This window comes from Manis javanica, chromosome 5 (genome assembly GCF_040802235.1).
Source record: "Manis javanica isolate MJ-LG chromosome 5, MJ_LKY, whole genome shotgun sequence".
Taxonomy (NCBI): Eukaryota; Metazoa; Chordata; class Mammalia; order Pholidota; family Manidae; genus Manis; species Manis javanica.
In genome coordinates this window covers 8,944,337-9,011,547 of record NC_133160.1, presented here as the reverse complement: position 1 = coordinate 9,011,547, position 67,211 = coordinate 8,944,337, and the positions used below count along the sequence as shown (strand labels likewise).

The 67,211-nt window shown below is 44.3% G+C and overlaps 1 protein-coding gene and 1 pseudogene across 1 annotated transcript; both read right to left on the bottom strand.

Moving 5' to 3' along the window:
* Window positions 1-11,101: 11,101 nt before the first annotated feature.
* Window positions 11,102-29,049, bottom strand: SALL4 (spalt like transcription factor 4). The gene is made up of 4 exons (XM_017665094.3): window positions 27,653-29,049; window positions 16,228-18,564; window positions 15,288-15,568; window positions 11,102-13,124 (listed from the first exon to the last, which is right to left on the bottom strand). The coding sequence occupies exons 1-4, from the start codon at window positions 27,780-27,782 to the stop codon at window positions 12,705-12,707; spliced, it is 3,168 nt and encodes a 1,055-aa protein (XP_017520583.2). The 5' UTR covers window positions 27,783-29,049; the 3' UTR covers window positions 11,102-12,704.
* LOC118970368 (U2 spliceosomal RNA) lies at window positions 22,259-22,367 on the bottom strand (annotated as a pseudogene).
* Window positions 29,050-67,211: the final 38,162 nt, after the last annotated feature.

The following is a 67,211-nucleotide window of genomic DNA, read 5'->3' as shown; positions in this document are numbered from 1 at the left end:
TCTTCTTTATCCATTCATCTACAGATGGACATTTAGGTTGCTTCCAATTCTTGGCTATTGTAAATAGTGCTGCGATAAACATAGGAGTGCATCTGTCTTTCTCAAACTTGATTGCTGCGTTCTTAGGGTAAATTCCTAGGAGTGGAATTCCTGGGTCAAATGGTAGGTCTGTTTTGAGCATTTTGATGCACCTCCATACTGCTTTCCACAATGGTTGAACTAATTTACATTCCCACCAGCAGTGTAGGAGGGTTCCCCTTTCTCCACAGCCTCGCCAACATTTGTTGTTGTTTGTCTTTTGGATGGCAGCTATCCTTACTGGTGTGAGGTGATACCTCATTGTGGTTTTAATTTGCATTTCTCTGATAATTAGCGATGTGGAGCATCTTTTCATGTGTCTGTTGGCCATCTGTATTTCTTTTTTAGAGAACTGTCTGTTCAGTTCCTCTGCCCATTTTTTAATTGGGTTATTTGTTTTTTGTTTGTTGAGGCGTGTGAGCTCTTTATATATTCTGGACGTCAAGCCTTTATCGGATCTGTCATTTTCAAATATATTCTCCCATACTGTAGGGTTCCTTTTTGTTCTATTGATGGTGTCTTTCGCTGTACAGAAGCTTTTCAGCTTAATGTAGTCCCACTTGCTCATTTTTGCTGTTGTTTTCCTTGCCCGGGGAGATATGTTCAAGAAGAGATCACTCATGTTTATGTCTAAGAGGTTTTTGCCTATGTTTTTTTCCAAGAGTTTAATGGTTTCGTGACTTACATTCAGGTCTTTGATCCATTTTGAGTTTACCTTTGTATATGGGGTTAGACAATGGTCCAGTTTCATTCTCCTACATGTAGCTGTCCAGTTTTGCCAGCACCATCTGTTGAAGAGACTGTCATTTTGCCATTGTATGTCCATGGCTCCTTTATCAAATATTAATTGACCATATATGTTTGGATTAATTTCTGGAGTCTCTAATCTGTTCCACTGGTCTGTGGCTCTGTTCTTGTGCCAGTACCAAATTGTCTTGATTACTATGGCTTTGTAGTAGAGCTTGAAGTTGGGGAGTGAGATCCCCCCTACTTTATTCTTCTTTTTCAGGATTGCTTTGGCTATTCGGGGTCTTTGGTGTTTCCATATGAATTTTTGAATTATTTGTTCCAATTCATTGAAGAATGTTGCTGGTAATTTGAGAGGGATTGCATCAAATTTGTATATTGCTTTCGGCAGGATGGCCATTTTGACGATATTAATTCTTCCTAGCCATGAGCATGGGATGAGTTTCCATTTATTAGTGTCCCCTTTAATTTCTCTTAAGAGTGACTTGTAGTTTTCAGAGTATAAGTCTTTCACTTCCTTGGTTAGGTTTATTCCTAGGTATTTTATTCTTTTTGATGCAATGGTGAATGGAATTGTTTTCCTGATTTCTCTTTCTATTGATTCGTTGTTAGTGTATAGGAAAGCTACAGATTTCTGTGTGTTGATTTTGTATCCTGCAACTTTGCTGTATTCCGATATCAGTTCTAGTAGTTTTGGAGTGGAGTCTTTAGGGTTTTTTATGTACAGTATCATATCATCTGCAAATAGTGACAGTTTAACTTCTTCTTTACCAATCTGGATTCCTTGTATTTCTTTGTTTTGTCTGATTGCCGTGGCTAGGACCTCCAGTACTATGTTAAATAACAGTGGGGAGAGTGGGCATCCCTGTCTGGTTCCCGATCTCAGTGGAAATGCTTTCAGCTTCTCGCTGTTCAGTATAATGCTGGCTGTGGGTTTATCATATATGGCCTTTATTATGTTGAGGTACTTGCCCTCTATTCCCATTTTGCTGAGAGTTTTTATCATGAATGGATGTTGAATTTTGTCAAATGCTTTTTCAGCATCTATGGAGATGATCATGTGGTTTTTGTCTTTCTTTTTGTTGATGTGGTGGATGATGTTGGTGGATTTTCGAATGTTGTACCATCCTTGCATCCCTGGGATGAACCCCACTTGGTCATGGTGTATGATCCTTTTGATATACTGTTGAATTCTGTTTGCTAATATTTTATTGAGTATTTTTGCATCTACATTCATCAGGGATATTGGTCTGTAATTTTCTTTTTTGGTGGGGTCTTTTCCTGGTTTTGGTATTAGGGTGATGTTGGCTTCATAGAATGAGTTTGGGAGTATTCCCTCTTCTTCTATTTTGTGGAACACTTTAAGGAGAATGGGTATTATGTCTTCTCTGTGTGTCTGATAAAATTCCGAGGTAAATCCGTCCGGCCCCGGGGTTTTGTTCTTGGGTAGTTTTTTGATTACTGTTTCAATTTCTTTGCTTGTAATTGGTTTGTTTAACTTTTGTGTTTCTTCCTTGGTCAGTCTTGGGAGGTTGTATTTTTCTAGGAAGTTGTCCATTTCTTCTAGGTTTTCCAGCTTGTTGGCATATAGGTTTTCATAGTAGTCTTTAATAATTCTTTGTATTTCTGTGGAGTCTGTCGTGATTTTTCCATTCTCATTTCTGATTATGTTGATTTGTGTTGACTCTCTTTTTCTCTTAATAAGTTGGGCTAGAGGCTTATCTATTTTGTTTATTTTCTCAAAGAACCAGCTCTTGGTTTCGTTGATTTTTGCTATTGTTTTATTCTTCTCAATTTTGTTTATTTCTTCTCTGATCTTTATTATGTCCCTCCTTCTGCTGACTTTAGGCCTCATTTGTTCTTCTTTTTCAAGTTTTAATAATTGTGATGTTAGACTATTCATTTGGGATTGTTCTTCCTTCTTCAAGTGTGCCTGGATTGCTATATACTTTCCTCTTAAGACTGCTTTCGCTGCATCCCACAGAAGTTGGGGCTTAGTGTTGTTGTTGTCATTTGTTTCTATATATTCCTTGATCTCTATTTTGATTTGTTCATTGATCCATTGATTATTTAGTAGCATGTTGTTAAGCCTCCATGTGTTTATGAGCCTTTTTGTTTTCTTTGTAGAATTTATTTCTACTTTCATACCTTTGTGGTCTGAAAAATTGGTTGGTAGAATTTCAATATTGTGGAATTTACTGAGGCTCTTTTTGTGAGCTAGTATGTGGTCTATTCTGGAGAATGTTCCATGTGCACTTGAGAAGAATGTATATCCTGTTGCTTTTGGATGTAAAGTTCTATAGATGTCTATTAGGTCCATCTGTTCTAGTGTGTTGTTCAGTGCCTGTGTGTCTTTACTTATTTTCTGCCCGGTGGATCTATCCTTTGGGGTGAGTGGTGTGTTGAAGTCTCCTACAATGAATGCATTGCAGTCTATTTCCCTCTTTAGTTCTGTTAGTATTTGCTTCACATATGCTGGTGCTCCTGTATTGGGTGCATATATATTTAGAATGGTTATATCCTCTTGTTGGACTAAGCCCTTTATCATTATGTAGTGGCCTTCTTTATCTCTTGTTACTTTCTTTGTTTTGAAGTCTATTTTGTCTGATATTAGTACTGCAACCCCTGCTTTCTTCTCACTGTTGTTTGCCTGAAATATGTTTTTCCATCCCTTGACTTTTAGTCTATGCTTATCTTTGGGTTTAAGGTGAGTTTCTTGTAAGCAGCATATAGATGGGTCTTGCTTTTTTATCCATTCTATTACTCTATGTCTTTTGATTGGTGCATTAAGTCCATTTACATTTAGGGTGACTATTGAAAGATATGTACTTATTGCCATTGCAGGCTTTAGATTCGTGGTTACCAAAGGTTCAAGGTTAGCTTCTTTAGTATCTTACTGCCTAACTTAGCTCGCTTATTGAGCTGTTATATACACTGTCTGGAGAGTCTTTTCTTCTCTCCCTTCTTATTCCTCCTCCTCCATTCTTCATATGTTGTGTGTTTTGTTCTGTGCTCTTTTTAGGGGTGCTCCCATCTAGAGCAGTCCCTGTAGGATGCCCTGTAGAGGTGGTTTGTGGGAAGCAAATTCCCTCAGCTTTTGCTTGTCTGGGAATTGTTTGATCCCACCATCATATTTAAATGATAGTCGTGCTGGATACAGTATCCTTGGTTCAAGGCCCTTCTGTTTCATTGCATTAAGTATATCATGCCATTCTCTTCTGGCCTGTAGGGTTTCTGTTGAGAAGTCTGATGTTAGCCTGATTGGTTTTCCTTTATAGGTGACCTTTTTCTCTCTAGCTGCCTTTAAAACTCTTTCCTTGTCCTTGATCTTTGCCATTTTAATTATTATGTGTCTTGGTGTTGTCCTCCTTGGATCCTTTCTGTTTGGGGTTCTGTATAATTCCATGGTCTGTTCGATTATTTCCTCCCCCAGTTTGGGGAAGTTTTCAGCAATTATTTCTTCAAAGACACTTTCTATCCCTTTTCCTCTTTCTTCCTCTTCTGGTATCCCTATAATACGAATGTTTTTCCTTTTGTATTGGTCACATATTTCTCTTAGTGTTGTTTCATTCCTGGAGATCCTTTTGTCTCTCTCTATGTCAGCTTCTATACGTTCCTGTTCTCTGGCTTCTATTCCTTCAATGGCCTCTTGCATCTTATCCATTCTGCTTATAAATCCTTCCAGGGATTGTTTCACTTCTGTGATCTCTTTCCTGACATCTGTGATCTCCTTCCGGACTTCATCCCACTGCTCTTGCATTTTTCTCTGCATCTCATCCCACTGCTCTTGCATTTTTCTCTGCATCTCATCCCATTGCTCTTGCATTTTTCTCTGCATCTCTGTCAGCATGTTCATGATTTTTATTTTGAATTCTTTTTCAGGAAGACTAGTTAGGTCTGTCTCCTTCTCAGGTGTTGTCTCTGTGATCTTTGTCTGCCTGTAGTTTTGCCTTTTCATGGTGATAGAGATAGTTTGCAGAGCTGGTACAAGTGACCGCTGGAAGAGCTTCCCTTCTTGTTGGTTTGTAGCCTTTTCCTGGGAGAATAGCGACCTCTAGTGGCTTGTGCTGGGCAGCTGCGCGCAGACAGGGCTTCTGCTTCCTGCCCAGTTGCTTTGGGGTTTATCTCCACTGTTGCTGTGGGCTTGGCCTGGCTGGGGCTGTTCCTCCAAAATGGTGGAGCCCCGTTGGAGGGGGAGCAGCCAGGAGACTATTTATCTCCGTAAGGGGCCTCTGTGCTCCCTGCTGCCCAGGGGGTTAGAGTGCCCAGAGATCCCCAGATTCCCTGCTTCTGGTCTAAGTGACCTGTCCTGCCCCTTTAAGATTTCCAAAAAGCACTCTCCAAACCAAAACAACAGCAGCAACAATGAGAGAGGGAACAGAAAGAAAGAGAGAAAAAAAAGGAGAAAAACAAGCGATTTTTTTTTTTTTTTTTTTGTCCTCAGGTGCCGGTCCCAGGCACCCGCTCACTGGTCCTGCTGCCCTGTCTCCCTAGCACCAGGGTCCCTGTCCTTTCAAGGCTTCCAAAAAGCACCCACCCACCGGTCCCTCAGGGAAGGAACGCTCAATATTCTTTGTCCTCAGGCACTGGTCCCACGCACCCGCTCACCAGTCCCGCCGCCCTGCCTCCCTAGCACCGGGGTCCCTGTCCCTTCAAGGCTTCCAAAAAGCACTCGGCAAAAAGAGAGAAAAAAAGGGGAAAAACGCGCGATTTCTTCCGTCCTCCGGTGCTGGTCTCAGGCACCCACCCACCGGTCCCACAGGGAAAAATGCGGGATATTCTTTGTCCTCAGGTGCCGGTCCCAGGCACCCGCTCACCAGTCCCGCCGCCCTGCCTCCCTAGCACCGGGGTCCCTGTCCCTTTTAGGCTTCCAAAAAGCACTCACAGAAAAGAGAAAAAAAAAAGGGGAAAAACGCGCGATTTCTTCCGTCCTCCGGTGCTGGTCTCAGGCACCCACCCACCGGTCCCACAGGGAAAAATGCGGGATATTCTTTGTCCTCAGGTGCCGGTCCCAGGCACCCGCTCACCAGTCCCGCCGCCCTGCCTCCCTAGCACCGGGGTCCCTGTCCCTTTTAGGCTTCCAAAAAGCACTCACAGAAAAGAGAAAAAAAAAAGGGGAAAAACGCGCGATTTCCTCTGTTCTCAAGTGCCGGTCTCAGGCACCCGCCCACTGGTCCCGCAGGGAAAAACGGGGGATATTCTTTGTCCTCAGGCGCCGGTCCCAGCCACCCGCTCACCAGTCCTGCCACCGTGCCTCCCTAGCACTGGGGTCCCCGTCCCTTCAAGGCTTCCAAAAAGCGCTCGCCAAAAAGAGAAAAAAAAAAAAAGGGGAAAAACGCGCGACCTCCTCCGTCCTCAGGCACCGGTCTCAGGCACCCGCCCCCAGGTCTCGCAGGGAGAAACGCAGGATATTCTTTGTCCCCCGGCGCCGTTCCCAGGCACCTCCTCACCGGTTCCGCCACCCTGCCTCCCCAGCAACGGGGGCCCGTCCCTCTAAGGCTTCCAAAAAGCGCTCGCCAAAAAAAAAAAAAAAAAAAACCGCTCCGGTTTCTCTCCACCCGCCGGGAGCCGGGGGGAGGGGCGCTCGGGTCCCGCCGGGCTGGGGCTTGTATCTTACCCCCTTCACAAGGCGCTGGGTTCTTGCAGGTGTGGATGTGGTCTGGATGTTGTCCTGTGTCCTGTGGTCTCTATTTTAGGAAGATTTTTCTTTGTTATATTTTCATAGCTCTATGTGTTTTTGGGAGGAGATTTCCACTGCTCTACTCACGCCGCCATCTTGGCTCTGCCCCCTCCCCCACCCATTTTTTAAATAATTTTACTGGCCTGTGGAATCCCAAAGATTAGCATTCTTAAATTGCATTATTTTCTTCTCTCCTCTGTGGTCTTCATAAGAGAAAATGAAGATAGACTGAGTCTCTTGACACAATTAACTCAGAACACGGGGATCAGTGAAAATTTCTCCCACTGGGATAGCCCAAGAACCACCAGAGTGTCATCAAGCCTTAGTAAATAAAAATACAAAACACTGATTTATGTGAGGTAAATAGAACAGGAGCTGCTGCTTTTAACACGATACACCTACGGCATTTACCACCGGCTACGGAAGGTCGTTTGTTTCACTGCTTTTAAGGAGCTACAATTATCCCAGGATGGATAAACCTTCCTATCCTTGGCTTCAGGACTTAGTCTTTAGAATACTAGTATTCAACTTCTGCTTAAAACAGTAGGTTGTTTACAAAGGGTTGGAGGGTGGAAATAATGGGGGAGGGAACCAACAGGAAGAAATGCAAGTTAGTTGGGAAATTCATTCTTCTCCCGGAAAGGTCACTTTCAAATATGCTTTAAAGACAGAGCTTCTTGACTTCTCCCGAACACATTTGAAAGGACTTATCTTAATACCTCAATTGTGAAGTCCACTTTTGAGAAGTAAATTTACTTCCTTATCTTCATGTAGGCCTAGCTTAACTATTCCATTTTTCTTTCGATATACTTTAAAAAGTTGCACTTGGTTACAGCAAACTGATAAGGACCTGGGGTTTTGTTTTGCTTTTGGACAAAAGCCTGAATTTTCATGTGTGCCAAGAGCTTAAATCCCTCAACAGCCATAATTTGACCAAAAGGAATTGCTTTTCTAGGCATATTAGGAGACTAATACATTCAAAGCCAACCCATTTTTTTGGAACAGAAACGGGGATCCCTGCTTATTGCGGTGATCATTTTGCTTAATACAAATATTGGATCACGTTCACATAAAACTATTGTTGTTTGTCAAATATACCAAAATTTAAAATATACAAATTCAATCCAATCATAATTCCTGTTTGGGTTCATGCCACTTTGAGTTTTTTTAATGGCAAAATGTAATTTTATATTCAAATCTTTTCCCAGACAATTCACATTTTAACCTCAGTTACTCAAGATTCACTCACATTTAGATACTTTGGAAAGAAATAACTGACATGTTCTGCCATTCAATAACTTGGGTCTGAATTACATGAACCCACTTACAAGTAGATATTTTTCAATATATTGGAAAAATTTTTTGAGATTTGCAACAATTAATAAAAAATGTTTTCTCTAGTTTAAGAATACAGCATGTAATAACACTGACGACACAAAATACATGTTAGTTGTTTATTGGTAACGCTTCGGTTCAACAGTACGTGATCAGCAAAGTTTTCAGGGAGTCAAGTTATATGTGGGGGTGAGGGGGGTGTCAGTGGCTCCAACCTCCACATTGCTCAAGGTCAACTGTAATGTACTACCTGTAACTTAAATAGGTGGCCACAGAATATGTTATGTATAATTGATAACAGTAAATTTTAAAAAAGAAATGGGCATTTCTTAAGACTTAGTGATTTTATTTGGCAACAAAAGACCTGGGGATATTGTTAGGACCTGGGATTGCCCACAAACTGTATGCTTTCTGCACCAGAAAGCATCCCTTTTTAAGTCAATACATTATTTGTGGAGAATCCATAACGTTGAGTTATGCCAAGGAGAGAAGAAAGCAAAGGTGTGAATTAGCTGTAGTGTTTAGATGTAATTTACAAGGTTAGAAACGGGCTTAATGAAATAAAGCTCTTAAAATGGGGTTCCCCAACACCAAGGAAACCATCTAGGGCCAGTGGGGTTCTGTCATTCGGGAACTTACCACCACATGCATCCCAATATCCTGGGGTGTGCAGATGACAGTGGAGGGGTAATATGTACACGAAGGAATCAAGGAAATGTGATCCCCACTTTAATATTCAGTTGCTTGTGACCTATTTTGAAAACACATGGAAAAACCACTTCAAAAATTACCCCTACTAGCCTTCTCCCCCCACCCAACTTTACTATTTTTAAAGTGATCCATCAGGGAATGATGAAGTATGCTAATGAATGCATGCCCCCTAGTTTATGAGCTGCAAGAATGATCATCAAGATAGTTTTCCACCACCAGATGCCTTCTAACCCATGTGACCTCCTCCCTGTCACAAGTTTGAATCAAGAGGATCCATGTGATCCAGAATTGGGACAAATTCTGCCCAAGGATAATGTGGATTTTCTGAGCCAAACAGGAGAAACAGGGACAACTACCATATTGAATGCTTCCTCTACCCCAGAAAAGGGTTTTCATGTGCTCATCTAAACTCATCATAATCCTATGACTCAGTTATTCCTTTTGCTGATGAGGCCAGCTGAGGTTCCATAAATTGTCTTACCCTACGGCACTGTCAAATGACCTGGTATTTCTTTCCCAAATGAAGAGCCAGTTATCTTATTGTGAGCGCATTCTTTCCCCACATTTGTCACGTACCTGTATCCTCTCACTCCTTACTAATTTTGTTTCTGAACTTCCTATGTACACGGACATGTTGACTTTCCTGTTTGGGCTCAAGCCATCTGCTGAGTCGTAAACACGCCATGTTGCTGTGGGAGTTGCTTTTGAAACTATTCAAGAGCTTCCTGTACACGTGTAGATATTTCAACACCTTCCTTGATGTTGTGGTTTAGCTGAACTGTCACCTGGCTCAACCTGGTGCCATCAGATGTAACTGAATGAACAGCCACCTTCCCCATACCCCAGTCCCATTTCTCAATAGCTCTTAGTCAAGTTCTGCCTTCCAGACAAGGTCCAAACTCCTCTACGCAGACACTCACTTCAAGCTTTCTCCAGGCCCTCTCTGCAGTGTTGGGCCCCATGCGAAGCAACAATTCCTCTTCCTGAATGCTTTGTAAACAGGTTTTGGGGGTGCAAGTGGAAGCAAAGCAAATGGAAGGCAAAGGGTAGGGGGAAATGTGGAAGCTTATCTACCCCTCCCCCATCAAATTAACCAACAAGTACAAAAAACAAAGTTTTGAGTACACAGAACCCACAGATGCAAAAAACAAAAAAGGAAGGCGAGTCTCAGGTTAAAAGAGCTCATTTCTATGGCAGCTACATGGCCTCCCTTCTGTGCTCCATAAACTCAAGAGGACTCAGTGAACTATGGTAATGTACTCTCATCACAACCTACTGGCAACTGGCTTCAAAGATTAGGGCTGAAAAAAACAAGCACACCCCCCACACACACACACAGGTTCACAATATATGCTTAGGAGAACTGCAAACACATAGGAAAACATTGATAATCATTGTCCTAGCAATTCCTTGAGGAATTCACCCTGGAGGTAAATTCAAGGGCTATAAAAACTTGTCCTAATAATGATCAAAACTGGGATAAACTAGAGGAAACATGACTACTGCCCAGCAATAGCTGATTACACATTTTGTAGTTTTGCAGGGTAACAGGATTAGCCAGAAATGCACTTGGAAAGGTGTCTAAAATATATTGAAGGGGAAACATAAATTTTTCACTTAAGTAAAATAATTTTCCTACATTTGAACCTAAAGGACAAACTTAACTGAGCGTTAGAAAAAGTGGAAAAAGGGTGAAAACTACATAGTTGTGACCAGGCATATTAGACATTTCCATTGCACTTTAGATCTAAAGGATTGGGTTCATCTTGCCCTCAGTCGACAGAAATGGCTGCTTTACCCTAAATTTAGATGATTTGAGGCCAAAGGAGAGAGGCAGGGTGGGGTTGGCGGCGCATGGGGTGGGGGTCCACTGCAAAGGAAGTTGACATTCAGAACCCCCATCAGGCAGAGGCTGCAATACACAATACCCAGCGCCCTTTCCTGGACGTTGAAAGAACCCACTCTGTGATGCTGTGGTGTCCACACTCACGGAAGATTCTCCTAGGCCCGATGCTCGTTCTTGCCATTGAGTTTGCGGACAAACACAGCAAAAGGTGGGCAAGAAGGTCCTTTAACAGGACGTTTATACCTGGTCTTGCCCTCCTCTTTCCCCTGTGAGCACTTTTCCACCACCTTCTCTAAGAACCTTCCCTAGGAATCAAATGCCACATCCTATGTGACCCTCAGCCCATTACACTGCCTTCTAAAGAGCTCATCAGGGTGAGATGGTAAAAAAATATTGTACCAGGTTAGGATGGGTTGAGCTACAGGGTCAGAGGGCATGGTAAGCCTCCCATGGTCACAAACACAAGCAAAAAGTTCTCTAAATTGGAGATTACACTGATCAAACTTGTATGCCTTAAAAATGATACCAAGCAGCAAGTAGTTATTTTTGTGTGTGCTTGCTAATAAGTATGGGTGTAATGAAACGTGCACCTTAAATCTTAGGACTTAGAGACTCATGAGGCACCTGGGAAAGATTATCAAGTGAAGACTCTCAGGTTTTGGGCAGAAACTACGAGAAAAATTTACATACACACATAAGGGGGAAAAAAAACATCCAAAATTTATTCTCCAACAAACAGCATCAGCAGGTAAAACTACAGGGATTTCTCCTTAGATCATACATTCACAATACATTATTAGTTTAACAGTGAGGAAAGCCTCTGGTGTGTTCTTTGTAACAATATCCACTTCACAGTGTAAACAGGTACTATTATTGTGTTCACTTACAATTCCAGAAGGCACAACTTGGCAAAAAAAAAAAAAGGAGGGTAGGGGGAATCCTAAAGTCAGGTGCAATAACTGTGAGGCAAACGCTTGGTAACAGTCTTGATCCACTTCTACACATAGAGGGAAAGACTTTACCCCCAAATTAGGGTCTTTCTTTCATTTTCCCTAAACCATTATTAGAGCAACGTGTCATCATTTGCTTACTGTTACATATACAAAAAGGGGATTAAAAATGAAAAAAGAATCACAGAAACATCTTTTATGTCCAGCTGCTCCCACCAATACATCAACTCTTAGGTTTAAGACTAGAGTCTAGGAACACTTCAGCGGTCATAAAATTAGGAAAATACAGACTATGGCTACACAAATAAAAATAAATGAGGTAGATAAATTAAAGCTTTCACACCCAGGACTTGCCTGTTCCAACTTCGTAGCCTTCATGCAATACTCAGAAGAAACAAAAAATCTTCATAAATCCTTGGCCTAAATCGCACCAAGGAAAATTTTTTTTAAACTCAAGAATGTGAACCTATATAAGAAGCACGCCCTTCCATGCATTTCTTCAAGAATGGGAACCCAAGTTCCTCAACAAGAGTAGGCACTGGCGAACCACAAATCAAGTCACCTGAGATTCCCTGCTCAGGTGCCCACCCCTCCTGGTGGTCAGGAAGAAGAAAGCATCTGGAAAGCACAGGGGGTACATTGGCACTCTAGGGGGTCCAACTGAACTGTATTTAAATAAGCAGCAATACATACATTGACTCCCTAAGGACTAAAATCAGTCCATTGGAGAGCATCCTACTTAGGGTTCCAAGGTTGAAGAAATTTTGTAATTCTACAACCTTAGTTTAAAAAAAAAGTACATTCAAAAGAAAAAAAAAAGATGGCTGCAGGGCTGGAGGGGCATACAAAACAGGTCCCTAAATAGAAGACAGACCCTGTCCATTTATATTTACCCGCATACAGTCACCACAGAAGTATACAGTCCCTCTACCCCCACCCCATTCGGCTTAGTAGTTGTCTTTTCCATTGTGGTTAAGTTCAAACTTGAAATAGATGAATCTTTGGAAAGTTATTCTAGGTTATACAAAGGTTTTAAGTGTACAGTTTGTCACAAGTAACAAAGCTACTTTGCAAGACCCGCTTTTTTCCAAAATTAAAAACAAAACAAAACATTAGTCTGTTTTTATGATTTTTTTTGATTTTCCTTTTTTTTTTGTTTCTGTTTTTTTTTTGCAAAGCAGCATAGCCACATTGTGATTTGTAGGACTTGCCTGAGGTCGAGTCGTGGTCATAACTGTAAACATCATTTGCACATGGGTAAGAAAACAAATGGGAGGAGGTGGATTCTTTAAAACACAAACAAGGTACAGTTTTAGAGGTCACTCTGCATTTCTCCGTCAGCAGGGGCTTTCTAGCTTTAGCTGACTGCAATCTTATTTTCTTCCAGGAAGTGGGGGAACTGGTGTTTGGGGACGCTGTCAGCAGCACCTGGCTTTTCCACTTCTGTACTGATGGCAGACTGGGAGACATCGATCTTGGAGATGGCAGCATTATTCACGACGGAACTGGCCCCCAGGGAGACAGGGAGGGTGGGAATGCTGCCGCCCTGAATCACGGAGATCTCGTTGGTTTTTATGGCCAGACCGCCATTGAGCATGGTGGTGTACTGCTTCCACACGCCAGGGTCCACACTCACCGAAGGGGTCAGGATTTCCTTGGGAAACATCTCGGGGACCCTCTTTCCGTCTGTTCCTAACAGAGCCATGGTGTTCTCGATGGCCAGCTTCCTCCCACGGCGTGCCGAGCTATTGTTGGCCCCGTGTGTCATATAGTGGACCTACGGGAACAGGGACAGAAAGGTTTCCACCAAGACAGACATTTGGTTCCATGTTGGCGAGCCACAGTCAGTCTGCATATGGGTCTGGTTCTACCCAAACAGTGATGTCATTTATATTTTAAAAAATTAGATTCCATAAAATAAAAAATCCAGGTATCTTGGTCTCTTGGGAGAAAAAAAATCAAATGACGTGGTGCCACTGGGCCTGCATTCCTGCCTAGAGTCAAGTAAGGGTAATTGACATGGGGTATATATGCTCCAATCTGTCCCCATCCCACTGCTCCCATGTGCACTTATGTGGACAGCTTCTATGTACCAGGCAGTCTTTCAAGTGATAGGATTAAAACTTGCGATCACAACAAACCTGCACAGGTAAGAAAACTATACTGGACTTAACATGCACACACATTTAGAGTAAGTGAAATGGGAAAATCTGTAAGATGAGCAGGTTGCACCAATACCAATTTCCTGACTGTGTTATTATTTATACTACAGTTTTGCAAATTTCTACCATTGGGGGTAAGTACGCAATACATTAAGGATCTCTATGACAGGGTGTGTTAATCTATGATCATATGAAAAAAAACTGCTGCATTTAAAATAATTTTTGAGAGTAACAGACCCTGTCGCGATAGAGCTGACATCCTAACTACACAGTATGCCAACCATAGTAATCATTGCTATAGAGAAAAATAAGACTTGCTAGGAAGGTTCTAGAAGGCCATCGTGGGGAAAACAAATGCTGTTTAATCTAGTGGGGCACACAAGGCCAGGCCTCTTCTGATGAGGAAAGAGATCCTATCTACTACCTATTGCTTCTTCAACCTGGCCTTCTTTCTGCAACTCTTTATTTTCTCAGTTTGGCTTCTGAGTTTTCAAACCCCTTTCAACTTCTTGGAAAAGAGCTGAAGAATGTGGTAGGTTTCTCAAGCATTCTTGTTTCACCTTCACTGACATCCTCAGAAATTGGTTATCATCCCACTGGGCACAGAGGGACCTGGTCTTAGTCACCGTTAAGAAAGTGGTAAGATGTTCCAGGTATAGCTTACACTTATAATAACTCATTTAAACTCCAGGATGACCCTGAAGTTGTCATTACACTTCTACTCATGCCTGGGACACTGAGGCACACGGAGCCATGTGCCTGAAGCCACTCACGCAGCCAAAGAGCAGCTCTCCGCCTTCTAGGGGCTGATCCCAGGGCCTGTGAACTGATTTAAGCTTTTATTTCTGAAGGTCAGTATTCGACATTAAGTTACTTCATGTTACTCCCTGACATTTCTGTCAACTAGACTAAATGATTAAAAGCACACAGGTTGTTCTTGTAACAGGGATTTTTAGTTTTTAGAATCGCAGCCTTCTAGGTCAACTTCAAGATAAAAGTTTCACCCTCTATTCTAACTGATCCCTTATTCTAAAGAATTCAACTAAGTGTACTCATTGGAGACTTGGAGAAAAGAGTTCCAGAGAAGCATGCACAAACTGGGGGCAGGGCCAAGAGGAAACTGGGTCCTCAAAACTCCTATCCTGTGTTCTTACACAGGCCACATCCTCCCACGGGAGAGTCTTAGAGTTTGAAGGCACAGCTGCTAACCTGCAAGCTTTTGTTCTTTTCAATTCCAGGGGGTACCGTATTATACATATGCACGTTGAACTGATGGCAATTTATTTCAACCTAGCAGTCTAGGAAAACCCCCAACAAGCCATCAAGTCTGGAAGCACAGGCAAATCCATAAATAATTTTTTAATACTACATGGACAAATATCATCTCTCTCTGTTTCCAGACTTGACTCTGTACATCTAATGTACGATTGCTGAAAGACAGCATGGCCTGCCCCAACACCGAGGGGAAACTCCCCACACTCGACACCAAGAGACAGGAACATAAACAGCAGGGCCTTTTCCTAGACAGTATCACTTGCATAATTCCATGTACACTAGGCTTAGAAAACAATACCAATTATAGATGCTGATAAGCAACACTGCTTCAGAGACATTATGAGAAAACAGACTTCTTTGTAACGAAAAGTTCAAGAGCCAGCTGTGAGATACGACTTACACCCACACTTGGGTCTTAATGGAAGAATTCACCACAGCTAGAGAAGAGGGGTACTGCTCAATGCCTAGCCCCCATCCCTGCTCAGAGCCTAAGTGACACTCACCTTCAAATTGCCTTTGGTGGTGAAAGCTCGCCCGCAAATATTACACACGAAAGGCTTCTCCCCGGTGTGAGTCCGCTCATGAATCTGAAGGGCGCTCGCTGAGGAGAAGTTCTTCCCACACCGTGTGCAGCCATGTTGCTTGGCCTGTCGACGTGGCTGGGCCGCTAACAAAGGTGTCAGGCCGGGGGACATGGCCGAGGATCCAACATATGTATTAGGAGCTTCAACCTTGATATAGGTTGGCTGGGTTCGGATAAATGTGGATGGGAGACTGCTCCGACCTGGTATGCAGAGGGAAAGAAATCCCAAACCTTTACTCATTCATTCTCAAATGAAAGAGCTTTGATAACCGCCCACTGCATGAGCGCCAGGATATGGCTCTCGGGACATTTACGCCTCGGGAACAGCTCTCGTTTACCATATTCACCCATACACTGAAAAGGACAACTCAAACATCTAGGGAAATTTAACATTTTGGTGTAAAAGTATGGGCAACATATAGACACATTTTTAAATGGGTTAGATTCTTTCTCCCCCCTCAAGTTACTCATCTGTGAATCTAACGTCAGGCAGGAGAGCCTCAGAATCAAGACGATGGCTTATCTCAGTGGCTAAAAAGCAGTGCCCACTTTCTCCAACGTTCTTCTACTGGAATGTTTACAAAGTTCCCATGTGTCCCCCCATGGGGCTCAAAGAGAAAAAGAAAAAAAAGTACACTGTCCACCATACCCAATTCGCATTAACCGCCATAAACAAAAGCATGTCAGCACTAGATAGAGGTAGTTGTTATTGCCCTCTACCCAGAACACAGGAAAGCGATTGCCCTACAGAGCAGCTGCTTCACAAGCATCATACTCTCCATTTGTCAAGTTCAACCCATGTTGCTTTTGGGGTGACCTCGTGCCCAAAATGGACCTAAGTTAAATCCAAAGTCTATCACCTTCCACGTCAGTGCGGCTGTTCTCGGAGCTGTCTGCTCTGCTGCCAGCATCAGGAGACTTGGACTTGATACTTTCTGCTTGGCTATTGGCTGGGGACAGTGCCTGGAAGGACGCGGTCTCCAGGATATCTGGACTTCGGCTCTGATACTCCTGGTCTCCCATCACTGAGGATGAGGAGTCATTTGTCAAGCCATCACTCTCGACGGAACCGTTTTCCCTGCTGCTCTGCCGCTGCAGGACTAGAGGTGCGGGACCCGCTTTCCCCGCAGCCTCCAGGGACGTCATCATGGCAAACCCGAGAGTAGGCGATGGCGAGTGGATGCTGCCAAGAGACACGGGGGCCTTCACAGAGCCACTGGGGGCATCCTGGGGGCCGACCTCATCTACATCGATGCTTTTGACATCCTCGTGACAGACGGCGCTCGTGCTGACGTTTTCACCGACCATCACTGGCTCGGGACTCGCAAAGTCACAGGGATTCTCAGGCAGAGGTGTGTTGGGAATCTGACCACCCATGTGCATCCGAATATGCTGCTGCAACATGACAGCATTGGTGAACTTCTTCTGGCAGATGGGGCATGAGTGCTGCGTCTTTACGGACGTGTTGGTTCGGTGAACCCCAAGGTGTGTCTTCAGGTTGCCCTTGGTGGAGAAGGCCCGCCCACAGAGCTTGCAGGGGAAGGGCCTCTCCCCAGTGTGGGTGCGGTAATGCATCTTGAGGGAGCTTTGGCAGCTCAGGACACGGTGGCAGATGAGGCACTCGTTGGGGTCGGAGGTGGCCTTGTCAATGTTCTCCACCAGCTGCTGCAATTTCAGGGTCTCTGACCCGGGCTCGGGCGTCCCACTCCCTTGAAAGCCACCAACCCTTGGGGAATTAGGGTTCGGCCCCACCCCAGATAGTACGGACCCATCCTCACTTTCTGGAGAAGGCCCGGGCTGCAGGTCGCTGGGCAATGGGCCACCCAGGAGGTCTTTGGGGTTAGTCCCTGAAGAGAGATTCTGAGGTAGCCCTACAGTGGAGGTCCCTGATACAAGGACAGGTTTGCTGTCTAAAGAGAGGCTCGTTTCATCTACGGGGACAGGAACAGAGAGTGCATAGGGAACACCATTGCCGGCCGCCATTTTGTCGTGGAACTCGGCAAAGAGCTGGGGGTTCGCCTTCACCTGGGGGTGCCGGTGGAAGTGCACCTTGAGGTTGCCCTTGGTGGTGAACCGGTGGCCACAGACAGAGCACACGAAGGGTCTCTCTCCAGTATGGGAGCGCAGGTGGATCTGCAAGGAGCTATCAGTCCCAAAAACCTTGCTACAGTACTTACACTTGTGCTTGTAGAGGGCGGCCTCGTCTTTGGATTTGACATCCACCGGGCAGACGTTTGGGGGCTTCCCTTTCCCTTTCTTGGATGGGTCTAATGCCACCGTGGAGAAAGGGCTCTGGAAGAGCACAGAGCCAGGGGCCTGCGGTAGCAGAGCCCCGGGGAGGCGCGACATGACGCCGGGCAGCACCCTCGTACCGTCGGGCTTCAGGGTGAAGGGCGTCAGCCCCTGGGACACGGGGCTGGGGGCGGGCGGCGCGTTGGCATGAGGTAGCCGGGCTTGTTTCAAGGCATCCAGAGACAGACCCTGGCTTCCAGCTTTCTGGCTGAGCAAAGCCACGGCTGCAGACACCTGCTGGGACATGTGGCCGCCCAGTGTCTTGAGGGCATCGGCTCCCGCCAGGCCGGGGTGGAGGGCGTGGGAGGCCCACGTGTTCACCTGCACGCGGATCTGCTCGGTGAGCTGGATCTGCTGTAACTGCTGCTGCTGCAGACACAGGATCTGCTCGAGGACCCACGGGATGCCGTGCGCGCCGGGCAAGGGGGCCGGCGGCGCGTCTGCGCTGCGCTGGTTCACCGCCACCTTGGTGCCCCGTAGTGCCTGAAGGGTGACGTTCGTGTTTGCCACTTTGCCTTTGGGTAAATAGCTTATGTCCTGGAGCGCGGGGGGCAGGGCGGTCTCTGTCTTCAAGTACACAACAGACTCGGTGCCCAGCTTCTCTTTCATGTCCCCTGAGCTGCCTCCTTCCTCCCGGGGACCCTCCTTACTGCTGGGACTGCGTGGCTGGTGGCTCAGCACGGCCCCGGAGAAGTCTTCTGAAGGCACTGGCCCCTCACTGTCGCTCATGATGAGGACAGGTGGATTTTTAGTGCAATTTTTCCTATGTTCTAGGAACTCAGAGAAGCTGAAGAACTCCGCGCAGCATTTCTCGCAGATGTGAGTCTCCTCCCGACGAGGCCTCTTTACTGTCGCCCCGTCTCCACTGGCTTCGCGGCCATTCCCTGGGTGATTCACTGGCGCACCTGTGACAAGAGAGAAAAAGCTAAGAACTCTGACTAGGAATGGAAGTGGGGCGATTCCTTGGAAAGAATCACAGCAACTCACAACAGAGGTCTTCACGACCTGGGTCCCAACAGGCAGAGGATTACGTAAGGGTCCTGGGCAATGGAGTCTGAATGAACTAATCGTTTACATGGTGGAGTGAATTGTGTCCCCCCAAATATGTCCAAGTCCTGACATGTAGCACCTGTGAACATGACCTTATCTGGGATAGGCTCTTTGCACATGTAATTAGGGTAGATCACTAACCCAACACCTGGTGTCCTTAAAAGACAGAATAAGGCTTTGCGAACAAGATGTGCAGCTGTAAGCAAGCAGAAGGTAGGAAGAAGGCATGGAACAGATCCTACTGACCAAGAAGGCACCTCCATTTAGATGCCTGTCCTCTAGAAACGTGAGAATAAATCGCTGTTGTGCTAAGACACCCACTTTGTGGCAGTTTGTTATGACAGCCCTGAGAAACTCATACAACCTTTTATAAAAATAATCCCTTCAGAGCTTCGCACTCATCAGAGCTAGCTTGCAAAAGCAAATAGAATTCATGTAGTCAATAAAAATAATTTTCAGAAGCTGCTCAATCCATGGCTACTGATCTCCATCCTGGTCCCATCCGAAGAAAAACTAGTACATCAGTCAAACAATGTAGTGAGTGCACCTTGTCACCAGGGATGATCAAAGTTTAAAGGTACGAACAATGATGGTGTAGCACTAAATTCACTATGGAGAGCAGTACATTTAGGGAATTTAGACAGAAGGCCAAGCAAATATTTCAAGAATATTTTTATACATGAGAAAACATTGGGAAAAAAAAGATTGCATGTCTAAGAAACACATGACATAAAAACACACCAATGACCTTCCAGATGATGAAAAACCTACAGAAAATTCTCAACAGTTAGGACATTATTCACAACCCCCAAGGAGTCCTTTAAGTCATGCCAGCAACTCTAGGTATTACACAGCTAAACCACACAGACATTTGTACAAGTATACAAAGACCCATATGGGAAGTAGTTTTGTTTTTTTTTACAGAAATGTTCCTATCAGCAAAAAAGTGAATTCTAGTCCACCCCTAGTGCAAAGAATTCCAGTATACCCTGACATGGAGACGGAAATTAAGGTTAAAAAAATAGGCTGCAGAACAGTATGTAAGATGTAACCATTAAAAAGGAAAAAAAAAAGCTGTTTGAAACATACAAATACATGGGGAAAAGGGGCCAGGAAGGACCCACATTAATTTCAAATAAATGATTACTTTGTAAAGCAAACACATTTTGTCTCTCAACTTCTTCTGTAATCATTATACTTCTTAAAGCCATGGGTTTTGACTGAGGAGTAGCCAACAGTTTGCTGGACAGGCTGAACTTGAAATAAAAGTGTATTCCTCTTGAGAAGATCCACAGGTTTCATCAGATTTCCAAAGAGTGGTTCCTTTAGATTTATGCAGCATGGCCTTCATAAATTGACTTAATCTTTACTGACTTCAGACTGGGAAGTATGAAGTTTTTACAAAGTGTCTGTGTGGGCTGGGGGTGAGCCAGGGAGAGAGAGACCTAAGTAGGCCTGGCATGACAGTGTAAAGGAAACAGGTTAGATGGAGGGGGCCCGCCCCTTGTAATTTCTATTAAATTTACAGTATCGTGACAACCTCCTCCAGCACATGCCTGGGTTAAGTGAAGTGATTCATTTAACAGATGTTTGTTGAGCACCTACATTATGCCTGGCACATCCTAAGATCTAAGAAAGTACAGATACTGTAGATGTTCAGTGAACATTAGTTTCTCCACCTCTTCTGTTTCTGATGCCTTACATGGTTGGCTGGGCAAGTAGGACTACTGAGAACACTGAGACAACAGTCTTTCACCAATTCTCACCTCCTAGGGATGAGATGGTGAAAAGAGGAGCCTCATAAGCCTGCTCTAGTTTTGACTAGGCCCTTCTAGGTGCCCCACCCTGTATGCAGCCTATCTCCTGTTAAGTATCAGCCCCGCTCGCAGATGAGAAAACAAGACTCACAAGTAATGTGATTTGCAATTAAAAATTAGCCATAGATAACTTTTGAGGACTAATTACAGGCCAGGTACAATTCTAAACAATTTGTTATTAACAACTCTGTGAGTAGGGACTACTATACTTAACTGGGAAACTGAGGTACAGAAGACATTAACCTGCCCAAGGTAATTCATCTGGTAAACCACAGCTCCAATATGGAAACCCAGGCACCCACCTGATGACCCTTCCATTTGAACTCTTTGTTCTGATACTTAACCTAATGTTTCTTGGGTTGACATTACAACTATCTTTCCTCTCACAGAAACCTCAGGGGGGACAGGAAAGCCTGAGGGGGATCAGAACAGGTAGGACGTGGGGGGACTAGAACACATTGCTATCTTTCTGGGACCCCCAGAAGTCACTTTCAAAGATAGTATGCAACACCCCCCTGGCTACTTCCAGGTAGAGTTCAGCAAGTAGGTTTCTCCTCTCCCCTTAGGGCCCCAGAGCTGCTCCTGAACTGTCGTACTTGACTTAAAAATATTTATCAATTCCCAGAATCTTGAAGGTAGTATCCTTACACTTACCCAAGACTTGAAATGGGGTGCTTGTGGGGGTGTTGAGTGGCACCATTTTTCTGGAATAGCAATTCTGGCAAAATTATGTATCAAAGAGCATTTAAAAAGTGGAACTTTTAAAAAAGTTTCTCTTGGAAGGGAAATACACACTGTTGGTAGGTGCACATAAATAGATCGGGCTTCTTCAGAATACCATCCATCCAGCAACGTCACTAATTTTGGTGCAAATTCTCCTTGGACCCACCCAATTCCCTTGTTAGGAATTAGCTTTCTGTGACACAAGGATACATTTCTTATTTATCAACCAACAGCAAAAACACACACAGATGCACCCTGGTCCATCAGTAAGGTTCTGATTAAATAAATTCAGATACAGAAAAAAGATGACTACTTTGTAGCCTACATAAATAAAGCAGATCTACATTACATATGCTGCTCTGGAAGACAACTGCCCAAGGTTTATTTCAAGAGGAGTAAAAAAAGGGTAGAGAACAGGATGTATATACAATGTGTTCCCATGTGTGTCTGTAGATGAATACATAAATACGAACATGGAAGACTTCTCTAGAAGCTGAGGCTGGTCTTCAGCTCTCGGAGCGTGGGCCAGGAGACGGGGATAGAAGAGAAACCTTAAGCTGTGTACGTTTTTGAACTATTGTTTCTTTTTAATTAGCACATTTACACGCTTTGTATCAACCATTCTAAGTTCTGGAAAGGCCCAATAAAGCACAGGCAAAAATGCCCATTCCAATTTGTAATCCACCACCATCCTACAACAAAACACACACTTCAGACTCTCACACCTTTAACTCACTTATCTGCGTAGCCACATGAACAAGCGTCATCACTCCCCATCCGCAGATGTGTAAAATGAAGCTCAGAAATAAATAGCTCAGTGACGTAACTACTAACCAGAAAACAGAGGAGCAGGAATTACCGTCTTAAGTACTATTGAAGGAGGGCACTAAAATTAGTGGCTTAAATTATAACAGTTCCTTCTAGAACAGGGTTTCTCAAACTTTTTTTTCATTTTGTCCCTCTATGGACATTTTTTAAAGCTTTTTTTCCTACTCACTCCCTCCCCACAATGAAATTTAAATGACACAAATATATTGTACACGTTTATACATCATGATCCTTTAAACTGATAAGAACAGATACTACACTTGATCTTAGCCAAAAGGCCCAGAAGCGAGATCATCATGATCCTTTAAAAGGCCACACAAACCACTGTAATATCAATGGCTTTGTCCCCCCATCAAAAAACAATTTTCACCTCCTTTGGGGTACTTCCCCCATGGAAAACTCGGCTTCTAGAGAAGGCATTCTTAAACAGGTCCATGAAATTAGACAGGAAAAAAAGACGTTTAGCTTCACTCACCTGAACTAAAATTTAGTATTTCAATTACGAATGTAGGGAATGTACCAGAGAGTGGCATTCAAGGACTCTGTGACTGTCATCAACAGAAAGATATTTTGGCATGATGCTCATGCTGTTTCATTTACTGGGAATTCTGGTGGTTACCTGATGGGTATTTAATGTGTTCATACAGAAGCCTATGTTACTGTATCACAAATGTTTTCATTTTCGGTAACTATATTGCAGTGCAATTTCCTTGGTATTTCTAGGTATGTTTTAATGCATTTAAATACATTCTGTTGAGAAGGGGTGAACGGTGTGGCACAAAAAAGGTTAAGCTCCCTACACTCTTGAGGATCCAGCAGTTCCCAAGAGTGATTTACAACCTGAATACCAGCTTGCTTTCACTGTATACACAGACTGGCCTCTCCTGTAAGAAGCAAGACGCAACATCCCACTTGAGTCTTAAAACAGCAGCAGCTCTGATTGCTTGTGGAGTAAAAGGTACTTCTACATCCAGACCACCACTGGCAAATTCTGAAACTATTTGCCAGGGAGTGAAGGGGACTCCCGTAGGAACAATTGCTGGGTGCACTTAAGTGAACCCTTCCCAAAAGGGAAAAGCAAACTTCAGAGGGATTACTCAGCAACCAGTTCTTCCATTCTTCTACCCAACCCCCACTCCGAATTTTAGGAATGTTATCTCTCAGCATCTAGTTATCCAATAAGTTGGAAGAATGCAGTAAACCCAGCAGGGGTCTTAGATTCAATCACTGCCAAATGGATAGAAAATGCTCTTACTATTGTATAGGAAGAAAAGCCCATCTACTAGAGACCAATCAAATTCTAGAGACTCAAAAATGCTTCCAAAATAAAACCTATATAATCTTGAGAAAAGCATTATGACTCAAAGCTTATCTCTTTCCCCCATTCATATATTAAAAGAACTACAATGAGTAGAGTAATTATCTCAAGAACAGGGTATCTTCTGCCCTTCCCCCACCCACAGGATAATTGCTTACCAAAAAAACAAAAGGAAATTGAGATAAGAAGTGAACCAGTTACCAGATGAAAGAGTGCCTTTTTACCAGTTTAATTTTACATCTGAATTCGGCAATCTGAGAAACACTTAAGTAGCAAGCCTTCACCTCAACTCTGAGATAGCAAATTAGAGCTACAATTAAGTTTCTACTTACTTAAGAGCTAAAAAAAAAAATTGTTCCCAACAGTCTTGGATCAAAATTCAGTGATTCTGCTGAAAAAAAAAAAGTAAAAGAATCAAAAAAGGCTTTTTAGCTGCTAAAACGTTAGAGCTATGCTATTTACATTCTAGAGATTATGGCGCATTTTCCCTCAACTGGAGCTCATCCTTTTAAGTAATTTTGTAAACTGCACTCAGGCAGGGGCTTTTGTTACCTCCTCCAGAGACCCTAAAACAAAGCCTGACATGGACAAGAAGTGTTATTTGAAAAAAAGTGGATGGTGGTGACTGGCCTTGCAGTTTTGCCTGGTTAGTCTTTAAAAACTGTTCAAGTTGCTGTTTTTTTTTTAAGTAATCAAAAGTACAATAAGGTTAAGGTGATGAAATAGGCAACTCTGAACTCTCCTCCCCATCATTTTCCAGGCCCAGAGCACCAAATGCAAACTGATTTCTATCTTGCTTCCCAGAGACCTCTTCATCTAAGGCTGCAACGGCCCACCTCAAAAACGGAAAGGGAGAAACCAAATTCAACCAGCCACATACTACAGCTCTCTTATGGGAGGAACCAACAGGAAACCCCGTTCCGCAACCAATTCCTCTATCATGGTAAGTGTGGCCCCTTGGAGTTGGAACAGGCTAAAAATCAAATCATGACAAGGCGACCATGGGCGAGCCATTTCAATGGGGAGCTGCCGTTAAAGTAAAAATGAGAATCAAAGATAATGTACGTGGAGGTCCCCAGCCAGGTGTCCAGCACACAGTAGGTGGTAGGTTAAAGTACAGAATTATCTGAATTGGCAGTTCAGTGCCATCTGGACACAGTAAGTAAATAAAAACATTATTTTTGGACAAAATTAATTACTGATCCCATTCTCAGCAGTGAGCCTTCTATAGCTGAAATGATCTGAACAGGACATTTCATCTCCACTGTATAGAGAAAGAACCCAAAAGCTCAGCAAAATCCAACCCAGTCGCAAGGTTACACAGCTGAAAGTCATACAATCAGACTGGACTGCATTTCTCACTCTAAATTTAAAGCCTTATGAGAAAAGCTTTCATTTAAAAAGATGTGCTATCTTCTGCCGATGGTTCAACTACCCACCCCCATGAGGAAGGTAACAGAGGCTTGAATAACCAACCATCATTGATGTGCGCAACTTATTTTTAGCAGAAACAAAAGGGTCTGTCTGTGAGACTATGGACAAGTTGTAGCCCCTTTTTTCAGAAACACAGAAAGTCGGCCTGCAAAATTAACTAAGACTACCATCAACAAGATCTCCCTCTCCCAATTAAAATAGGAGCTTCCAAGTGCTCTGTTCTCAGAATCCTTACATCCAGCGTAGGTCATTTCAGTTTAGAAACTGGGGGTAAGCAGTTATTTGAAATTTGGGAATCTTAATCACTGATGGTTGTAATCCAGTTTAGCACAAAAGGCATTTGAAACTCTTTTGAGAAAATGCTAATTTTCCTGTACACAGCGTTAAGTCCCCTGACCACCTGCCGATTTTTTGATCTGCTAATTGATCACGACTTCATTTTCCTCACTCAAAAGCTGCACTCTTTACAAGTGGGTCTCAAATTGGTTTTGCAAAAATAGTATCAGCCTGATCTTAATTTTCTTACAGTGTATCCATATTTCTATTTGTATCTATAGATACCTATGTGCACAGCATACATACAAGTACTAAAATGCAAAAAGGAGCCATTAAAATGTACTGTTTGGGGAAACTACCTTCTGTCCCAAGGTGGCAACTTGGAGACTCTCCAAACACACTCCAGGATGAGGATTCTTTTCCAAGAACGCCAAAGACTTGGCAAAGAATGCCAGGGATCGCGCAAGCAACTGGCCCAAGTCCCCAGCGGCGGTCATCCTTGCCCAGCCCATCGCTCTCCATCCCCACCCACAAAACCGTCCCACCCATCAGGTGTGAGCCGGTACCTGCGAGAGGACCCGCCTCTCAGCAAAGGGCTCGGCTCCAGGCTGGGCCTCCAGGGGGCGCCCGCGCGCAACTCGGCTGTCCGCTCCAACCCCAAGCGATCAATAGCGAACCCACCTCCTCCTCCTCCCAAATCGTGGAGGGACCGCACAGCCAGGCCGGAGATCCTGGCCCAGCCGGGGTTAAATGACTGCAAAGTCCATTCAGCGTCAGTTTAGGAAGCCCCCCGCCGCAACATACTCCCCCTAAAGATGCCAACCACCACCACCAAAAGCCCCACTCTTACGGGCCCACCCAAAATGAAGGGGAGAAGGAGGGAAGAGGGAAAGGGGAGGTCAAAGCAGAACCAGGGGAGGGGTCAGAGCCTGGAGTTCGCCCCTCCTCTCGGGAGGAAGCGGGCGCGCGTAGGGTTAACCCTTTTGTTCCAGGTGGGCCAGGCGACGAAGCCTCTCCATGCTCTCCCCCCTCCTCCGCCCACCCACCCAAGGCACAAAGAGTCCATCCTCTAGGAACTCGGGTGCGCGCTACCCGGACCATCAAACGCCCATATAACGCTCAACCGCCCCCTCGGTCAAACCGGTATTTGTAATTTGCCCTAGAAAAATGTTATTTGGGAGGAAATGGGGATTTTCACTTATCATAAATTCAGGAAATTTATCACACTGCCTCCCCGACAAGGGGGGAGTCAGCCCAAAAGTCGCGACCGATTTCCAATCGGATTTATGGCTCACGGTATCTGGGGTTGCTGCGCACATCTCTACCGGCGGCTGAGAAATTAGAAGGCAGGCGGCGAGGAGAGGGTAGGCGACCCACAGGCCCAAGAGAAGGTTGATGAAGCCCCCTCCCCCCCAAGCGTACGCTTAAAACTTATCAGGCGACAATTTGGCGGGCCAGGACGGAGGAGATAGTGGGAGATCGACTCGCTCCTAAAGCCTCCCGGGACTAGTAATTAGGAGGAGAAGGGATCCCGGGCGGGCTGGCGTCCCGAACTCCTGCCGACCTCGGACACGCTCTCCGCGGAAGCGCGGGTCGGGTCAGCCCCGGAGTTCGCCCCGGCCCGACCTCTTCCCGTCTAGCCGCCCCCGGGACGCAGTTCTGGAAAGCCGGGCGCCCCAGAAAAGCCGCGCAAAACGCCCGGCCGGTGGCCCCCAGCGGGGCTGCCGCGCGCCTGCGACCCCGGGCCCCGGGGGCCCGCACCCCGCGCGCCCGCCGCGGTTATTTTTAGGAAGTCGGAAATCAAAGATGGCTGGAGGTCAGGCCCCGAAAGGTTAGGGCGAAGATCGGCAGGCGGCGTAGCCCAGGGAGAAGAGGCGAAACCAAAAAGGAAATTTTCAGAACGGGAAATACTGTGCCCTTCTCCCCCCACCTCTTCGAGCCCTCCAATCCCCTCCGCAACGCGGGTGGCCGGCACCCCTGTTCCCGGGAATGGGGAGGTCGCGCCCCCTCCCTCGCTTGGCTCGGAGGGGCACGCGCAACAGCTCGCCCTCCCCCGGGAGATTTTCCAAGAGTGCGCCCCTTCTCCAGTCTCCTAAAAAGCCCTCGAGGGGTGAAGGAAAGTGTGGGGACCCCTGGGGTCTTTCTTTCAAGAGCGGCGCCAGGGAGGGAGGAGGGGGGGCCTAAGTTACAAGTGGGGGGAGGTTACTAGTGAGGGTAGTGGAATCAATTAAGAGAAGGGCAGAGGACAAGAAGGGGACCTTTCAGTAATGAGTAGCAGGAGAAGGTGGGGATCCATTTTACAAGAGGAGAGACCGGGGGTAAAACTTACCTAAGAGAGGGAAGCGAAAAAAGTGCAAAATTAACAAGGGCGGGGGTAGGGGGTGTAGAATGAGGCTGCCTCTCTTTCTCTGTAACTCACTGAGACCCCAGATCTCGGTTCCAGAGTCTGCGCTGGAAGCCGCTAGCTCCCCGAAGCCCGCGCCTTCGAGGTCCCGCGAACGTCCGGGAAACTGCCCGCCCCCGGAGTACGCCCCCAGCCCCACTCACCCGGCTCCCCCGCCGCCGGCGCCGCTGGGGCCGCATCTGCAAACTCCGGGGCCGGCTGCTGCGGCTGCTGCTCGCCCTGGTCCTCCTCCGAGTTGATGTGCTGGGGTTTCGCCTGCTTGCGCCTCGACATTGTGCGAGCATCGGGGCGCCTGGAGAGCCGCGGTAATTTGCCCACTCCGCCACAAATTCCTGGAGTTAGGAAATTTACCCCCCTTCGGCCCGAACGCGCATGTCCCAGTAATTATTATTATCAATAATGCATTGCGATTTATCATGAGCCCTGACAGCTGATTGGCCTGGGTCCAAGACCTCAGAGATCATTTAAATAAGCCCTCATTGATCAGGGAGGGGCGAGGCATTCTGGGCTTTGTAGTCCGGCTGGGCTCTGCAGTCGCCTGTAGCGACAAAGGCGTGTTCATCGGGGGAGCGCAACTAATTAGCATCCGGGCTCACATTGGGTGGATCGTTAACGAAATCGGAGGGGAGCCCATCCTGGTTCTAGATATCTGAGGTCATAGGAGAGAAAAATAAAAATAATGGTGTGCTTATTAAAAACGAAGAGCTTCCGTAAAAGTTTTGTAACGAGCGTATTTGGTAGTGTGCTCCAAAAATTACTTTCGTAGGGGTGATAATCCGCGCAAGCCGGAGAAGAAGGTCTTTTCGGTGAAATAGTTTGGCTCAATTTTTACACCTACCTAAGGAAAAAAAAAACAACAAAAAACTGAGATGTGCCCCTTGTTCCCTTTCATCTTATTTTTTATTTAAATGTTTAGAGTTTCAAGATGCCTGAAGAAAAGTGGGAATGGTGGTTTATTCAACCTTCCCAGTCCACCTTAACATTTAAAGTGGCCTTCGAATTTCAAAAATTTCAGATTACTGCTTCCCCATGATTTATTTCCTTTAAATGCTAAGTAAAAGCCCCCAGGATTCAGTCACAAGGATTGATTTGCTCTTACAATGTGACCTTGATTTTCAGTTCGAGGGCATTCATTTTTTTTCTTTTACTTTAAAATGACTGGATACTAAACATAGAAAAGGCAGATTAAAAGGTAGCATAGTCAGATAATATCAAAACAAGCAATTGCATTTTTCCCCTTCAAGCCATAAATGTTTGATAAACATCATATTTTAATAGAGACAATGCTCTTAACAAGGCCCATGGAATTACAGTGGGTGCAGTAAAAGCAACTGGGTGTTGCTAAACTAGTCATTGGAATTTTTTGCAGTAGAAACTTTATTATGGAAAAGGTTTGAAGTTCAAAGTGTATCACCCCAACACGGGGATACATGGAATTTTCTAAAATTGTACATCTGTATAATGTGATATGTGCATACACTGATACGGTAAATCTCTATGTATTTAATTCCACTAACTGCTTTGTACAATGAAATGTTTAATAAAGGGTTGAATAAATGATGAAATCTTCAGCCTTCTATGTCTTTGGGGTTTCCATGATGCCTCTGAGCATGTGTCTTCTTTTGGCATTTACTTCATTGTAAGGGACTGTGCATCTATAAGCCCTCCACATTTATGCATTGCATTTTCTTGATTAGTCATTCCTCAAGTTCCCAGCTTGAAGAGTTTCTTTAAGCTAATCAGGAATGCAAGCAAAATAGAATGCTGGGCTCATAAATATGTTCACCTGGGTGTTTGGGCATCCCAAGACAGAAAATAAATCAACTTGATCATCTTTTTTGAATGCCATAGCTATCAATAAAAACTTATTGAAGGAAGGAAGGTTAACCTCCAATTTTTGAGTCTCTGTTTGAAAATGTTTAGCATTGTTTTATAAAAGTCCCCTAAAACAAAAAGACAGAATTATAGTCAATGGCCAAAAGTTGTAAGATAAAAAGTTCGTTTAATAATACATGGAAGCCCTATTGAATTCTCATACTGAGTAAAAAAGCCAATTAACACCTGCCTTGCTGACTAATCTATTTATATTCCAAACACCTTTTCTGTGTAAGATACTGTGGCAGGAGATGTAATTTACAAATCTAAATGAATGTACAGTAGGCTTACAGCTCAAGAAATATTAGTGGCTTAAGGAAAACCTCACTTAAGACATATTGTTGACTTTAGTTGGTGATAGTTAAAACACGTTTGTCATCTCTGCTTAGAACAAGGTAGTAAAATTGAATCTCCAAGTGATAATAATATTGTTGAGCCTTTGGTATGTGCCATAGACTCAATAAATGCACACTTTCTCATTTTACCTTCTCAGGGATATTGGTATGGTTTTGCCCATTTTGAAATTGAGGAAGCTGAGACTTCAAGGCATGAGGTGACTTAATTAGGAAGTGGCTGAGCTGGCCATCAGTCCCCTAAGCCTGACTCCAAAATTCTTTCTGTGACATCCCGATGCCTGTCATCCAGCTAGAGCTGCATATGGACAAGAGCTAAACAAGAAAAAATTGTGGTAAAAAAACCACCATATGTTAAATTAAGTCTGTCCTAGAATATCCAGGGTCTGTAGAAATAAACTCTACAGAAAGTCAAGGAGAAGTTTTCTTCAAACGGAAGCTTTCCATGAATATCACATCAAGGAAAGAAAAATACAGTACACGTTTTGAATCTACCTCCAATTTGTGAGCTGCAGCCGGAAGCCAGTAAGACAGAGGGGAAGTAAGACACAAGAGCTAAGTGGATGGTGAATGGGGAAAAGAAAGGTAGAAGGCAAGTCCCTAATCAAAGGTAATTTGTTTTGTCATTTAATATTTCTTAGACAACCAAAAGGCCTGGATGGGCCCAGAGTTAAAAAAAGATCAGAATAAAGGATCATATTAAACTGTTTAATGTCTTTTGTTAGGTGACAGGGTTTCTATAATCTAGTCATTCTTACCATTTGCCCCAGGCAGAAATTGTCTAGAAATTCTCCTCTTATCTCTTTTAGCAAGCAGTCTATGAACACTGAAACTTTATATGTTAATAAGGATATCTGGGATACATAATACTACTTCTTCCTCATTAAAATGCCTTTTTATTCTCACATCGTCAACGGAAAAACAAGCACAGAGCTCCCATCAGACCTTGTGGGTACTAACAAATGCACGGTGAACAAAAGAACTCAATCGCTTTCCAGTTGAAGGGTGTTGGTTGGTCCCCAGGACCTTCAGGCTCTTTCCAGAACACTGTACGTCTGTTCTGTTCTGCAGGGACTGTTCTGATCTTTGCCTCTCTCCACCTGGCCCACATCTGCTAAGCCTACAGTCTCAGTTCGAATTTCCCTCCCTATACCAGCATTTCCCCATCCAAATTCATTCTCATCTATTCGTGCCAATCTTCTAGAAGCCAGTTCTGTCCTTTTATAGCATAGTTCAAAATACATCATCGCAGATTTAATTATATATCCAATTATTGCTTGTTTTTCACTGTAGCTCCACAAGGGCAGACACCTCCACCACTGGGTCCCTAGCACTTGGCCACAGTAGTGGAACCCAGATGTCACAATAAATAATAATGAATGAATCAATGAACCAATGAATCGGTGGTGAATGACTTGGAGACCTGAATATTAAATAAAGTATCGAAAGGCGATTACCAATGGTGGGAATGTAAAACAGTGCAGTTGATATGAAAAACAATACGGCTGTTCCTCAAAAAATTAAACATAGAATTACATATGACCCCCCCCATCTGGGTATATATCCCAAAGAATTGAAAACAAGGGCATGAGATATTTGTACTCCATGTTCATAGCAGCATGGTAATAGTTAAAAGATGGAAGCAACCTGAGTCCATCAACAGATGAATGGATACACAAAATGTGGTATGTGCAAAGAAATATTGTTCACCTTAAAAATGAAAGATCCTAATGCTTGCTACAACATGGAGAATCTTAAGAACATTATGCTAAGGGAAATATGCCAGTCACAAAAGGACAATTAGCATACGATTTCACTTAAATGAGATTCCTGGAGTAGTCAATTCAGAGACAGGAAGTGGAATGGTGGTCGCCAGGGGCCAAGGTAGGAGGACATGGACAGTTGTTTAATGGGTATGGAGTTTCAGTTTTGCAAGATGGAAAGGATTCTGGAGATGGATGGTGGAGATCATTGCACAATGATGTGAATGGACTTAATAACACTGAACTGTACACTTTAAAATGGTTAAATGGTAAAATTGTATGTTATATGCATTTGACCGCAATTGGGGGAAGAAAGCAATTCCAATCGGATGGTTGCACAACTACAACTTTATTAAAAGTCATCATACTGTACACTTACAAAGAGTGAGGTTTATGATACAGAAAGCATAGCTAAGTGAAGTTGTTTTTAAGAAGGCAAATAGATATCTGGTTATCTCTATAATTGGATGGGCCATTGTTCTGTGTGTTTTTTTCTGTGTGGGATTCCCAGCATCTTGAGCTTGAAAAGACTAAAATGGCAAGGCTGGTATTCATAAGTCATGATCTGCCATTGCAAAAGGATTGTCCCTTTGGGTCTCTAATTATTTGTGCCAGGAAATGGCTGAGGGGTCCGACGTGGTAACTACTGCTGCTTTAATTTGGGAAATGTAGGTTTGGATTCGGGAAGTATGAAGAGTGGCTTTTCTCTCAGCATGGATAAACTTCTTGGAGGCTGTGGACTTTCATCGATTTGATATCTGCCCGCCTCAAATGGAAGGCTTTATGTCTGGAAGGAACGCTTCAAATCTAGAGATTTAGAAGTTGAGCTAAAATCGCTTCAGAAATCTTGCTTGTAATTCACTGCGAGTGCTTTATTATGGGGCCAAATGTCCACTTTTCTGAGTGTCCTGGCCCAGAGCCCTTCTGTTGGGATGATTTATGGTTGCAAAGTCTGGCTAATTGCAATAATCGCTACTTGACTGATGACATTCCCCCTCCTTTGTTTTGATGTCTTGATGCTTGTCCCCATTTTAGCAATCCCAAATTGGTATTGAACAATGTCTCGCTCCAATTAGTCTTCCTACTTGCTACTAATATATTGAAACCTACAAATGTGTGCTAAAAAAAAAAAAAAAGTATAAAAATTCCAGTAAGTTCGTTAAAGCAGGAATGAACTTTCTGAAACAAGAATTTCTCCTACAGGTTTTTCAGTAGAAGGCCTAGATGTACCAGGAATGAGAGAGATGATGCAACTGGCTCTTCTGTCCCTCAGCCACTTGACTGGCTCCCGCCAGTCGGTGCATGCAGGTCTGTAGGTTCATCTCAGGCTCTCACATGCAGTAGAGAATGTTGATTCTCGAAGTCCTCAGCAGAGGTTCTCGACAGGGGGGCGATTTTGTTTCCTCACCCATCAGGGGACATTTGACAATGTCTGGAGCTGATTTTTGGTTGTCACAACTCAAGAATGCTACTGGTATCTAGTAAGTAGAGGCCAGCAATCCTGCTAACTTCTTACAATGCCCAGGACACCCCCCCATAACAATTATCTGACCTAAAATGTCAATAGGGTCAGAATTGAGAAGCCAGGTATACAGGCAACATGAGTCAAGGCCATATTAGCATCTACCTAATACTTTTTTTTTAATAGTAAAACGTTTTCTAATAAAATAAGTACTAAATCACAATCAAATCCTCTTATCTTTTCCAGGGAAGCCTTCTTAACTTCCCCCAACTAAATCAAACATTTAGCCTTTTCTGCATTCTGGCCTTTTCTCTCAAAGATTGCTAATTGCAATCTTATATTTGCTCATGGGATGATGTGAGCAATTTCTCTGCTTCCTCTGCAGATTGGAGAAAGATAACATTTTAGTGAGTTTCTTCCAATCTTCCATGAATATCATAACTTTTGCATTAAGTGAGATCAATTTGAAAACACCGTCTGGAGTTCTGTTTATTTCACAAAACAAGTAAGCGTTTTCCACTGCCTTGAAACAAGAACATTGTAAATGTGTTTTATAATGTAATTTTTTCACTTTGTGAATAAAACTTTAATTTGCTTAAACCTTTAAACCCGAAATACATTTGAATTCTTTGCCTTTTTTATGAACAGTAATTCAGTGAACATCCTGTTCATAAAATTCTGTCCAAATTTCAGATTTCTTTCCTCAGGGCCTCATGTCCTGAGTCTTTCTGAAATGAATGTTGGCATTTCCACAAATTCACAACCCTTCAAGAGCTTTTTTCAAATACAATCTTACTCTGTGGGCTCTCATGCCAGACAGGAGGAGCCTCCGTAATGTGGGTGATCAAGCTAAATGGGTAAGCCCATAAACATGCTTATCAGGACGCTTGTATATTTCGTAACTGGACAGGAGAAATGTATAGATTTTCAAAAAGAAGTCGAAGGTTCAATTGATTGGACAATTTTTCTGTTAAAAACGCTTTCCATTTCATTCCCTTTCTAAGTAGTTCTGATTCATTCTTTGCTTAAACATTTCTATATTGGCATCCATAATCTTCCTAAGTTTTCTCTGGCTTTTTTTGTTGTTGTTGTTATCTTCTAGACACAAATCCTGTCTACCCATCCCCAAAAATACCTATTCTGAACTTTGTCTTTAAAAAACATACCACTGGGAAGGCACTGTGTAAATTTGCCACAGGCACTCTTTATTGTAACAAACTTTTAAGGGCTAAAAGCCCAGCTCACAGGACAGTTTACTGTCATAAATATCTATCCGTCTTTGCAATATAAATTATAATTGAAAATAAACTTGTCAGAGAACTCTACCCAACAGACAAAACGTGAGACGGTTAGAGGAAGGCAATTAAGAATGTTAATCAGCGCAGACAGAAACGCAAAGGATGGTCATTGTTAAGATAACTGGTCTATAAACACCTAAATGGATTTTGTGAAGGGGAAGAAAGAATCATCTTTTGACCATGAAAGGGAATATAAAATGTTCTTTTCTTTGTTTTAATGTGTGGAGAGATTTGAACTTCTTTTTTTCAGCTCACACTCCCACGTAAACAGAGGAGTTGGCCCTAGTTTGGTGGGAATGGAGGGAAGGAGGGAAACACCAGGACAGACAAGAGCCAGAGAAAGCAAACACTGAAGAAGAAAAACAATAGGGGATGATTAATGTAGGGGAATAAATAGAGGCACCAAAAGAGAAGGAATAAAACTCCCAGGAAGCAGAACAGAGAATAACAAGGAAGTTCTGATCCATTTTTCACCCTCCAGGTGATCTGGACTTTAATTCCTTAAAGCAGACAATATGGACAGGCACACCAAGGGAGGCCCTGCTGGGCGTCTTTGCCTCTCCGATTTCCAACCAGTTTGTCTCCATCTCTCCATGCCCTGTGTTCCTCCCCAGTACATGGGAAACCACTGGTGGCGTTACTTTGAAAATCAGAAACGATTTTCATAAAGTCTCTAGCCTATACTTGGTGTTCAACAAACATCTATCATTATCATACAAATCTTTTTAGGCTAAAGCAGGAATGTTTCTCTGAGGGTCCTCATAATATTCAGTAGATCCACAACATACGTGATAGTTTGGGGGCCAGAATTATTTTACTGACCAGCTCATTCATCTGTTCATGCACTCATTCAATGAGTAATTATTTTGTCCACTATGTGCCGGGCCTTCAACTAGGTGCTGAGACTTTGAGAGATGAAATAACTCCAGTGGTCACGGCCTAAAATGTGTACAAGCTTAATGTCAACATAATGGGCTCATGTGAAAAGGGCGATTTGTAGTACAGGAACTCTGCTGGGGTGGGATGAAGTCATGAAGCGCACCTGAGGTCATAACCCTTCTGGACTAGACGTGCCCTGATGGGGCTGTGCTCATCATCACAGTCACCACTGGAGGAACCAACACCTTTAATGGACGTCAGCTAAAGCAAGTGCTACCCAGACAGCTAAAGCAAGGTAAAGGACAGGGAACACCAGGGGTTGCTTTTCTTATTTTTTTATTTTTTTATTCTGGTATCATTAATGTACAATTACATGAGCAACATTATGGTTACTAGACTCCCCCCGTGATCAAGTCCCCCCCACATACACCATTGCAGTCACTGTCCATCAGCATAGTGAGATGCTATAGAGTCACTACTTGTCTTCTCTGTGTTGTACTGCCTTCCAGGGGTTTCTTGTAGTGGGATCAGGAAAGGACTCACTGATAAGACGTATGACACACGTTGAGACATGAAGGAGGTGAGGCAGAGACCCACACAGATTACCATGGCAAGAACATTCAAGGTGGAGGCAGCAGACAGCGAAAAGGCCCTGAGGCAGGAACACGTTTGACGTGTTTGAAGACCCTTAGGAAGGCCAGTGGGGCTGGAGTGGAGTGAGTGAGAGGTAATGCGGGTGGGGCATCTGTGACTGTAGGTATTTTTGGTTTTGCTTTTTTCCGATTTAAAAAAATTATGGTAAAATACGTGTAATGGAAAACTTAACATCTTAATCATTTTTAAATGTACATGTCAGTGATATTGAGCACATTTGTGCTGTTGTACAATCATCAACATAACCATCCATCCCCAGTACTCCTTCCAGGTTGCAAAAGTGAGACTCCATTCCCATTAAAGGACACCTCTCCCTTCCCCTTGCCCCAGCCCCTGGCAACCACCTTTCTACTCTCTATCTCTATGGATTTAACTACTCCAGGTACTTGCACATTAGTGGAATGACACCGTATTTGCTTTTTGTAACTGGCTTATTTCCAGTAGCATAATATCTTCAGGTTCACCCATGTTGTAGCATGTGCCACAATTTTTTTCATTTTTAAGACCGAATAACATTCCATTTTATGTCTAATACTACCTTCTGCTCATGCACTCATCCGCCAGTAAGCACTTGTTTTCACCTTTTAGCTACGGTGAGTAATAATACTGCTGTGAACATGGGTGTACAAATATCTCTTCAAGACCTGCTTTCAATTCTGTTGAGAATTTACCCCAAAGTGGAGTTTGCTCAGTCATAGGGTAATTCTATTTTCAATTTTTTAAGGAACTGCGATATTATTTTCCACAGCGGTTGCATTATTTTACATCCCACTAACTAAATGTCACCAATAAATATATGCCCCAAATAAAAGCTGTTGTTACCTCTTTCTTCTCCATTTATTTAAGCCTCATATCACAGAGGCACCTTACCAAATTGGTAGTCAAATAACTACTAGGACATTTCAAAGATGTAAAGAATAACGCAGAAGGGGTGACTAGTGAATACTTAAGAAAGTCTTAAGTATTCACTTAATTGTTCTACACCAAAAACATCTTAAGAGTTGAACTATTCAGATGGGCTTCATTTTAATACGACAGCTAAGGCAACAGCACTGAAACAGTCCCCAAACCCCTTCTGAAAGAACATTGCTTTTTCTTCTAGTGAGAAGAAAAGCTATTGGAGGGTTCTGAGCAGAGGAATGATGCGATCTGCCTCCGGTTTTAGAACTCTGAATGTGGGACCGATGGCGACATGTGGCGCAGGCAGTGAAGACCGTGGAAGCCCAGGAGGGGCAGGGTGAATGGAGGCTTGGACCAGGTGGAAGTGGGAGTAGGGAAAGTGCATGGATTGGGGGATATTGTGAGTAAGGTGGTTAGGACTCACGGACGGACTGGATGTGGGGGTGTGAAAGGGAGGCCCCTAGATTTCGACCTGAACCCCTGGCAGGATGCATGGCAGGGTGCAGAAATAGGGAAGACGGTGTGGGAGATGGTGATTGGAGGTGAGAGAGGAGAGGGATGCTTCAGACCCATTTTGGACTTGGTCTGTTTGAGATTCAGGTTGACATTCAAATGGAAAAGTCAAAACAGGAGATGTATAAACCACTATGGAGTTCAGGGTAAGGCCCAGGAGTGGTGACATCAGCACCAGGTGGCATTTGAAATCTCGGGACTGGTTGGGATCTTCTAGGCAGTGCAGGGAGATAAGGAAGAAACAAGTGCTTAACGATGAGGCCTGAGGAGGCCCAGGGTTTGAAGGAGGGAAGCTGAGGAGCAGCCTACAAAGGTGACTGAGAAGAAGCAGCCAGTGACTCCGAAGGAAAGGACGGAGAGCATGTCCAGGAAGCTGTCCAGGTGGCTGAGAGAGGAAACTGCTGCCCGGGGGTGGCCCACTGTCTGAAGAGGATGCTGTTAAGGCAGATGCACTCTGGGACCTCACCAAGGTAGGCTAGGTGACTGCTTGCTTCTCATTCCCTTGAAGACCACCAGGACTGGGCAACCAGAGACCGCCAGCGATTAAGAGAGGAGACCCCAGTGGAGCCACAGGGACAAAGCAGTTTGGAGGGGGTGGAAAAAGAACGGGAGGAGGTGCAGAGCAGGATCTTTTGATGTTTCAGGGTGAGTCGGGGGGGAGGGAGGCGGAGTGGGGCAGGAAGGAGAGCTTCCTCAGGAATGTGAGTTCAAGGGAGAAATTGCAGCGGGAGTTGCACCAGGATAGGAAGGGTCCAAGGCAAGGGGAGTTGTTGATAATGCGGGAGAGAAAAGGCAGGACTGCAGAGCAATGACCTTGAGAAGGTGGGGAGGGGCAGGGTGCTGCCCGTGATATGGTACAACAGCAGGAAGGGCAACAGCTGGGTGCTGGGCAAGGGGCGTCGGCTGCTTCAGCTGGGAATGTGTGGAGGCCCTCCACCAATGGCATCTGTGAAATCACTGACATTAGAAATAAGCGTAAGTGGAGAGGGTGTTGAAAGCAGAAAGGATGACACAGACTTCAGGAGAGAGAGAACACAGGAAGAGGAAATGCAGGGGCGGCCGCGCGCGCGGGTGGTAGTCGTGCGCTGAAAGAGAGGCCCGCTCCCCTGGCTGTGCGGGCTTTCCCAACCTCCTCCCGCGGCTCCCCTGCAGGTGCAGAATGGGCTCCAAGTTGGATTTAACCCAGAAAAGGCATTGGCCAAGCACGTCAACAGAGACAGACAGGAGCAAGGATGTTCAAAGGGAACCAGAGGGAGGAATGAGGGCTCATGGGGAGAATGAGAAACCAGGAGTCATCCAGGCTGGCGGATGGTGGTGTCAGACAGTAAAAGCGCCACTTGGGAGTGCCGGAGGGGAGGCAGTGCCCCAGGGGAGAACCAAGGGTCAGTTAGAGCAAAAAGACCCAGGACATTCGGAGAAAAGGGTGAGGAGGAGAGGATTTTGCATGAGGGACCAGAGGCACTGGGGCAACACTGGGGGTTGTGGTTGGGGGCGCTGGATATGATTTGATCCGATGAGTAACTGGGTTCATGGAATTGAGTTCTTAGGGCCAGGCATTGCTCTAACCACTTTGCGTTTATTTAATAATTTGCCCAATGGGGGAATTACTCTCATACTCATTTTCCAAGTGAGGAGATTGAGATGCAGAAAGGTAAGGGACAAGCCCAGTGTCCTAGGGTTAGGGCCAGCCCTCAGAGCAGCATCTTCCTCATATCAAGATCAGCAAACCACAGCCCAGAGGCCAAATGCAGCCTGCCATTTGTTTTTATATGACCTGCCAGCTCAGAAAGAATATTTACACATGAACATTCACGACCTATTTGAATGACAAGAAACATTTACTTTGAACTGCAATCAAGCAAAAGGTTATCCTCCCCAAGAAATCCATTTTTCACATTAGTAGACTTGTACTAGATGAAATAGTAATTGATTATCATTATTATATTTTGTACATCCTCAGTTGAAAACTTGTGAAAATTTGTTTCCCCTTTCTGCAGAAGGATCTCAATTTTGCCTCTGGGTCCGAAAAACCTTCAGTATTTCTCTCTGGACCTTTCCTGATAAAGTTTGCTAACCTCTAGACTATATTCAAATATTTCTCGGCAGAGGAAACAATGTCCATTGTTACTGATGTTATTATTATCATTGACACCTGTTTCATAGGGCTTAGAATCTGACTGTGAGTTCAGCCCCATGGTGTCTCCAAAAGATATTTACATAAATGTTAGCTTTGGAATGAATGACTGAACGAATGAGAGGGTGGGGGGTGAAGAAGGGTGGGTGTGGGTGTGGAGGCGGGGTCTGTGAAAGCGACAGCTTCTTTCACTAAGACAAAGAGCCTATCAAGAAGCAGTGAGCAGTGAGTTTAGTTTCAGAAATTTTGTGTGCTTGTTTGGTGGGGTGGAGGGTTTGGTGAGAGGTGATTAGGTCAGCAGAAACCCAGAGATCGCTAACTGAATCTGAGCAAATCCACCATTGTCCTCGGTATCTGACCCCTGACAGAAAATTACATAGCTATGCAGAAAGCCCTGTAGCCCTCTGGGGTATTTTTATAGGGAATATAAAAGAACTGGGTGTGGCTGGGGCTTGGGGGAGAAGATTCTGGGGAGCTGGTCTTCTGAATATTCACTGGGTTCCAACTAAACTGGAGATAATGTGCTGGGGCCCTTATGGAATTGTCCTCACAATTCCAAGAAATAGGTATTATTGTTCCCCTTTTACAGACGCAGACACCAAGGATGGGAAAAGCTATGACCATATCCAAAAGCACACACCTCGGAAGCAGCCACACAGGCTGGTATCCACTTGTCTTCTGCCGCTGGTCACCCACATGCTCCTTAATGCAGCCCACAGGGCAAGCAAGAGGCCAGATCCCACGATTTAGCATGAAGGTGCTGCCTCATGGAGCTCAGAGCTCAGTGTGGGAGACAGACCATCAACAACTAGAGGATACACAAAGGAAGTTCAGATTGTTCTATGAGTCATGAAGGGAATCAACAGGGTAAGATAACTAAGTGACTGGGGTGGAGGCCACCTGAGTTTTGGGCTGTTCATGGGTTACCACTCTGAGCTGAGACCTGTAGAGCTGAGGGAAGAATGTTCTAGAAAACAGCAAGGGTCCTGAGGCAGGAATGAACTTGGAGAGGTTGAGGATCAGAAATGAGGAAGGTCTAGAAGGTCAAACCAGGAAGAGGGTGGCTCCTCCCAACACGCTCTGGGAGACCATGGCCCAGACTCTGAAGGTAGCAGTTTGGGTTCAAAGTTGCACCTCTGACCAGCTGGGCAATGAGGAGCGCCTCTCCAAGTCTCAGTTTCCACTACTGTGAGGTGGTAAGAACAGGGCTCCTGCTTCAGAGGATAGTGTGAGGACTCAGTGAGATGATGCATCATGCCTGGTGGAGAGTGGGCTCATTTGAATGGTGGCTGAAGGAGCAGAAGGGGTACCCGACTCATTGACAGTGCCCCCAGGTGGAATGATCTCCTCTTAAGGTTTGAGAAAGGCTGAAAACTGGCAGGGACTCGTCTGCTCTGAGTCCTGTCTGTCTGTCTTGTTATTTGCAATCCTTTCTGCTGTGAGTTTTCTTTTTCTTCTTTTTTTTGGCCCCAAGGTCTCACTGGCTATAGGGAGATTAACCCATGTTGAAATGAATCGTTCAGTTTGTTAAGATGTTGAACATGTTACCAGTGTAAATGAGGCCCTTCATGAATTCAGGGGCTCAGAATCTTAGCTTTGTGATCCATAAATAGGTTCCTTGGATGACTTCCTTGGAGCCTTCCAACACTGTATGACAAATTTGGTGCATTTTCCTGGGGAGAAGTTTTCATAGTTTTCCTTGGATTCTCAAAGGGGCTTTGTGCTCACCTTCCACCATCTAAATCTAAATCCAAGATCAGGGTTTCTTATCCTTAGCATTACTGACATGTTGGGGATGGATAATGCTTGTTTGGGGGCCATCCTGTGCATAGTGTGTTCAGCAGCACGCCCCGGCCTCTACCCACTAGATGCCAGTAGTTCCCCCCCAAGGTCTGACAACAAAATATGTCTCCAGATATTGCCACATGTCCCCTAGAGAGGGGAAAAATTGTCCCTGGTTGAGAACCTCTGCTCCAGACAGCCCACTGCTTTTGGGGACACTGAGGTGTGAAATACGCCAACAGCTGCCAGCCCTGAGTTCTCACGCATGTGGCTCTGCAGCCCTGCCATGCTGCTCCCTTCCCCAGGTTTCAGCAGGACTCGGAGCCATGGTCCTTTGCCGAAATGCATATACTGTATCAGTATATATACTGGATCTCTCATAATTCTTATAACACAATGTCGAGACTTGTGCAGTAGTAATTTTCTGAATACCTACTCTGTGCCAGGCACGGAGCCCACAGTGCAACCCAGCAGTGAACAGGCCCCCCTGTCACATGCTATCCTCATTTTTCTTGGTCTGTGTTTTTCACAGAAGACGATTTTCATACTGACACTGTAGTATTTACAGTTTTTTATCTTGTCCACTAGAACTGCAGAAGTTGGGGTCTGGGACTGTTTTACTTCTGAATCCCAGTCTTGAGAACAGAGCTTGGCACACAGCAGGGAATACTGTGGGATTTTCTGAGAAGTCTTTGGACCTTAAAGAAGTCTGGGCAGGAGACGGAACTTGGAGAGACACAGTTTATAGGAGGCTTAGGAACTGCAGGAGCAGGTGATCACCTGGCAAGAAGGTATGCAGGAAGAAGTGACAAGGTGCTTGGGTGCCTCCCTGAGAACTGCGGCACTGGATGCGACTGTGGTCACAGAAAGGTGAGCCCAGAGGAGTGAGTGATGTCAAGGGAGGGGCTTTCTCCCGAAGGAAGGCAGGAAGGCAAGACTTGTCCGTGTTCCTCAGTCTCTGGATGCTGCTGAGAGATGGCGATAAAGGTTGGAGAAGCTCGGGGCTTCTAGTTGCAGAGCTGGGGGCTGGGAGGCCAGGGAGAGCTCCTGGAGACCAGAGGAAGGACTCTTTCCGTGGAAAGTGATGGCCCAAGTGAGGGCAGATGATGAAGTGGTGGCAGGAGCCTTTGGATAAGTGAGGCTATCAAGGAGAGGGACGGGATGGGCCATGGCTGGAGGGGAAGAGGGGGCAAGGGGAGTGAGTAGCTTTTAAAACGATGGGAGAGATTTGGAATGCTGGAGGGGAGGATAAACTCAGAAGGGAAACTTGGGTGTTCAAGAGGGAGAAAGACTGAGGAAGGCCTGAGATGGCGGGACGGCTGGTAGACGGGGCTGGTCTTAGGCAGAGATGGACCTTCTCACCGGGAGGGAAGAAGCTACTGATAACCAGCAAAGCCAAAGACCTCCCAGGGTAGGAAGTCCTTCCAGGAGGGTCCTTGCTCTTCTCTGGCTCATCTCCTAACCCACAGCCTTACCCACTTGGCTTCTGCTCTGCCTCTGGCCCCCCTGCTAATCCTCAGGTGGTGCAAGCCCCCTCCTGCCTGGCCTCTATCTGGAACCCTTGCTGCAGGGACACATGAGGCTCAGCGTTCCCCACCTTTGTTCTCAGCCTTTCCTGTCCCTTTCTCAGAGACCTTCCCTGACCTCCCGTGGGTAATGACATCCTCCTGCCATCGAAGTCCTCGTTTGTGGTCATAAACCTGAGCCTCTGTGGGCACAATCTAGCACTCTATTATGTACTTTGCATTTATTCGTTCATGATTTCTCCCCCTGCCCTGTTAGAATTTAAGCTCTGGGCCAGTTTATTCATGGCTGTATTCCCACCTCCTGCTACAGTGCCAGGCAGTTCACTGGGAATGAGTGGATGGGTCTAGGAACAAGCAGTGGGTATATCTGGCTGGGCAAGTTGGGGGTGTCCCCTTTGGATGGAGTCCCCTTCCTGTATGATGAAGTGCTCCTGGGACTCAGAGCAGTGGGGTGCGGGGGAAGGAGGAGCTGGTCAAGACAGCTGAGGACCTCAGAGACAAAGCAGGAAGTGAAGAGTTGGCATTATTTTGGGCTGTGCTTCTGGAGTTTGGGCAAGGGACTTGGTGAGCATCTTGACAAGAGTTTTGTTCAAATGAAAGACCCTGCAAGCCAGAGGCAGGGGCGTGAGGAAGTGCAGTGGTTGGTTGGGCAGAAATACCAAAAAATCCCAGAGTAAGCAAGAAAGGAGGAAGACGATGGCGGGCAGCACCTACTACTGTACCCATTTTACAGATGAGCAAACAAAGGCACGGAAAGGTTGAGTGGCCTTCTCAGGTTCCCATGGCTGGGAACCCTCTGCATCTGAACACACTCAGCCACGTTCCAACGCCGAACTCATCGATTATACTAAGTACCTGAGTCTTGGCTTTGCATTAAGGCATGCTCTCAAAACCAGTTGCCTAAAATTACTATTTTCTGAGCTGGATTATCAAACAGAAGAATTCCAAGGTGGAGCTTGAGGTGTGCCCAAAGGAGGGGGGAAAAAAATCTCTTTTCGGGATTTCAGGACTCTGAAATCTCTTTTGTTATGCTTATGTTTTCAATATTCTCTGGATTATTTCTGCCTCCTCCCCATGCTCTATTTTTCAATTCCTTCAGCGTTTCTGCCTGAGGTTGCTGGGTGTGACTGAAAAGAATCTAAACTGGAGGTAAGGAAACTTGTTTCTCAGTTTATCAGGTGACTTCATATCACCAGTTTTTGTGATAATAGTTTCTTGGTCAAAGCTTTTGAGTCCTTTACACGTGTAAATCAAGCTCTCCTTTAAAGGCAAGGATTTTTAACCTAAGGCCGAAGGCCTGGGGACAACGCCATGAACCTGGGCCACTATATAACAAATTTTGTGCGTATCTGCATATTCCTCTCCGAGCAAAAAGAACTCTCATCTCCCATGACATTTTCCTGACCTCCCCGTTTTCAGCCTGAGTCTCCGTTACCTTCTTTTCAGATCTTCTCCCTTCCCGTGAGCCTTTGCACCTCCCTGCCTGAAACGCTGCCTTCTTTAATCTGTCTCATGACTCAGACTTGAGCCCTAGCTCAGGATTTTGTCTTCAGTCCTGTGCCCCTTCCTCCCTGACTAGACAGGCTCCTTCACACATCGTTCCTAGAAATCTGGATACCTCCCCACTCTCATGTATCATGATTACAATTTTGCTTTATTTATGAGTTTGTTTGTCCCAGGGCTCTCTCCTTCTCCAGACTGCACGAGCCATCTGCGTAGGGGCCACATCTATTTTACCCACTCTTTCTCCCCAGTGCCTGATACAGTGCCAGGCCCCTTCCAAGGTACCCTGAGCCCTGGCACTGGACATACTCATGCACCAGGACCGTGGCTCAGCCTGAGCTCCAGATCTGAAGACTGAGGTTCAAAATACCCCATCAGTACCCATGTATTGAATATCCAATCCCACGCTGTCCGCCAGTGCTGCTTCCCTGAACTCCTTTTCCAAGAACATCCTTCATTTATCCTGGTGGTATTGCATAGAGGTTAAAGCGTCCCCTGGAATCAGACTGCCTAGATTTGACCCCTGGCTCTGTCTGCCAGCTATGCAGCCCCAGTCAGGTTGCTTCCGCCCCCTCTGGGCCTCACTCACCCATTGGTATAATGGGACTAATAACACATGCCTTATACATCGTTAGGATGATCACTGCATGTAAAAGGCTAGAACCATGTTGGCATATGCCGTGCACTCACATAAGCTATCCTTCTCATATGCCAGATTTTGTGTTCAACTCCTACTGATTTTTACCCTGATCTAGAGATTATCAACCCATGTTTCAGGTGTGAGCATTTTTATTAATGTCTCAGGTAGCCTGTATTGGAGGTGGCATGCACAAGGTGTAAATAGGGTGCAGGAATCTCTTCACTGATGCCATTTCCAACTGGACAAATTCAGTTTTTAAAAAGTAGCAAATACTCGCAAGAGATGGATGGCAGGAAACAAATGAAGGAATAGATACATTCTCAAGATCCGGTGACAGCTTGGACATCTTGGGAGCTGAGCTGGCCAGAGGATGAATTTATTGGCTTCCATGTCAGATGTTCTGCAGGTCATGAGATGTGCCTTTGGTCCTTACGTCAGCTAAGAGCGGATCTTGGGCAGGATTTGTCTGTCAGGCACATTTGCTGAAACATCTTGGCTTCATTACATTTATGAGTTTTAAAAGCATGTAAAATATTTTATGTGGTTCTTGCAGAAGGGTAGCAACATAAATAACCAGCAGGGATAGCATAGTTTTCAAGAGATGGGGTCTGTCAGCTCGCCCACGTTAGCTCTGTGGACATCCTGAGAGTGCACAATAATCTATTTGCCCTTCCTGATCTGTTCCCCGTTTTCTCATCCCTGCTCTGTGCCCATGAGGCTGACCTGTGGGGACTGCATTCACTGGCTCCTGTAATACCTGGGTTTTTACTGGCTTTAGCCAACAGGAAGCAGGGACCAGAGATGGGAGGTTGTTGGGGGGGAGTAAGGGTGGGGTATTGACTCCCTGGCTGGCCATGGTGGCAGTGCCATGTCCCTTCACTGAAGGCCACAGCTCTTGGGGGTGGCCCTCTCCTATGGCTCATGCCAGGTGCTGATAACCGCTCTCTCCTACTGCCTTTTCAGGCTTAGAGGAGGGAAGGGTCCCCAGCTGCTAGTAGTCCCAGGGTGTTTCAGCACCCCTACTGGTTCCTCCACACCCTGCCTGCACCTTCATAAATATCCCCTTTAGTAAACTCTCCTCAGTTGGTTTGAGTGAGCTTTGTAATTCCTGCTGGGACTCCAGATGGACCCACTAATATATCATTGTTAGAAATCAAAGTCTTACAGGAGCTTGAGCCTTTATATCGTGGTGGCTTCCTGCCCCAGTGGGAAGGTAATCCTCACTGTAAAGAGGTCAGGCTCAAAACTGTAGCCAAAAAATAAATATTTGACATCTACTAGGGGTCTTTTACATGTCAGGTACCAGAGATGCGTGGTATGCATGATTTCAACTGTCTGAAAGGCATCTATTTTCAGAGAAGATACACAACTCAGTAAGAAATCGTAATACAGGAGGAGCATGGCTTAGCAGTTAAGAGTCCTGGCATTAGGGTCTGCTTGGGCTGCTGTAACAAATGGGGAGCCTTATGCAACAGACATGTGTGTCTCACAGTTATGGAGACTAGAAAGCCAAGGCCAGGTGTGGGCAGAGTCGGTTCTTTCTGGGGGCTGTGAGGGAGGGATCTGTCCCGCCCCTCTCCTTGACGGGCACGGCCACCTTCTCCTGTGTCTTCATATCATTTTCCCTCTATGTGTCTAAGTTTCCCCCAAATAACATCAGTCATGTTGGGTTAGGGCCCACCCTAATGATCTCATTTTAACTTGCTTACCCCTGTGGAGACCCTATTTCCAAATGGGGTCACCTTCTGAGGTATTGGAGGAAGGACTACAATGTGTGTGTGTGTGTGTGGATACAATTCAACCTATAACAGAGTCTAACACACAGGAGTTCAAATCCAGGGTAGGTCACCTTGGACAAGTTATTTAAGCTGTTTGTTCATTGTTTCCATTTCATTATCTAACACACAGAGATAATATTGCCACAATCACTTCTCAGGATGATGGCGAGGATGCTGAGAAATAACGTGTGGGGAAGGCTGCAAAGGTGCCCGGCCCATGAAGATGTTGAATGCATTTGGACTTTTACTATTATTAATGCGGAAGCATTGTACTTGGACATGATATGCACGGCCACTTGGGTGTCCATGGGCATCTCAGCTTTTCCCCATCCAACTGGCTCCTTTTCCTTTCTTACCCATCATGGGAACTGGCACCTCCACAGCCCGTCGTGCAAGCAAGTGTGTGACTCCTGTCTTCTCATCGTCCCCTTTATGCCCCATTGGTGAGCCTGGGTGAATCTCCAAGGACACACATCATCTTTCCATCTCCACCGGGTAGATCTCATGGCACGTTTGCCATCACCCTGTCATGCACAATCTCTTGAACAAAGCAGTGGCTTCTTAACATAACTCCCTGCTTTCACTCCTTCTACAAACCAACCTCTGTTGAGGGGACAAAGGGATCTTTTAAAAATGCTGACACATCAGACTTTCCCTGCTTAAAGCTCTTGGGGGGCTTTCCACTGAAATGAGAACGAAAGCTGCAAGTCCTTGTGCTGGCTTTCACTGCCCGAAGAAACCAGTCCTCTGCCTGGCTCTCCACCATTACTTCCCCCGCTTTCACCCCTGGCAACAACATTCCAGCCCCCTGGGCCTTTTGCTCTTCCTCTAGTAGAACAAGGGGATCCAGGTTCAGGGCCTTTGCAATTGCTGTTCCCTGTACCTGGAATGTCTTTCCTGGAACTTTGGCTTTCTTCCCACTGTATTTAGGTTTCTGTTCAAATATTTCCCCTTCTTAGAGGTCTTCCTTGGCTACCATTTCCGGATTATGTTGGCTCTCCTGCTCCCAAAAGTCTTCATTACATCATTTTATGTCATTTTTCTTCATAGCCCTCATCACCCTCAGGAGTTATCACATTTACGTACTGTCTGTATATTTAAGGTCTGCTTCTGTCATCAGAATGCAATTTCTCTGTCTGACAGCTGAGAACTCTCCTCCCTGCTCAGTCTCCAGGGCCTAGAATAGTGCCTGGCACTTAATAAGCGTGGAGTACGTCTATGAGGGGAATTGGGGGGGAAACCAATACGAAGTGATACACGCTTCTCTTCTTCCTCCCTCCACCGGATCCAACCCACCAGGGGAGGAAAGAATCAGATGTGTAAAGAGCTGTTAGGCTTCCTGCTTTGGAGGGATGGCTAGGGGCTTGGGCTCCAGGGCGAATCCAGAGTGGGCTGGAGCTGCACAACCCGCAGGGGAAGCGTGGGTGGGCTGGGGTAACAGACCCACTGGGGGGGCACTGAGAGGTGTTTAAGCCTGTCGATAAAAAAAGTGACCGCTGCTTTGTATCTGCAGCTACTCAAGGGAAATAAAGCCGTTTGCTTATAAAGAATTTCCATAAACATTTCTGAGGATGTGTATTAGGGGTAATCTTGGGATGTGCATTAAACTAAACAGGGTAATATAAACACAGGAACAGGCTGAACAGGGAGAATAAATGGCCCAGGGTCGCCCTGGCCCAATGGCCTTAGGCAACTTGCGCAGCCTGCAGAAAGCAGGCTTCCGCTGAGACAGAGAGGCGAAGCCAAATGCAGATCCGCCATGGGCAGATTCTCGAACAATCTCTGGAATTAAGTGTATTTGTTTTTCTTTTCCTGAGGCTCAATGATTTAGATTCTGGAGCATCCCTACGTTGACACACTTAGCGGTGGCAAACAGAGCAGGAAGAGGTGGCATCCTTAGGTGCGTGCCCTGTACCAGGACAGTTCTAAAAGCTGCCTGTGTGTGAGCTCATTTCATCCTCCCGTGACTGCTATGGAGAAGTAACACTATGGTCTCCATTTTACAGATGAAGAAACGGAGGCACAGAAAAGTGGGGTGACCTGCTGAAGGTCACAGAGCTAACTGGAGCAGGGGCGGGGCTCCTCAAAGGATGCTGTTACCGAAGGGGGCAAGCGCTCGCCCACGTCATGGTCTGTGCGTTGTCCCTGATGGCAGGGACTTGCTTTGCAGAAACTCCAGGGCGCGCGATGGAGCTGGTCACGTGCCTCCACTCTGCTTTCATCACTGGTGTGTGTCCGAAGACCCACTTCTCAAATCGTTTATTGATTATTATCGATACACGGATCCATTAGCAAATCTAAAAGGCTCCAAAGGGTGAAACAGGGAAGGGAGGCTTCCCCCTAGCTTCCTCAGTGTTTTTGTATCCTCTTTGGGGGTCAGAGTCCATGCAGGGCAACAACCACGGAGCGGAGACCACACCCACATGCCTTTCTGTTTACGCACTGTCTTGTTTCTTATTTTTTCACTTAACAATGTATTTTGGAGTCTCTGTTCCATATGATCCACTCACAGACCTATTTTACCCATTTTAAGGGCTACTTAGTATTTCATCGTGGGGAGAGGCTGTGATTAATGTGGTCAGAACCTTTAGCTTCTACATAAGTATTTGGGTTTTTCTAGTATTTTGTGATTGTAAGCCATGTTTGGGGTGTGGGAGAGTGTATATACAGTTTTATATGTATGTATGTATATATGTATGTATATACAATTTCATACTTGTGCCAGTATGTCTATAGTATCAATATACAGCAGAATATGGATGCCCTTTAAAAATTACTTTACAATTTTTCCCCTTGATCTCTATCTCTAATTCTATTTCCTTTTCTGTCATATACAGCCATTCTTATATATTTAAAGTAAGTCTTTCTAATCCATTTTCTATATATGTACTTTGGTATTGTGGATCTTTCTACATATGTACATATCTGTCCTTTTATATTGTGTATCTTTAATACACATAAATAAGTATATGTTTTGCATATATTTAATTTATATAAATCCTATGTTGCAAAATATTATGGAGATACCTTTATCCCTTTTGCCACTTTCCCTTATGATAACATCTTACATGTCCACAGTGTAATGATCAAAACTAGGAAATTAACGTTGGTATATTACTAGTAGCTAAACTATAGACTTTACTCAAATGGCAACCATTGTCCCAGGGATGGGTTTTTTTTCCTTTCTGTTTCAGGATCCACCACAGAATCCCACAGCCCACTTGTGACAGTTCCTCCACCTTTCCTTGTTTTTCCTGACTTTGCCACTTTTAAAGAATACTCATCAGTTATTTTGCAAAATGCCTCAGAGTTTGAGATTATCTGATGGTGTCTCATGATTAGAAAGAAGTTGCGCATTTTCAGCAGGAATACTCCAGAAGTGGTGTGTCCTCACGGCATCTTATCTGGGACCTCTGTTGTTGGGGTGCATTATTATTAGCCGTGTTAACCTTTGCCCCTTGGTTAAGGTGCTATCACTATAATTTGCAGATCTCTTCGTGATACTAAATGTGTTCTTTCTCATGGCTGCCACCTAAGATTTCCTCCTTTGTCATTGTACTTAGCCTTCCTAATATGCTAAGCACTTTATTTCTTTTTTTTTCAACTTCATGTGACTATAATAAAATCAAAGGGGTTTATATTTCATTGGGAAAAATCCTGACATTTAAGCATATATCACAACCACAAATAACATATTTTTAAATATCTTATTGAAAACACAAATTCTTGAAACTTTAGTTTCCAAACCCTTAAAAATGTGTTTTTTTGGGTGGAGAAGGATAAATTATTAATATGTTTTTTCATATCTTGATAAAAGTCTTCTGTACTATAACCTTAATTCATGTAAGTGCTTTATTTCTTATGAAATAAATTTGTAAAACTTTGGCCAAATCAACAGAAGAATGGTTAAAGAAAATGTGTTTCAGTCATTTTCTGGAACACTGTGCAGCTGCCAAAAAATAAAACCAAATTTGAAAGAGTTAAAATTAACACTACATGTAGCCCTTGGAGGAAAATGCCCCAGACATATTCTTACACTTAAGAAGTAAGTGTTGGAAAGATTAATATCTTCAATACAATATTGGCAAAAGTATCCCCAAATTATTGGAATGTATTTGTGTGAATGCAAAAAGGTCTTGAAGAATAATCATCAAACTATGAGTGGTGGTGGGTTAAAAACTTCTTTCTGTACCTCACAGAAGCAGTGTTACTTTGTGTACATCTGTACTGCTTGATTTTTTTTGACAATGCACATACATTGTTTCATAAAAGAACCAAGAAACAAACAAAAGGGAATAAAATACACCTGTGTAAGAATCTATAACATCTTGCGGGATTCAGATGACACGGAATCTAAACGGCAAAAGATTGGAAGCAACCCAACTTACCAATAGAGAATTGGAGTTCGTGGGCCATTCACTCCATGATAAGGTGCTTGTTATCAAGGAATGAAGATGCTGCTAGGAACGGATATAAAATGATCTTCAAGATAATGTGAGGAAGAGACAAAGAGCAAGCTGCAGGAAAAAAAAAAAGTTTAAGTAATAATAGGAAATGGAGGAAAGCTTTGAGGTACACAAAGGCAAGATGCCCCAAAGTTTTGAAACAGCATAACCTTGCCTTTGATGGAAAGGTCAAGTGTAGAACTAAATCAGCAGGCAGGCATGTCAGAGCAGCATTGAAATGTTGGTGAAGTCAGCCTTTCTATGGCCTCTTCTACACTTAAATCATCTTCATCAACAGCCAATCTGCTTTCCTTCTCTCCTTCTTTCTCTCCCTCTTTGTCCCTTCTTTGCCTTTGTCCCTGTCTCTCTTTCACTTACTTTCATGACCTGTTTCACAGTCCAGGCACAGTAAAAACAAATACAGCTCCTTCACATATTCTGGTAAGAGAACAGAGATGCGGGCCCCAGAGAGGCCCAATATCAATATCATCACTGACATTTTGGTGATCATCGTATCTGTTTCCTGGGAGGGAGGGATCAGAGAAACTCTCCCCAAGGGAGCCTGAGGCTGCCCACATCCGAGGTCAAAACATCTGGTTAAACAAAGGTTAACTCAAATCTGGATTCGTTCACTCAAAAACAATTTATTGAGCACCCACCACATGCCAGGTCGGGGTGGCCACTGGAGTGAGGTAGGAAGGGGCCCAGGGCACAAATGGTGAGGGGCCTACCTTGCCACACCCTTGTCCCCACACCATTCCAAGCCCTTCTCTAGGCATGAAGTTATAAAGGAGAACAAATTTTCTGGCCCTTTCTGCCATCCCACCCAATCCATCCCAGTCTGTCACATCCGCCCTCAGCATTCCCCCGAGATATCTTCAGCCACGTGTCCATGACAACCAACATCCCCCGAGTTCTCCCTCCTCGCCAACTCTCAACAACTAACTGATGACGTGACTCTCTGCTATGTGCCAAGCCCTGTGGTTAGCCCTTGGGCATGGTGATCAAGAAAAGCGACACGGTACCATCCTCATGGAACCCCCAGTCTAGTGTGGGGAGGTCAATACCAATCAGATAACCACTCCCAAATATGCAGAGAGACAGCAGTGCACTTGGGATAACTGGTGTGACAGGAGGAGCAGGGTGCTATGGAGGAGCTGGGGGTCACTGGGGGGTGGGGGCCTTCTGGGGAAGGGACTTAGGGGCTAAAACCTGTCAGATGAGTGAAATAGTGCCCCCCACCCCAGGTTGAAGATGGATTAAGGTGATTTTTCCTTCATGGACATTTGTAGTATCAATATGCATATGCTACTCATTATGTTTGGAGACCTTATCTATAAGATCTGGCTGGCAAAAACAGAATATTAAATAGGTATGATCTCATTTATGTGAAAACAAAACAAAATAAGTAAAACCTAACATACACCCAAACACATCAGCCTTGGTGTCCGCTGAGAGCTTCCAAGAAATGGAGAATCTCGATCCCACCCCAGACACACTGAAAGAGATTCTGCATTTTAACAAAGTCCACAGATGATTTTTTTAGCTTATAAAAAAGTCTGACAAGCACTGCTGTAAAATTTTATATTTGTATACACACAAACATCTATGTGTATATTATATTTATATGTCTATGTATCTATCTAGATATACAGACAAATGTGTATATGAATAGGAATATAAATGCATAGAAAGGTCTGGAATTTCAGGCACTAATTGCTCACAGTGGTTAATTTTGAGAAGGAGAGTGCAGTGGTGAAGGACAAGGGGTTGGGATTTCAAGGGGGACTTTCACATTTTACCATATATCCTCCCGGATTGTTTACTTACTGGTTTAATCTACAGGGAGAACTGCTAATGTATGACTCAAGTAACTTAAATGTAGGTATTAAGGTAGTATAAAACTGAAGGCATGAAAAGCCAGTCTTATAAATAATGCAGGCATCTCAATTCCTTCTGCTGCACCAGTGGGCTAATAACAAACTCTTTGACCTACCAATTCCAGTTGGAGGGATGTACCCTTCAGAATTACTCACACATGTGTGAAATGGTGTCTGACCAAGATTAGTTAGGGGAGCACTGTTTGTAATAGCAAAAGACCACAGACAATCTAAGGGCCCATGCATTGGGACCGGTTAAACAGATTAAGGGCCATTTACAGTGAAACATTATGCAGCCATAGCAAAGATGGATGAGCTCTGTGTGGCTTGAGATGCAACAATGGCTAACATAAATGGGTCATGCAAGGAGGAGGGCCAAGAATTTGAAAGGTATGTTAACATTGTGTACAAAAGATGGAGGGGACAGAATATATATGTTTATATTTATGTCTGAACAAAAGAACTTGAATATTATACAACAGAAATAGTAGGGCTTGACAGTGAGAAGGGAGACAGGTGGCTGCAGGACAGTATCAAGAGACTTTTCACTGTTTGTTGTACTTTGTGGTTTTTGAACCACTTGGAAGCATTACCTATTCAAAACTCTACTGAAACAAGAACAAAACAAAACAAACAGAAGCCTCTCGGGTTCTCTTTATTCCTCTGAGAATCCTTGCTCTTGGGAACTACATCTGGGGAACTCATTGTGAGCCTAATAACCCAGGGGCTTGGTTTCCCAGGAAAAGACGGCTGCTTTTCTTGGAAGGAGAGGGGCCGTCTCCATCCTGAGGGGACACGCACACAGCCCCCAGCGTTCCCTTTATGGCATCTCGTCTCTTGCTGCTCTCATTATATGGGGCTCAGATTTTGTACTTAAAGGTCTCGCCCCTTCTCTTCAAACAGAATGCTCCAAATAAAAATTTCTGCAATTTTGCTTTTAATGCCCCCTCTCCGGTTCCATTTAAAAATAATAATAAAGATCTTAATCTAGGATAAAAATGATGAATAGAAAACAGCGAATTTCATTCTTCCTTCCAACCCCCGACTACTGAAATTAAGTTAAATAAAACCAAAAGTGAATAGGAACAGCAGACAAGGAAAAATATGTCAAAATCAAAATATTTCATGTCATCTCCAGGGCTGGGGGGAGAAACAGGTCTTTTGTAGCCCACACCCAAGAAACAGCGGTTTTCAAAAAGTGGCAAATGCTTGTTATAAAAAACGAACAAACCAAAAACTCAATCATTTTCAAAGTATAGAAGCCAGACACTTGTTGTTCGCTAGACACTTCCTTATCTTTCTCATACTTCCCTGAGATCTGAATTTTGCTGGAGAAAAAGAAGAAAAGAAAACAAGATAGAATAATAATGCTTGCCTAGGTAAATATAATCAGTTAAGAAGGCTTCCTAGAAGGAGCATAATTCACTGAGTCCCAGTTTATAGAGGGAATCCGCAAACAAAGGACTTTTGTGAAGGGATCAGTCTTGAGCCCACCATAACTTAGCATACAATGGGACGGCTTAAAAGAGGTTCCTAAGTGCCAGGACGGTTATCGAGGAGCATCCGAGGAGAGAGAGAGAAAGAGCAAAAAAGAACTAGGAATACACTTCAGGAATGTTCCCAACTACCTTCCTAGTTAGCATTCATGAATGCATGAAGGATTTATCATCAGCCTGAATCCCACTCAGTTTCCCAAGTAAGAATCTTCTGCTATTTTTTTCTGGATCTGTTACTGGGTCTGAGAGGTCTTTGCCTTTGGTTCAGGAGATTTGTAAATTTATATAAATACTTTGTTAATGAATGTCTCATTGTTTGTGTTATATGACTGCATATAATAAGTAGCCCTTTAAATTTAGCTATTTCTATGTTACTATATAATACATACCATATAAATTATGTATGTAAGGTATATAACATACACATATGTGTCACTTTTGAAATGTTCAAAAATTAAATGTTCAGTGATTGATTTTGTTGAGAACAGGATATTTTTCTCTTGGGATTGAAAGACTCCTAAACACTAAGTTCAGTTTAGGTTCCAGTTAGCATGATGGCACATTTTGTAGTCATTTATGAATTTTATTTTTCTTTTTGGCTTGTGCAAAGCTCATAGGTCCCCAAATCTAGTGCCTTAGCAGCTAGAAAATGTAAGCAACCTTTAGTCTGCTATGGAACTGACCCTGCCTGCTGTCCGATTTAATTTGTTATGCATCTGAAAGTACATTTCTAATTTCTCACTGCTGTTCTGCCCATTGTAGCCTGAGGAGCTGAGGGTGAGGCTCAAAGGGGTGGGGCTTATGTCCAGGTGTGGCAATTAATTTTCACATATTTCTTAATCTTCCACTGTATGCAAATACATTGTATGCAAATACTCTGTGTGATAAAAATAAATGTAAAACAAAATCCCTTTTGGAGATTGCAAATGAATATTGTGGATTAGGTTATCAGGCTGTTATAAGACAAGATTCTCGGACCCCTAGGCATTATGAGAAAAATGTAAATATAAATTACTGTATCTTTTAAAATCAGATTAGCAGATGTCAAAGTTTGATAACACTGTCTTTACAAGGTATGGTGCAACAGGTTCCCTCATGCACCACCTTGGCGGATAGGAGTTAAAATTGGTTCAACCTCCTCTAGGGTATTTGGAAATATTTCCTAAAATAAAAGATATATGCATCTCCTGACCTAATAATTATTTTGCTGGAAATTTATTCCTACAGACCCACTACTGAACACAAGACAAATGATGTACAGTTCAAGGAAATACATTGCAACACTGTATGTAAAAGCTAAATAATAGAAACAACCAAAATGTCCATTAGGGGAAATTGTCAAAGTAAGTTACGGTCATCTATAATATGGCACTGTATTTCTGCAGCTGGAGGCAGCTGTTTGTACTGATACAGAATATTCTATGAGTGGCAGAGTGAGAAGAAAAAATAAGTGCCAAGCTATGTTTCAGATGCTACCAATTCAGTTGAGTGGGAAAAAAAAACACATTAGGTTGAAAACCATTTGAAAGTACCAATATTAGACCATTTTTGACATATAATTCAATATAATATAACATATATATTTTTTTACTTAAACTTTTAATTTTGAGATACGTGTAGATTCACATGCAGCTGTAAGAAATGATATAGGGAGGGTCCCATGTACTCTTTACCTAGTTCCCATGAGGGTTACATCTCACATGTCACAGCCAGGATGTTGACATTGATACAGTCAAGACAAAGACCATTTGCACCACTATGGGGATCTCCAGGGTTGTCCCTTTACAGTCACACCCACTTTCCTCCTGTCTCCTCAGCTCCCCACCTCCTTAACCCCTGACAACCACTGATCTGTACTACATTTCTGGTTTCGTCACTTCAAGGACAGAACATAAATGGGACCATACAGTATGTAATCTTTTGGGATTGGCTTTTGTCATGCATGTAATTCCCTGGAGGTTCATCCAAGTTTTGAGCATATCAACAACTCGTTCCTTGTGTGTTTTATTGCTGAGTCGTACTCCACGGTATGGGTGTACCACCGATTATTCACCTGCTGAAGAACATCTGTGCTGTTCCCAGTTTAGCCTGTAGTGAATAAAGCTGCTATAAACATTCATGTAAAGTTTTTTTGTGAACACAGACTTCATTTCTCTGGGAGAAATGCCCAGGAGTGGCCCGGTTTTGGCACCAAAGAACACTGGACTTAGAGCCAGAAGAACCAGTACTTCCCAACAATCGGCCTTGAGTTACTTAGATTTTTCTGAATTTTGAAGTCCTTCATTTCATGGAGGGCAGCCGTGTTCCACTGGATAGCTGCCGGGCTGGGGGAGGAACGGATGTGTCCACACTGGCCTGTTCTTTTCTTCTCTCATATTCTACAGATGGGGCTGCAAGCAAAGGGGATGTCAGCCCCAGGACCTCAAAGGCACCAAAGAACTGGCCGGCTCTGTCCATTTCATCCAGGAACTGGTCAACAGGGTGAAGGGGAAGCCGTCAAATTGGCTTTGCCAAAAACATCGGATAGGAAGCTGTCAGGCTCGGAACTGTCCGCTTGTTTTGGCGCAGGCAGACACAGCTATGACAGCTGGTTACAAAGGCCGCCCCGGCCAGGCTGCCTGCCCTCCCAGGGGCTTGGCCAGGATGGAATGAGCCCTGGCCCTTGATGACAACAAGACGTCTGGTAAGAAACTGTTTAGATGTGACAGAGAACACAGTTTAACAGCCTAGAGAGGTGGAATTATCACAGAGTGGTGTAAAAGGAGCAAAATTATTTTGGATAAACCATGGAGGAATTTTATTACCCAGTGATGTTATAAATCAAGTTCTCTGTAAATGCAATAAAACAATTGTTTAGTCTGCATGATTCATACTACAAACCTTAGGATCCTGGGTTTTGATCTTACTGCCGCAATAAACTGTCTAGACAGCAATTAACAAACTGTTTTTCCTTCAGATGTTTGGAGTGCCAGTACAGCGGGGATGAGTGCTTAGGGATACAGGGGCTGCTTCCGGACTCCTACATGCTTCGCCATATAATGCTGGTTTAAAATTGGCAGGAAATCTAAATATTCAGATTTTTCTTAAACCTGGCCTTGTTGGGGTGTCGCTTCAAAGAGAGGTCGACAGATTAACTTTTTAAAAATTAGCAGCATGACTATCTAAGCCAGACATGTCAGATCGTAGGAGGCAAAAGAGACAGACGATCATTTTAACAGAGCCAGTTTGTATCCCTTGGGAGAGCCCTACGGGACAGGTACTGACGTGCCTTCTAAGCTGGTCTTCACAACAGTCCTGGGAGGTGTGTCGCTGAGTGCGCCAAAACTCTGAAAGGTAAGTAACTTTGCCCAAGATTCCAGAGCTGATGCTGAAATGCTGGGATTCAAACTAATTTTGTTTGGTTCTGCAGCCATCCCTCCTCCCCTCCTTCCATCAGGTCACGTCTAAACTGATGGAGAAGAAAACTCCCAAGTTTAAAGTCCCATAAGCACAGGGCTCTCATCTGGTTGGTTATTCCGTGTCACAGACCCAGCTTTCCAATAACACAAATGACTGTCCCATGTGCACATGGATAGGGATGTGTGTGGCAGCATTAATGGAAAGAGAGAAAACTGGAAACCATCTAACTGTCAACCAGTAGGGAAGCACGCAATGAAACCATGGGACAATCCAAGCTATAGAAATATCTGTACTAGTTAAAGAGAGACAGGCTTATATGAATGGACTTGGGAAGCCCTCCATATACGATTAAGTGATTAGAGCAAGTGGCAGGACAAAACACAGAAAACGCAAAACAATGCTATGTATGTTTCTACAGATGCATAATTATACCCATGTATGCAGTGAAAAGTTTTGGAAACCTCCATTCCAAATTGAAGGCTGAGATTTCCACTGGGGGAAAAGAGGAAAAGAAACTGGATGAGGAGGTCACCAATGGGGACTTTAGCCTTATTCGTAAGGTTTTAGTGTTTTTGCAAAGAGAATATTTTCTTGCATTATTAGTGAACTTAAACATTAATCAAAGGAGAAAGCCCATCTATAGAATAGCTACATAAACTATAACATAAACAACCCATAAAATACAACACAGCATTAAAAATAATGAAGCAGATCCACATTTACTCAGCCCAAATCCCTCTAAGTCCTAACATCAAGCAAAAAAGAGCAAGTGGCAGAAATGCTTGAGGTGAACCACAATATTTATGTAAAAAGAATTTCTAGAAGGACATAGACAAAGTGATTATTTCTGGGGAGGGTGATGGCCAGTGGTCACTAAACATAAACTTTTATTTTTAAATCTATATTATGAATAACTTTACTTTAGAAAAAGAAGAATCTGAATTACCTATATATATATATATATATATATATACACATATATATATATTTTTTTCCCTAAGGAAGAATAAAAATGAAAAAACAAAACAAAACAAAACTAACCCAACAGCTGACATTGACTTGAGCTTAGCAGCAGCCAGAAAATTGTAATAATGCTTTCCACCACCCCTATGGGGTAGGAATTGTTTCTAGACTAATTTTACAGAAGGAAACCAAGGCACAGAGCCTAAGTAGTAAGTCCAAGGCCACACAGGGTCAGAATCAGAGACCCAAGCTGATTGATGGTGAATCACCTGCAGGCTTACTCACTCCATCACTGCTTTCTCTTGGCTCCAGAGAGACTCCACCTTGTCCTGGAAAAGGGTATTAAGTCTTGACCAAAACAGTCTCTGGAAAGGATATTCACTGTCAACCAGTCCAGCCTACACACTGGTCCAACAGGATTCAACACTTGGAGAGCCTATGGGAGTTGTGTGGTCACAGAGGGGCAACCAACGCCAGAATCCAGTTTCTATCAGGCTCTCTGACCGCTTCTTTATTCAGAGTTTTCCCAGCCTTGTCATGGTGAAGGGCCTCAAAACAAGTTATAAGTTGGACTCTCCTTAAAACACCCATACTATGAATTTTTTTAAATGTTCCAAAAAATCATCATAAATACATTGTTTGTTTTGGGAAAAGCAATGGGAGAAAAATTTTCAGGTTTTTTTCCTGTTAAAGGTAACACTGAGAACATCAGTTTTGTTCTCATTTAGTTTTTGTATATGTTTTAGGAAAAGTCTGTATCCAAATCTTTCATTCATTTAGTCATCATTTATTCATCATTTAGGGTCTAATGGTTTAGCCAGCTCGCCCAGGAGTCAGGCAGAATTTAGTGTTATTTCAGGCTTGTGACTTAACCTTCTTGAAGTTTATTTTCCACAGATTGAAAATGATGGGGTGGATTAAATTAAATCATCTGTGTGTATTGCCTGGCGTGTAATAAGGACTCAAAAACTGTTCATTATTGTCTATCATTCATGCGTTTATCTATCCATGCACCCGCCCTTTCTTCCTTTCTTCCTCCTTCCTTCCATCCATCCACTCATCAGTCTACCCTGCCTTTCTACATTCCTTCCTTCCTTCCATCCATCCATCCATCCATCCATCCATCCATCCATCCATCCATCCATTCACCTACCCACTCCCTCTCAGATGCCCCCCTTGCCTGGTGTTCTGTGCCAGATTGCTGAGATTACAGGAACAAATGAAATGTAACCTTTGGCTACATGGAAATCCCAGTTCAGATGGAAAGACAGGAGTAGGCCTCTGGCTGGAGGGAGTATTTGATCCCGAAGGGAACAGAGAGAGAAAACCTGCAAAAGTGTTTGGTTTCTGTTCCAGCCCTGGTGGTTGTTTGGGAAAATATGTGATACCCACCCACCTCCCAGGGCTCCCAATGGCCAAGAGCTCAGTGCATGGACATGGCTTCATCAACACAGTAACAGTAGGAAGCTGCACCTTCTATCAAATGTCCCCCCACCCCCACCCCCCACACAAACAGCATGGTTTTATATTCAAGGGTGAGCTCTTCAAAACTAAAAAGTGTCCTCTGGGTCTTGTGTATCTTTTCTTCCCTTCCTTCCGCCAACTCCTTCACCTCTGTTTTGAACTCAATACCCTGCACATTGGGAGGATACTGCCCAGACCACACTGGGGATTGTCGCTTTATTTACAGAGAAAACAGCTCTCCTTAGATTCACAGGATTTGTAAAGAAAAGCTCTCCCAGAAAGGAATCCCGGGTTTCCCTTCTGAGGGCAGGGGAGCAGGGCTGGAGGCTGCAGGAACTCTCCAGAGAAAGTTGACTCTTAGAATTCCCTCCTAGCAACAGCTGGATCGCAGAGAAGTATGTCACGCACAGTCTTTTGTCTCCCCTCCGTGGAGCTGCCATTTTCACCAGGCCTGGACATGGGTCCCCGCACTGTCCTTACGTGAGGCTCAGTATCTATTGGGAGAGACTAAGGAAGAACCTTGGAATCACCATGCAGTGTCATGAAGTATTAGGATGGGAGATATTGGGCCTGTTGTACTGATCTTTTTTTTGTTTGTAAGTGAGAGGTTTAAAATTAAGCTGAATAGGGATTTTTAACATAAAATCGGTTGAGTACATCCTAACCAGTTTGATGCTGATGCAGGAGCTATAGGACTGCCTCCATCATCTCACTGGGATGATGCCATCGCCTCCTCCCTGGGCTCCCCGTTTTCACCCTCACACCCCACAGTCTGCTCTTAACATGCAGCCAGAGGGCTCCTGTTAGCCCTGAGACTGCATCCCTCCTCGGCTCAAAACCTTTTGTGTCTGCCACGTCACTCAGAATAAAAGCCAAAATCTTGACAATGATCTGCAAGAGCCCCATGACCTCTGTGACGTACTTTCCTGCTATTTGTACTCCTGCTATCTCACATACCATGCTGGCCTCCTTGCTGTTCCGTGAAACCTCTAAGCATGTTCCAGCCTCAGGACCTTTGCACTGCTGTTTCTTTTGGTGTTCCTTTCTACCAGATATCTTACAGCTTGCCCCTCACTTCCTGCAGGGTTTTATTCAAAACTCAGCTGCTAGAGAGATTTCCCCAGGCCATCCTACTACAATTTTATGCCTTCTCCATTGCTTCCTGTAACTTCTTCCTTTATTGTTTTACTACACTATAAAATTCGCCATATATTTTACTTTCTTTTCTTTAACCTACTTATCTTCTCAAATAAAATGTGAGATTCATGAGGGCAGGGATTTTTCTGTATTATTTACCACTTCATCCCTTGTGTCAGAAACATAATGCTCAAAATGTATTTCCTTAAAAACTAAATCCTGGTTGTGCAGATGAGGAAACCGAGGTTCACAGAGGTTAAACAGCTTGCCTAAAGTCACATGGTGGATTTGAATGCAAGAAAAACAGACTTTAGAATCCAGTGACAGCCAGTTATACCGGCCTTCTGTGCTAATGCTTTGGTTCATGTAACTGAAACTCCAGGAGCCAAGTCTAGGGTACATGGAGTTTCCTCAAAAAGCTAAAAATAGAACTAGCATATGATCCAGCAATCCTACTTGTGGATATTTACCCAAAAGAACTGAAAACAGGATCTTGAAGAGATACTCGCACACCCACGTTCATGGCAGCATTATTTGCACTAGCCAAAACATGGAAATAACCCGAATGTCCATCAATGGATGACTAGATAAAAACAATGCGATACACACACACACACACACACACACACACACACACACACACACACACACACACAGTGAAGTATGACTCAGTCTTGAAAAAAAAGAAAATCCTGTCACATACTATGACGTGGATGAACTTGAGGACATAATGCTAAGTGAGATAAGCCAGTCACAGAAGGATGTACTGTGCGATTCTCGTCAAAGTAATGGAAGCAGAACGTAGAGCAGTGGCTGCCAGGGACTAGGGAAAGGGTGGATGGAGAGGCTATTCAACGGGTAAAATGTTTTGGTTATAAGATGAAAAAGTTCTAGAGAGCTGCTCTACAATCTTGTATCTGTAGTTAGTAATAAACTGTGTAATAATAATTTTACTACTACTACTACTACTATTTATTAAGACAGAATAGACTTCAAGTTATCTTTTTAAACCACAATAACAATTTAGAAAAATCTAGACTGCAGGTATGGCTGGATCCAGGGGCTCGACCTGTATCTTCAGGTCCTGACCTCTCTTAGTCTCGGGATCTGGTTTCCTGGCTCATTCAAGTCAGCTCCTGCCTAGCCCCTGGGAGCACAGGGTTTGCAGGCTGGCTTCTCAGCCATCTCCTGCAGAAACAAAGGAACTTCTCTTTCCCAGGAATTTCAACAGAAATCCCAGGATTGACTCTACTTTGCCATTTTGGTCACACATCCATCTTTAAATCAACCACCGTGGCCAGGGACTGCTTAAGATCAGGATGTTGGTAAACTGGAGCTGGGGAGCATGTTTTTGTAGGACTTGGGAGCTAAGGAAGGTTTCTACATTTTTAAGTGGTTGGAACAAAAAGTAAAGAATAGCATCTCATGACCCACAAAAATGATAGAAAATTCAAATTTCAAGTGTCCGTAAGTAAAATGTTATGAGAATACAGTCCTGCCCTTTTGTTTATGTATCACCCAAGGCTACTTTCATGCTACGATGGCAGGGCAGAAGAGTTGTGACAGAGACTGTACGGCCCGCACAGCCTGAAATATTTACTCTCCGGACCTTTGCAGAGAAAGTTTGCTGACCTCTGAATAAAAAGAATCACTTGGTCTGGGGCAGAGGTCTACTGTAGCAGTTGGGGGGTGAGGTGGGGTCAGGGACTCCAGGTCAGATGAATGTACTAGCTAGGAAACCAACACCAGCCGCCCTGTGTCAGCAGTAGCTGAGGCTGTGGGTTTGGCTGCTACAACAGAGACAATAGCAGAGGTTTGAACTAGAACATAAATGATTGCTTTCTCACGTGCCAGCATCCAGATATAAGCAGTCTGGCTCTGGGATGGCAGCTCTGTCATCCCTGGGGGCCACCTTCCATCTCGTGTCCATGTCTGGGGCGCTGCCTCCAGCCCCCTGGTCCACGTTGGCTCTCCTCCACATCCCATTCCAGCCAACAGGAAGGCGAGAGGGCGAAGGGGGACAAGCTCCTGAAGGAGAGGCCTGGGCTCTCTCAGCGCACCCTCACACAGCCTGTGGGCATGCATTCAGTCATGTGAGCGCACAGGGGCATCTGCTCTTCATTCAGGGCGGCTGTGTGTTCACCTCTGTTACTGCAAAACACAGAGGAGACTCTGTCACTCCCTCCATGGGCTTGATGCCAGCCCACGAACCACATCTGAGTCCCTCATTTTTCCTGCCCCTTCTGCTGTGGGCACGATTCCCATGCAGCAAACGGATGGGCTGGTGCGTTGATAGTCTTCAGGCTGTGCCTGAATTGCAAGCCCTCCAGCTTCCCAGTGGGGTTCTTGGGCAGAGGTGTCAGAAGACGGAGAGTCGCCTCCGAACTTTACTCTTTACTCTGTATCTGAAACTTGGCCCCGGTGATGAGAAACCTCTCAGCCTCAGTGAAATGGGAGTAAAATGATTTCCACAGAGTTGTTGGGGGACCAAATTGCATTACCAAGGAAAATTTTCTACAAATTATTGTGTTTGTAATCCTTATTATCACTATTAATTTTTTTTCTGTGCTTGTACACCTGGATTCGCCTAAGTACAATGGGCCCATGAAAAGACTCTGCCGTATTTGTAAACATTTGTCAGAAAAGGTATAGTCTTTCTCTAAATGTTTGCAACGCACCGTTCTTTTAAATTGATGTGAACTCTCTTGGAAGGTCCTGGCCTGATCCTGAAGCTCAGGTCAGGGTTGAGGAAGATTCTCTGAACAGGTCTTGGTCAGGTTTAGGGGAGGCCTACAAGTAAGTGTTCTTACAGGAACAGCGTCCCTAAGAAACTGATCCACGGAAAACAACAACAACAAAAAGAGGTCCTTTACCAGGAAAGGCCACAGTGTCTCCAGGAATGGCATAAATATGCCCTGAAGTCTGTGTCCCGGAAACAACATTCCCCAGGCCAAGGTAAAGCGTGTGGCCTTGTCCTCAAACCAAAGCCCCCCATTTTAAGTGGGCTTCTGCCTCCAGCTCTCCCCCCAGGTTCTATCTGGACGCCCTTCTCTGACTTATTCTCCCCCCACTTTGATCTCAGCCATAGCGAGTGCCCCACTGATAGGAATACTCAACCTGAGGCAGAAAACTTCTCGGTGGGGCTGTCACAGAGGCCACATGACCTTTAACGTCATGTAAACTCTGAGATTCAAGGTCCAGTGATTCTGCTGTCTGCAGAGTCAATAAACCCAGCCCCCCATGGATAGGAACTGATGAGCTGGAGAAGCTTGGAAAGACCTGGCAAATGCAGTCGGGGCTGTAAAGTAGATCTTCTGGGCAACATACAGAGTCCTTAGGACTCTCTTAAAGATTCTTCTCTCTACCTCCACTTGCAGCCATCAGAGGTTCTCAACCTCTGGGCACTGAGTTTTAGAATCACCTGAGAAACTTCTAAAAATCCTTATGTCTGAACCACACCCCTAGACCAATTAAATCAGAATCCCTTTGGGGGTGGGGCCCAGGCATCAGTATTTCAAAAGGTCCCCAGGTGATTCCAAAGCACAGCCAAAGGTGACAGCCACTGCCTGGTGACCTTAGCCATCCCTACACCTTAAATAGGCAGATGACTCCAGCTGTGACCACTTTCTGGTGTTCCAGTCTTATATTTTCCCCTCAACTGATGTCCCTATTGAAATGTCTAATAGACATCTCATTTTGCAAGAGTCAAGTGTCCAGACCTGTTTTTCCTCCAGTGGGCTCCATCTGATTGGCATCCCCAGTCACCCACTTGTTGCAGGGCGAAAGTTGAGCATCTTCCTTGATTCTTCTCTTTATCTCACAACCCATATCTGATCTGTTAGGAACTCCTGTTGGTTGTCTCTCAAAATACAGCCCTATTCTGACCCCTGCACATCACCTTCCCAGCGATCTTTCTAAGAGATCTCCCACTTCTTCATTTGATCTTTCCAGTCTGGTCTCCACCAGAAGCCAGAGTGAAATCTACTAAAAGCGAAACAGCATTAAAAGATGCTCAGCATCATTTAGTCATTTCAGGGGAAAAGCCTCTTCAACCACAATGAGACATCACTACTGACCCACTAGAATGGCTAAAGTAAAAGAGATTGACAAGCTCCCATATTGGATAGTTTGCGCCCTGTCTGGGAGCCTCATGCATGGCTGGTGGGCATGTGCGGTGGGCTAGCTACTCTAGAGAATTGTTTGGAAGTTCTGTGCTCAGCGATTCCATTTCTAGGTATACATCCAGGAGAAATGCAAGCCTACGTCCCCATAAATCTCATTTAAGAATGTTCACAGTAGCCCCAAACTGGAAACAGCCCAAGAGTCCATTTGTAGGAAAATGGGTAAACAAACTTGTGTATTCATATAACTGAGTATCACTTAACAATAAAAAGGAATGATTACTGTTATACACAGCAACCTAGGTAAACCTCAGGAAGTATGGTGTTGGGTGAAAGCAGCCAGACAAAAAGCACACTTGTATTTATGGCTTCATTTTTTTAAGTTCTAGAATAGGGAAAACCTAACCTATTGTGATAGAAATCTCACCAGTGCTTGCTTTCGGGGTGAGGGATGCATCAGTTGGGAAGGGGCATGAAGGAAATTTCTGGGTTGATGGAAATGTTCTGTGTCTCAATAGGGACATGGATTACATGGGTGTATGCATTTGCCAAATATAATTGAACTGTATACTTAAGATCTGAATTTTTATATTATACTGCAACACGAAATCAAACACAGATGTTATTTCCTATGCAAACAAATGGCTGGAATAAAAAAAAAACCAACAATATCGAACGCTGACAAGGATGTGGAGTAGTTAGAACTCTCATACAGGGGTGGTGGGAATGTAAAATGGTGCAGACCTGCTGGGTCAAAGTCTAGAAGTTTCTTATGATATTAAATGTACATCTACTTACAACCTAGCAGTTCCACTTTTAGGTATTTACCCAAAAGAAATGAAAAACATCTCCACAAGAAGACTTGCACAAGAATATTCGTAGCAGCTTTATTTGTAATGCCCCAACCAACACTCACTCAAACATTCATCAACAGGAGAACAGAGGAACAAATTGTAGTACCTTCACCCAATGGAACACGACTCATTAATACATAAGACGAATTACCGACACAAGCAATGACAGAGATAAATTGTACAGACATTCTGCTGAGCAACAGGAGCTGGACATACTGTATGATTTCACGTATATGAAATGAGGTTCTAGAAAAGGCAAAACTCATCGGCGGTGATGTCAGTCAGAAAATGGCTGTGGGCAGGAAGGTGGAGGGAGATTGGAAAGGAAGGAGCATCCTGGAACTTTCTGGAGAGATGGGAAAGATCTGTATCTTGTCTGAGTGGTGATTACAAAGTATAAACTATTTGAACTCTTATAAATAATAGTAAATGTTTGTGTAATTTTTTGTATGTAAATTACACCTTACAAAAGGTAACTCAGAGCCCCTCACACCCCTGCTCAAAAACTCCCCAGTGACTACCCTTCACTCTTAGAACAAAATCTGGAGCCCCTGCCCTGGTCTTCAAATCCCTGTAACTCCTGGCCTCCCTCTGACATTTCCCTTTGCCTTGCTCACTCACTCCTCTCCTACCGCACTGGCTTTCCTGACTTTTCTTGCACAAGCCAAGCTTAATCCTATTCCAGGGCCTTTGCACTGCTGTTCCTTCTGCCTAAAATGCAACACCCCAGATATTCATTTCTCTAGAGACGCATTTGTTGAACATTTGGTCAACATATCCACCCCACCCCACCACTCCATCTCCTTATTTATATTTACACCAGGCTGTTTCTCCTGTTCAGTTCTTCCTTTAACGTCCTTCTCATCCCAGTGGAATGTCTCTC

What these genes read in the sequence shown, in the direction of transcription:
- SALL4 (XM_017665094.3), bottom strand. Translation starts at nt 27,782, where the DNA reads ATGTCGAGGCGCAAGCAGGCGAAACCCCAGCACATCAACTCGGAGGAG. An exon ending in GCCGGCGGCGGGGGAGCCGG is followed by an intron (nt 18,565 to 27,652) that starts GTGAGTGGGGCT and finishes CTCTTGTCACAG; the next exon opens with GTGCGCCAGTGAATCACCCA. An exon ending in CAGCCGCACTGACGTGGAAG is followed by an intron (nt 15,569 to 16,227) that starts GTGATAGACTTT and finishes TCTGCATACCAG; the next exon opens with GTCGGAGCAGTCTCCCATCC.